We start from the raw sequence: 72,089 nt of genomic DNA on the forward strand, positions 1-72,089 counted from the left end.
AGAAACTGGAATTGCAAATTCACTCCCATTCGGAGAGGCTGGTCGTCAGTTTCACGGCGCAGGTGGCCACAGCGATTTCGGTAAAGGCGGCGGGCAGAAACTTCCCACTAACCAACTAAGAGGTGCCCCGCGGACTCCGGCGCAGGTGTGAGCTGGCGCGCACCGGCCTCCCGCGAAAAGTGGAGCTGCGCGCATGCGTGAACGCCCGGGGGCGGGCCTGGGAGACGCCCGCGGGACGCCCGCGGGCTCCGGGGTCTTCTCTCCGGGGCCCAGCGCAGCCCGGTCCAGTGTAGCGGCTTCGAGCTGGGACGGGGCGGTCTGGTCCCGCCGCCGCAGCCCGGCCCACGAACTCCGGGGCGCTCGCGGAAACACACGCGGTTCTGTGTTGCAAGGTAGCCTTTCCTTCTGGGGGGCGCTGTGGTCTGCGGGGATTGCGCCTCCGCTGGCTTTTGGAAAGCCGCGGGCCAGAACGCGGGTCCTGACTCGGGCGGGTTGTGGTTTGGGGACCGGGAGGCGCCCCGCCCAGCGCGCTTTCTCCGGGAACGAGGAGGTGTGACCTGGCCTCCGCAGCCGGGGCGCTGCCCACCGGGGGCCGCCCGAGGCGGGGAGAGGGAGGGGGTGGCCCTGGCTAACGACCCTACCCGGCCCAAGGCCAGGCCGCCTTGCCAACCTCCACCCCCGCATTTGACTTGCCTTGAGGTCGGGTCTTTCGTCTGGTTTTACAGCCACAGGTGGTTAGTTTCTTCCCGTGGTGGTTTTTCTGCAGGGCCCAGCTCGGGACCCAGGTTTCCCGAATTCAGTCATTTTGTTCATCTTTGGAGGGTAAGCTCTGAAAGGATTATATTCGTCTTAACCTCTCTCTTTCTCAAATGCGCATTACTTGTTTCCAATCCATGTAGTTGATGAGAATGCTAAGTGATAACTGATACACGCGGTTGCTTTTGCACGACTACTTGAAGGGTTTTCCTTTACAGGAGGATCGTGTTAAGAGTTTAGATTTACAAAGGCTTGTCTGGGAGAAAAGTAGACTCAAGCCTTTCCTGTGAGTTGGAAGAATCTGTACTCTTTTAGGTGTACTGGTTTTGTTTTTAGCACCTGTGCCCAGAAAATTTCCCCAAAGTTGAAAAATTATGATTATTTCCTCAGAAAAATGTTGCAAAATGCCTTCCTGAACTCTTTGTATTAATTGTTGGATCCCTTGGTGTACCCAGCACTAAGATGGGGCTTTCCCCACGTCAGAAGTCTTCCCCGTAGAGGGCCTGGCTTCCTGTGCTCGCTCCTTTTTCTCTTCCAGAGTTGGGAGGAGAGGTGGGAGGGTTAAGAGAGGGGAACAGCTGGGTCCCCCTTTCAAGGATTTTTAACAGATAGCTCAGTTCAAGCTCTGTTTACCACTCTCCTTGCATCTCAAAAGGTGTTTTGAATCCACATGTATTTTGAAAACTTCAGTTTTCATATGAGTCATTTAAAAGCAAACATACCTATTTTAAAATTAAAAGTTTTCCTGAAAAATAAATATATCTTAATACAACAGAGACTATTGAGAGTGTATAGAAAATTGCTAAATCAATGAAAAAATATAACACCAAAAAGTTGGCAGTTACTGCTTTAGGAAAGATTTGTTTGACATAAATACTAATTATTTTTCTCCTGTTGAAACCTTGATGATATTGTAATTTGACTTTCATATTTTAAGAAATTGTAGGTTTTAGATTTAGAAGGGAACTTAGGGGTCATGTGGGCTGCAAAGAACATAAATATTTTTGAAAATATCCCTAAAAATTGTTTTGTCCTCTGTTTGGGATATGTTTAGTGGGAGGATTTTGCCCCTCAGCACAATTCGCTTCTATTAGAATGCTGTGTGTTTCAAAGCTATATTTTGGAATAAATCTTCTGCTCTCCTGCCAGGCCACACCTCCCAGGTCATTGCACTGGTGACTGGGATTTCAGACCCCTTAGCAGAGGCCATGTGCCTGTGGTGGCAGCAACCTGATTTCTCAGTGTACCACCTTAGAAAAGTAGCTTAAATAAAGGACATTTGCTCATTATTTCTGTTCATCTTCATCTTGCTGCTTCCAACAAATTTGTCTAACCTTTTAGATAGTTTTGAATTTTTATTCTTTATCTGTAGTATTTACACAATATTTCTACTGTTGCGACTATTAAAAACTTGAAACTTTTAAAAGTGCCTTCTGTTTCTTCATTTCACCAATCTGGAAGAATCTGGTGATGGTGCAGAAGATATGGCTTTGGATGTTTAGTTTTTCGTCTAACCTGTCTTTGATTATCTTTCCCTCAAGAATACTGTGGGAGATTTCTTAGATACTTTTAGAGGCTCCAATTCACAGGGTCACCTTATCTACCAAATTAATAAACCTATCAGAAAAAGGAAATTGGGTTACGGTGGATAGTGAAGCCACCAAGTGGACTTTGAGTCATCATTGCATTCTTTCCCAAGTGCTTACAAACCTGCTTTATACTCTAGAGTTGTGATCAATGTCAGGCTTGCTCATCTCTCCCTTTTCCAAATTGTGGCTTACCACCCAATGGGATTCTGAATTCTGGTTTTGTCTTCCACCAGCCCTCACAATTTCAGATAGTGTCTCTAAAACAGCAGTCAAATTCCTTCAGCCACCAGGGAAATAATTCATCTGATCTTAAAGACTCCAGTGAACTGATCTGAGTTAGGTACTTTGGTACCACCTTCTTATGGGTCTTAGGTAGTGATTCCCTATTTATATACCTTTACCAGATCTCTTCAGTGTTCTCTAGCATAAAGAATGGGCTGCACAGGGCTTCCCTGGTGGGGCAGTGGTTGAGAGTCCGCCTGCCGATGCAGGGGACACGGGTTCGTGCCCCGATCCCGGAAGATCCCACATGCCGCGGAGCGGCTGGGCCCGCGAGCCATGGCCGCGGAGCCTGTGTGTCCGGAGCCTGTGCTCCGCAACGGGAGAGGCCACAGCAGTGAGAGGCCCGCGTACAGCAAAAAAAAAAAAAAAAAAAAAAAAAGAATGGGCTGCACACACAGAATTAGCTGTATTGATAACTCAGTAGAAAATTTTCTGCAGTAAATAAAATTGTGTGTCGTCTGATTAGGAAAATATAAGTCACTTGACTTTTCTTTCTCTTATTTGTGGTGTTCCTCTGAAAGTGTACCTGGTGGCTCCTTTCTGCCTACTTCTGGAGTGGAATGTAAAGCAGAGAGAGATGACCTTGCCATTATCTGGAAAATAGTGTTTTGGATGATAGTAGAACAACACTTGGCAGTGGGGAAATCAAATTGTGGATATTGACCTCTAATTCATTCTCCCTGTCTGTCCTCCAAAGTTCTATTTTAGGAGTAGGCTTCAGAGAGAAGTTGAGAGCTAGCAGATGGTAGGCATTAGAGATTTAAGAGAAGTTTTTAGTGGATTGATAGGTTGCCTCCTCCACCTCCTGTGTGTAACTGAGTTAGGCTTACAAAAATTAGCACAATGCATTTATTTATTTTTTACTTATGATACTTATTCATGATGTCCAGGCAGTGAGTTTTATCCTGGTGTAGACCTGTTATTATTTTCTTCCATGTCCACAGACTGCTCCTAATTCTTGTAAGTCACTGTGCCTAAAATTGATCAAACCTCAAAGAGAGTATGAATCAATCGATTATGAATGAATCAATTATATGTCTCAATATAAGTGAAAAAATAAAAACCACAGAAGCTTATGTTAACAGCAGACTAGTCAAACAAACTACGTTCATATGGGAATGATAAAAAATAAAAGTTCTGTCTGCTTAATTATTTTAACTAGTGGCGTTATGTGCTGCTAAAAACTAGAACTGAAAGATTTACACAGCCTATGAACAAATAAATGTAATCATGGGCTACCTTAAATGTTTTGTAATACCTCTCCATATGTGTTTATTAAAATGTGAATTTTCAGAGCCCTCCTTTGACTGTTTGATCCACACACAGCCTTTTATTTGAGCAGAACTTCACATGTAATTCCTGGCAAGTGTTGCGGTATTTCCATTTATCAGGCTAATGTGGGTTTTTTTTGTTTTGTTTTTAATGGACAGGTTTTCTTCTGAGTAGAAAATAGTTTGGGAATCAGTAATTTCCTGACAAAAACTTTCGGCATATACAATGATATATAAATATCCTAAGCATAAAAATTATTGGGTTTTTACTTATATATTCTGATAAATGTGTTTTTGTGGTGTTTTGCCAAGCTAGGAAGTGAAATCAAATGGATGTTGGCGAGCACCCCATGGCAGCAGTTACTTCGTTTCGCTTGTCCAGAGGGGACTCTAACTTGGAAGCCTTCTTTAGGTAAGACAGTTGGTAGTTTGAAAAAGAAATATCAGTTTTGAAAAGTGATTGTATATGCTTAGGCTGGAATTTCAAGCTAATAAAGATCAACTTGTCTTGAGTTCTAATATTTTCCTGATGCTCATTGCTATAAAATTATTATATATAAAATTTATGATTTGTGGATGGGTTTTATATTCTGAAAATTAATGTACATGAGGAAAAAGAAAACTAAGATGTTATTTATGATAGAATTATTGGTACCTAATATTCTTAAGTTATTTATGGTGACTCTGTCAGTGAATTGGCAATTTAATGATTTTAATAAATAAACAGGTTTAACGTTTAATCCATGTTAATGCAGATTTAATGTGTAGCACAATCCCTTTATTTAGAACTGCAAGGCAGTTTTCTAACTGGACATTTGGATGAAGTCTTTGTTTTATTTTTGGCTTCACTGCTTTTTTAATGACGGATTGTGTTAGGGATAACTTTTTTGTAATTCCTTAGTAAAATTTTAACTCTCCATTCTGTAGGCTACCAAATAAAACAGTAACAAGCCAAATGTCAATAAATGTGCTCCACATCAGAGTTGAGAATCTAGCGTCCATTCCTTTACCTTCCCTGGGCCATCATATTTCATTTTAGGGAATTAGCCCTTTAAAATAGTATATGCTTTGAATTATTGATGTCAGCAGTTTCATATATTCTACATTGTATTGCTCAGTTATGCACATAACTGGCTTAGTCAGATAAAAGTGTGTAGTAGCTCTTTTGCCTGATGCTTGAGATACGTTTTTTTTCCTTTTTTTCTCCAAACCCTAAAGATGACCTTTCATTTTGTTCAGTGACTTTATAGGTCATTCCTGTTTCTGGGATCAAACTCTATGTTGTGGTTAAGAAATGTTTCACATCAGACAGAGTGACTCACAAGACAGAGATATTTACGTATTAAATAGATATTTCATTAGATTTGAAGGTAGGATTCAGTTATGACACCAAGTCTTCCACATATACATTCCTAACATTCAAGGGTGAAGAGAGGGTTAAATAGTCAACATAAGTTCAGAACTACTCATATCATTATTTTACCTTTTAAATTATTGTATACTTAAAATACTTTAGATTCTTATGTAAAATATGTACAGGATTATATACTGGGGTATATCTAGACCTGAAATTTGTTGGAACTTAGTTGTGTCTCAAGCTGACTAATACCTGGAGAGTCATCATTTCTTTTCGTTGGGAAAGAATGCTCATTCCTTTGCTATTTTACATTGGCTGGTAAGGACCCAGTATGCTGGTCACACAGCTTCTGTCCCTGCTATGTTCCACTTCTCTACAGCTCATGTGTCCTGGGTGTCAATCTGAACATTGTCACAGGTCATTTGACTTTTTGTTAGAATTGTGCTCCAACTTAAGTAATGTCATAAAATTTATTCAGGAAGAGTCACTGGACAATTTAATATAACAACAATGACTGCAGCATATATTGAGCACTTATTGTGTCCTGGCACTTAAGATACTTTAATCCTCTCAATAACCTTATGAGATTGGTACTGCAGTTCTCCCTGCTTTTCAGATGAGGAAACTGAGGCTTAAGTTAATTTGCTCAGACAAGATCCCATGGTTGGTAAATGGCAGAGCTGGGACTTACCCAGATCTATGCTTTTAATTATGTTTTACCAGCTCCCAGACCCCCTGGGAGTTCTTAGCACAATTGCAGTGTGATAGTGAGAATACAGTCATTGACGAGGAATAAACCTGGCACTTACACTGCTTCCTTGGACCTTTCCTCCTGGAAGCCTCCCCAACCACTCCCTCCCACATACAAACTCAAATACACGCCCTTCCCTTAATCTTCCATTGCAACTTGTCCCGACTTCAGTGATGGCATTTATCACTGTATTTTGCCGTTTCACCATAGCTCTTTGAGAGCAGGTCCCCTCCTATTTATCTCTGTATCCCTAGCACATAGTAGTACCTATCAACGCATGAAAGTGGAAAATTCTTTTCAAAATTGTCTTAAACTGTTTCTCATTTTCTAATGTTGTTATTCCATACAGTTAAAGCAAAATATATGATGGAAATGTGGGGAAAATGATCACTTAACATTGTTTAATGTTTACAGAATGAAGAGGAACAATTTATCTGTTGTGAATAAAGTCATCCAGTCTTCACCAGCAGTGAAACAGCCTAAACTTGGGTTCTACTCTTCTCTCAACCAGACTCATACATACACTGTCCTTCTGGACTGGGGGAGTTTGCCTCCCTATGTAGTGTTACACATTTTTCAGTATCTTCCTTTAATGGATCGGGCCCGGGCATCTTCTGTATGTAGGAGATGGAATGAAGTTTTTCATATTCCTGACCTTTGGAGAAAGTTTGAGTTTGAACTGAACAAGTCAGCTACTTCATATTTTAACTCCACTCATCCTGATCTCATTCAGCAGATCATTAAAAAGCATGCTGCCCATCTCCAGTACGTCAGCTTTAAGGTAAGAAAAATAAACATTAAATAAAAACAATGACTTGAGTTTTGTTGACATTTATGTATAACTAGATCATTATATTGAAGCAATCAATGAATTTTGCAGAATTTTAATCCCAAACTATTTCCTATTTATCTGTTGTTACTTGCATAGATTTAGGTGTTGCACTTGAGCTATAATTGAATAATTTAAACTTCAGTTTCCTTCATGTAGATGCCATTATTAAAATTCAGGTCATTGTATTTGAAAGTATAAATACAATTTGAAAGTGTAAATAAGATTTGAAAGTTTAAAGTGCTTAGAAAATTCATTTGTCCTCGTTTCTATTTTTCATTTTTTATCTGAGATAGTGTGTATAGAGAAAAAATTCTAATTTATTTTATAGCTTGAAGGGATAAGTATGGTTTTGCAATTGAATTCTGTTAAATAATTACATTGCCGTTAACTTTCTGATAAGTTATATTCAGGAAATTAAGATTTTAAATTGTCTTCGTAGGTTGATAGTAGTACTGAATCAGCGGAAGCTGCCTGTGATATACTTTCTCAGCTGGTAAATTGTTCTATCCAGACTTTGGGCTTGATTTCAACGGCCAAACCAAGTTTTATGAATGTGTCAAAGGTAAAGATGCTAGACATTTTTGTGAGATCTACTAAAATTCTTAAATATTGTCGAACTAGTCAAAAATAATTCTATTCCTAAAAACAGACCATAACCCTACTTGCATTCAAATAATTATTTAAAGCCGTTTTCTGTTGACTGGCAGTTGTTTTTGATGAAATAGCTGATGCATGGTTTCATTCTTTAGATATATTCTGTAATTTTAGTAATTGTTTCACAGTAGATGTCATTAATATAAAAGTTAGATGTTATACTTAGAATTTTCAAGTGCCAGTTTACTTAGTTACTTTGAATGTAGAGTGTGTAGGGCCAATAGTGGATGTCTTTCCTGTAATTCTATAGTCTTTCCATTGGAGGTGGAACAATATAATGTTTAACTAAATGTCCTATACTGATTAGGATGATGATTACATCCTTACAGTAGAAATTCTAAAACAGCAGTGGCTTGAAAACATGACTGAGGTTTATTTCTCTTACACTAAAGAAATCCATAGGTGCCACAGTCCATAGCTGGTATGAAGTTGTTTGGAAACCACACCCCTTCTAGGCGCTCCATTCTCTCCAAGGTGTTTTCTTCATTTTCATTGCCCAAGATGGCTTTCTCAGTTCCAGCCATCACGTCCTTGTTCTAGACAGCTAGAGGGAAGAAATGGGGGGAGGAGGGTGTGCCCTCTCCTTTTTCAAGCTGTAAGTACCACAGGACTAGCCATAAGTACCTCATGGTGCTTCTGTCTGTCAGCCAGCCTAGCTCTGTGCCCACACCACATTTCTGGGAGGCTAGGACAGTCTTTTAGCTGGGTGGCAATGTGCCCAGCTAAAAATTGGAACCAGATTACCAAAAAAGAAAGGATGGATGATTCCTAGGAAGCAACCAGCAGTCTCTGCCACAGAAACGGAAGACTGTCTTCTCTTCATTCAGTCTTCAACTTGAAGGCCATTTCCTCAGGGAGGCCCTCCTTGACCACTTTTGCTAAAACAACACCCCCTCCTCTAGTTACTCATACTGTATTACAGTATTTTATTTTCTTTATATCCTTCATCAGGGCTTGAAATCACCTTGTTTATTTAACATGTTTACTCTCTTCTCCTCAGACAGAAAACATCAACTCCTTGAAGGCAGGGCTTCTATTTTGCTTATTTACCATTATAAACCCAGAATTAGAATAGTGCCTGATATGTAATAAGCACTACACTATGGTTGTCAGTAAAACTGGCTAATGGAAGCCTTCCTATGGAAGAGGACAGAGGAATAGTAGCATCTCCTTTCTTGTTAACTGGGTCATGGCTCTCTTCTAGCAAGCATTTCTGCTAGCCTGAAAAGAATGGGTCTTTTGGGGATTCAAGTAATTTAAGTAACCAGATGAAAACTTACTACTTCCAAATAGTTATTTCCTTGTTTATGAGCTAGGGAATCAGATCAAACTGAAATTCTTAGATTCTGGGCTGTCTCTCATGTTGCACATCAGCTTCCAGGGCTAGCTTCTGGGTTAGCCGATGCAGTCACCAGAGTGGAGCACCAGCGATTAGCAGGCTTCATTTCAAGCTCTGCCTCCACAGCAAAATGAGCTCTGCAAAGTTGTGGATCTCTCTGAGCCTCAGTTTTTTCATTTGTAAACTGAGGGGAAGTAATGTAAAAATACAGCATTTTGCTAGGCATAAGAAGTACTAAACTAATATATTGTTACTGTAATGAAATATGTACTCTAATGCTTAAATGTGTCCTTCAGTACTAAAAGAGTTGGGTGAGAGTTGATTAAAAGGAAAATAAACCTTATATTTCTTAAGGAAAATGAGTGATCTATTTCTATTCCTCTAATAATTTTTGGCACCATAAAATTTAGTAAAGAGGATTAGCTGTCCACCATTTAAAAATGTGTGTAACTCAGTTTACAATTAGTATAAACCAATGTTTTCTTATAAATGAATTGAGATGTATAACCAGTTTGGTCATTCTGATAGGGACAATAGAGCCTTTGATAGAATCCAAGTTGATTTTGAAAAAGGAAAAATGATCATGCATGGATTTCGTTTCCAGACTTTCTGTGTCAAAAAATACTGGATCTGAAAACTTGTGAAATTCCATCCATTTTGAAGTCAAACTGTAGATAAGCTTTAGTTTGTCAATCTTCAAAACAGAGAAAGTTTTCAAACTGTATCTTTGTTTAGATAATTTGCTAGAAAAAAGTTTGGAAGAATATGACATCATTTATTCATTTATTCATCAACAATAAATATTGACCTTTTACTGTGTGCCAGATACTATTTCAGTTGCTGGAAATACAGGAGTGAATAAAACAGATAAGATTTCTATTTCTTTTAGGCTAAGGGGTTGAATAGGTCCTGAAAGCACAATTTTAGGTTTTGTGGGTCATATAAGTTCTGCTCACCTCTAGCACTGTAGTGTGAAAGCAGACGTAGCATTACATAAATGAGGCAGCATGGCTGTATTACAGTCAGACTTTAATTATGGACACAGAAAGAGCTTCATATAATTCTCACATATCACAAAGTATTACTTCTTAAAAATTTTCTTTCAACCATTTGAAAATGTAAAAACCACGCTTAACGCATGAGTCATACAGTAACAAGCTGTGGACTGGATTTGGCTGGTGGACCATAACTTGCCAACCCCTATCCTAGGAAATAAATATGATTATATCCTTTTAATATTGAAAAACAAATCCTTAAGATTGAAAATAGTTGGAAGATGTGTTTATGAAATCTTTGAAATTTCTTCCTTTCTTACCATTCCATTTATTAATGGTAAAAGTATAAAACTATACTTTGTTATAGAAATGTCTTCTACTGGCTAATGGCACTATGAAAAATAGTAATATGTTGATTGCTTTTATTATGTTAGTGTAAGCATGTTGATATAAGTAGTTTTAATTAATTATGTAATTGAAGCTATAGATGTTTAAATAATGTTTTTGTTATTTTTTCTTATTGCCATGCTAGTCTCATTTTGTGTCAGCACTTACAGTTGTTTTTGTCAACTCAAAATCATTATCATCAATCAAAATTGAAGACACACCAGTAGATGATCCTTCTTTGAAGATTCTTGTGGCCAATAATAGTGATACTCTAAGACGCCTCAAAATGAGTAGCTGTCCTCATGTTTCATCTGATGGTAGGTTATATTTTTTAAGCTCGCATGATGTTTTTTATTATAGTAGTAATAATGCAATTTCCTATTGAAAACTACATGCTTATGAGACATAATTCATTCATCTTTTTTCAAAAGACCTCTTAATGTATAAGCTACGTATAGTTTAAATTGCTTCTCCTAGGAGTATCTTAGTTATGGATATTTTTTATTACATGTATAATTATATATATCTTGGCATCCCTCTCCTCGGAAATCATTACGTCTATTTTAGCAAATAATGAATAATATCAAATTTAAATTCACAAAATGTTATATTAGTTTCCATATTCTTTGTGTTTAAGGATTTTTCCCCATTTCCTGCAGGAATCCTTTGTGTAGCTGACCATTGTCAAGGTCTTAGAGAACTGGCATTAAATTATTACATGCTAAGTGATGAACTTCTCCTGGCACTTTCAAGTGAGACCCATGTTAACCTTGAACATCTTCGAATAGATGTTGTGAGTGAAAATCCTGGACAAATCAAATTTCGTTCTATTAAAAAGCAAAGTTGGGATGTACTCATTAAACACTCCCCTGGAGTTAATGTTGTTATGTACTTCTTTTTATATGAAGAGGAATTGGAGATGTTCTTCAAAGAAGAAACCCCTGTTACTCACCTTTATTTTGGTCGTTTCATAAGCAAAGCAGTTCTAGGACGGATAGGTCTTAACTGTCCACGACTAATAGAGTTAGTAGTATGTGCTAATGGTCTTCAGGCTCTTGATAATGAACTTATTTGTATTGCTGAACACTGTAAAAACTTAACAGCCTTGGGCCTCAGTGAATGTGAAGTTAGCTGCAGTGCATTCATTGCATTTGTAAGACTGTGTGGGAGAAGGCTAACCCAGCTGTCTATCATGGAGGAAGTTTTGATCCCTGATGATGATTATAGCCTAGATGACATTCATGCTGAAGTCTCCAAATACCTGGGAAGAGTATGGTTCCCTGATGTCATGCCTCTCTGGTAATTGATTACCAAAGATTCTTAACTTTTTCTTTTTAATCTATAAAATTAGCTTCTTTCTGTCTCTGCAAATGTAAATTTTAAGATGCATTGCTGAAATGTCTTAGGTAAAATATTTTATTGTTTGCAAACTGTCTTAATGGATTACAGCAGAAACATATGAGAAAATAAGAGAAATTTGAAACAGAAACCGTATATAGGGCACAGACACTGTATGTGTATTAGATAGTTGATAGAAACAGTTGGTTTCTAGATAAGTTCCTCAGCCTTCCTTGAAGGTATATTTTCGCTTGCTAAATAAATTTATAATATTGAGCTTTGGATCCCTTAAATTATGTCATTTACAACTTTATATTAATCATTTTTGTTTCATCTTGGTATTGATATATTTTACAAAATAGTATTAAAAACTAAGAGTACAGTCAAAATATAGATACAGAGGCTGGCTTAATTGTACTCCATTTTTAGCACTATGTAAGATCATATTATGATTCAATAAATAACTTCTAATTTTCAGTGCCCTTTGAATTCTACTTTATTATATTAACTTGGGAGAAAATGGGCATTAGATTAAAATTAAATAATGCTAATTCATTTTCTAAAGATACTGTGATTGCTAATTGATTAAATACACTACTGAGATAAAAAGGTAAATTTTTCAGAGTGTGCTTGGGAGGGAATCAGCATTTACTGAATATATTTACTGTGTATCTGAAACTATGCCAGATCCTTTGCAGAAGTGATCTTAGAATTTAATAAGTAACACAGCTAAAACTCTAACGGCTGTGTATTTGTTGCCTTTAAGGTGAACATATATCCTTAAAATGACCCACAAGACCCTACAAGGTCTGGCTTCTCCCTGCTTCTTTGACCTTGTTTTCTCCTACCAAGTGCCCTTTGCCCTTCTGCTCCCATTCTCTTTCAGTTCCTTAAGACTGCCATATGAACCCTCTATTCAGAGTGCATTTGTGCATATTCTTTCTATTTCAGTTACTCTCTTTGCTGCATCTTTCCTTTAGATGTCATTTCCTCAGGGAAGCCTCCGTGAGTCTCAGTGTTCTGATTTCCCTTTGTGGTGCTTATCACTATTGTAATTTGCTCTTGTATGATTATTATCTGCTTCAACCATTGTGCTGTAAGCTCCATCGTTGCAAGATCAAGGCTGGGTTTTACTCACTGTTGTATCCCCAGCATCTAGCGTAGTGTTTAGCACATAGTAGGCATTCAGCAAGTTTTATATAAGTACTTTCTTTTTCAGACTTTTTCCTCTAAGTCCTCTCCCCAATACCTTAAATTTCTAAGAAATCAATTAAACTAAAAAAAATTGAAATATGTTCATTATTTTCCAGTTTTGAATATTTTTATAGGAAAAAATTTTTAAATATTCTCATCTATTAAGGAATTAAAATATATTGTTATTTCTAAATGGTGATTTTAAAAAGTAGCACAGTTTATATCCCTTTATTTAGAGACTGTTCTTGTGCATATACTCTCACCACTGTACCACGGTCTTTGTTACTGTGACTCTGAGAACAGGCATTTCATTCACCTTTGTGTTTGAAAGTCTCAGAACACATTCAGTAAATGCTTGTGGGACCGATATTTCTGGTTCAAAAGTAAAACCCATTTCTTAAAGTTAGTTATTACTATTGCAGATCATGTAATTTATACTTTGAGATTTCAGGAGAGTGCAGAAGCAGCATATTACAGCTTAAAGTCTGATTAGAACCACAGGACAAACAACCATAAAGGAAATGGCGTGAGATGGAGAGGTCAGTCTGATTGGAGATCAGAGTAGTGGTGGAAACACTGCAGAGATGAACCTCCAATCTCACCTGGTGTTACTTTAAGTGTATATACCTGAATGGTGAGGTGTTACAATGCCAGTGGTGTTTGCACTAGAGGATAATGAAGCAAAACAGAGAGGGGCTAGAGAAGGGAGGTGAGCCCACTAGCATGGAGGGAGAATGAGTACCAGTGGCCTCTTTCGCATTGAATGAGCAGTTGCTGCTCTAAATAGTGGTCTTTGGTGGCCCAGTATTCAAACCTAGTTAGCTAAGCGCTGTAGTGACTCTTAGAACAAAACTCAGAGTAAAATTGATCAGCTCAGTTAAATGACCCTGGTTGTCTTAGAACAAAACTCAGAGTAAAATTGATCAGCTCAGTTAAATGACCCTGGTTGATCTGGTTTACTTTTGATAAATTGAAGAGCAAAGATTTTAGGATAGCCAAAAACAAGATGAGGAAGTAGAGTATTTTTGTTGCTCCATCGAATGAAAATGTCGCCATTACTTTGGAAGTCCATGAAAAGTACTGCTTACCTAAGAATAGAGGTTTCTAGATAAATGAGTGAGTTCAATGTTAGATGGATTTCAAACGTTAAGCCTTTGAAAAATATTTTAGTTCTGTAAGCAAACTTGTTCTTTAAAATGGTTTTTTTTGCATGTGTTAGAGGGTTCTGGAAAAGTTAGGATAATTTTGTGGGCAAATTGTAAATGGAGAGAATGGGAGAAAAGGTTCTATTGTAGGTTATATTGAAGAGACACAAAAATAGGATTCTCTTTGTTTTTTTCCTTCCTTATAAGCCTTGCCTCATTTGTATTTTACTAAATATTGGGGAGATAGGCAGATTTTAAAGTTATATGTATTGTTGTTAATATGCGCTAAGTGTGATAAATGTTGTCACAAGGATGTAATAATTATTCCCTCTCTAGCCTTGGCCTCTTAAATTGGCCACTTATCTTGTTCTTTCATTAATTACTTTCTTTGAGAGAACTCAAAACATTTTCTAAATAAAAATGGATTTTATAGTCATTTAACCTAATATCTGACACCAAAATTTTAATATATACTATAATCGCCTTCAGTAAAGAAAATTAAGTTACTCAGGGCTATTACTTCTCTGTCATTTGAACCTTTACATTACTTTAAACTGAACACTTTAACACTCAAACCTAAAGGAAAAGGAAATTAAAACAAAAAACAAACAAACAAAAAAACCTCTGATATAATGCACCAGAGGGCGCTGATTCCTAGGAAAGAAGTCCTTTAGTCTAAAGTTTGCATTTCCATTCAACAGATATGAGAGTGCTTGTGGAAATCTAGGCAGAAGGCAGTGTTCTTGCTCTACCTTGGAGAAGCTCTCCGTTCCAGGTAATGAGTCTGGTTTTTAAAACAGTCACTTCAGAAGGTTGATTATTTAGAAGGCTAAGCATATATTTCATTGTTCAAACATTTTAGAGCTCCTTTTAAAATTGCCTTTGAAATCTGTATGCTATTTCCTTTTTTGTGATCTCAGTGGGAACACAGCCTTTGTCCGTTGAAAACAAATTAATCTTTGGAAACAATCTAAAGTTATTTGGCACTAAGGAGATGAGTATGGTAGATAATCAAACCACACAGTGCTGGTGTTATAGTTTTCTTCTTTTTAACCAAAAATTAAAGTATTCATTTGCTAGCCTTGTATAAGACGTTATGACACAGTAGAGAATAGTATCTAGCTGGATATGAGAAGATACTAATTGTGTTGTATAGACTCTAAACTGTCTGAGAGCCGTCACTGACTCTTTCTTCTTCCTGGACACCCACCTGTAAGTCCTGTTGCCTCCATAACATCTTCTTCATAATAATAAATACTCATGAAATCACCTCCCAACCATAAAACTAGAGCATTGATAGTAACTTAAATTTTTCTGTGTGGTCATTCCCTATCCAGTCCTGAGATAACTAGTGTTCATTATTTGCTTGATTTCCTTTTTTTTTTTTTTTTTTTTTTGTGGTATGCGGGCCTCTCACCGCTGTGGCCTCTCCCATTGCGGAGCACAGGCTCCGGACGCACAGGCTCAGTGGCCATGGCTCACGGGCCCAGCTGCTCTGCGGCATGTGGGATCTTCCCGAACCGGGGCGCTAACCCGTGTCCCCTGCATCAGCAGGTGGACTCTCAACCACTGCGCCACCCGGGAAGCCTTTGATTTCCTTTTTATATATTTTTATCACATATGTATATGTGTTCCTAAAAATTACATTTTGGCTTTAACTGTTTTGACTTTATAAAAAGAGTATCATGCTATATGTGATCCTTTGGGCTTTTTTTTTTTTTTTACTCAATTATATTGCTATGATTTATCTATTTTGTTATGTTTAGCTGAGGTTCACTGCAGTATAATATTCCATCTATAACTAAACCACAATTTGTCCATCTTCCTACTGATGAGCGTTTGAGTTGTTCCAGGTTTTGCTATGACAAATAGTGATTCATGAACATTCTTATACATATGTCCTAGTGTACAAATGCAGCCATTTCTCTCCAGCAAAAAAGTTCAATTGACTGCATTTCCTATAGCATATCTACACTAGGAATGGAATCATTCTACAGGAGTTTTCTGCATTCCAAAGAGTTTAAGCAAAAATTCATGAAGAAAGTTTCCAGAATGATGAATTCTCCTTACTCATTTCTTACTGACTGCCTAAAATCTTCAGAGCCATATTATTTCTGGTCCTTTGAACATTCATATGGTTTTATTTCTCCTTTGTACCTGTTGTCAGCATAACCAGGAAAGAATAATAAGGATATACAATGATGTGTAAGAATCAGTAGCTATGATAGGTGTATGGCTAGATGAGGTTGACTGACTTGGTTCCATGAGATACTTCAGGTTAGGATAGACCTCTTTCTCTTTCTAGTACTCCCTGTAATGCAATCTTTCTGATACTTCAGGTTAGGATAGACCTCTTTCTCTTTCTAGTACTCCCTGTAATGCAATCTGAAATCTAGAATATTCCATATTACCTTGGACTGCTGTCATTCATTACCTGGAAGATCAACTGCTTAGATAGAGCATGGGAATGTGTGGATATAAAGGCCAGCAGACTCTGTCTTATCCGTGTAAACCCCTCACCCTCCAAGCACTTTGACAAACCTAAGGCTATTGCTGAAATTCTTTACTACCTTAACTCAAAAGAAGCCTCCAGTTTATTCACCTAATATTTATCAGGTTTATGTGTCTAGCATTGTACAACACTCTATTCTTGTACCCTAAAAACACTTCAGGCTTTTTCTTATTTTCAAGCAGAAAGCTAGTGGGACCAGTTTGAATTCATATGTTTATTTATCTTATGTATTCAGGACTGTGAAATCTTTAAGAAAAAACACACCCCAGATCCCATAGATTACAGATCAGCCCTGAGAGATTAATTGACCCTCAAAACATCAAAGTGGCAATAAGTTGAAACCAACATGCTTTTTTCTTTCTTGCATTCATCATGTTTCTGTTTGAACACAGGTTTCTTGAAAAGCAGAACATGCACCCAGGTTTTAAGAAGGTGGCTCTCTCTTTAGAAGATCTGGTTATTTGTCTTCCATTTATAGGTACACAGTAGGATCACTCAAGTCACAGTTTTCAATGTGTACGTGAGATTGTATGCCAGGATAAACTTTCTGCAAGGGCAATATAGTGCCCAGTTTTTCTCCCTTCTTGATAGAACCTTTATATTTAATTGGCTTAATGTAGAACATTTTAATACAGAAACCTAAAAGAAAAGAAGTAGTAAAATTATTCATTATCTGGGTTTTGGTAGCCTTGAATCAGAAATTGTAAAAAAAAAGAAAAAAAACCCAGAAATGAATTAAAAAATACAAAAAGAAAAGAAGGTTGATTAAACTCAATGAGGGAGTAGAAGAAAATGACAGAATCATATCAGAAATGAAGATTAAAATTACAAGATGCCTAAGGAAGAATAGGCTCAAATGAGTATTTAAAAAGGCATTGAAGAATAGCAGAAAAACACCAGGTAACTGAGAAAATTGACCCAGAACAATGTCAACTCCAAGACAGATTCCAATAAAACTATTAGACTTTAAAGACAAAGAAAAATGAAAATAACAGGCACAAGAATACAAATCTTTTTAAATATCAAAAGAAAAATTTAAAACGAAGACCCATCAAATAGAGAAATAGAGATAATACCATTATAATACCATAATTACAACATAAAATAATGACAGTGTTTGGACCAAATATATGAGTTGTATCTATAAATGTTAATTCATATAGTAAAAAGATTTTCCTATTGGCTTGGAAAGCAAAATGCAATTCTATGCCATATACAATAAAACAGTAATTGGAAAAGGCTAAAAATTCAGGACTGGAAAAGATTTGCTATGTAAATGGAAGGAAAAAGGAAAGCAAGGATTATGATCCTGTTACCAGAGAGTGAAATTCAGGCCAAAAAGCATTGAAACAAGACAAAGGAGGACAATGTATAATGCTAAATCCAATGAAGATATAATTATCTATGCAGTAAATAACACAGAAACCATCTATATAAAGGAGAGAATACAGGAGGTACAAGGATATATAGATAGAAACCCAGTAGTGGCAGAAGACTTCAACACACTTGCATCAGTGAAAACAGGTCAAGTGGACAGAAAACGTAAGTAAGGCTATAAAATTGTCCTGTCCAACACAGTAGCTGTTACCCACATGTGACTAGTCAGTGCTTGAAATAGCTAATCTGAATTAGATGTGCTTTAAGTATAAGATACACACTGGATTTTGAAGACAGTACTCCCCAAAAAGTAAAATATTACTAATTTTTATATTAATTGCATTTTGAAATAATAATTTGGAGGTATTAAGTTAAATATGTTGTTAAAATTAATTTCACTGTTTCTTTTTACTTAATATGATTACTGAAAAGTTAAGATTGCATATGTGGCTTTTATTATACTTCTGTTGGACAGTACTGTTATAGAAGATCTATGGAAAATTAATAAGGTGCACTTTATGTACATATATTAAACAAAAATATGTGCAAGACCTCTACATTGATACTAATACAACTCTAATTAAGCTACTCATACAACAGTGTAAGAAGACCTAAATAAATGGAAGATTTAACAAGTTCATTGATTGGATGACTTTCATTACTTTTAAGATACCAGTTCTTCTCAGTTTGATCCTGTATGATGAATGCAAACCCAAAGTCCCAGCAAGATTTTTGGTGGAGATCGACAGACTGATTCTGTAATTTATTTGGTAATGCAAATAACCCAAGAATTGCCAAGACAATCTGAAAGAAGATCAAAGTTGGAAGATTTATACTATTTATATCAAGATGTATTTTAAAGCTATGGTAATTAAGACAGTGCAGTATTTGTGGAAGACTGACAAACTGGCCAGTGAAACACAATAGAAGGACCATAAACAGACCTATGTATATTCAGACCCTGATCTATGACAAGAGATACTGTAGTGCGGTAAGGGAAAAATGGTCTTGGTAAGTTAATGGTACTGAGTCAGATGTCGATATGGGGGGAAATTTTGATCCTTGTCTCATTCCTTACACAAAAGCCAATTCCAGATGGATTATAAATCTCAGTATGAATGATGAAGCAATAGAGCTTGTACCCAGAAACATAGGGACAATACCTTTATGACTAGGGCAGGCAAATGTGTCTTAAACGGGTAATAAAAATGTGTCAACAGTAAAGGAAAATATTACTAAATTGGACTGCATTAAAAATAAGAATTTTTGTTTATTAAAAACATTAGAAAAGTGAAAAGGAACCCATAAAGTGGGAGAAGATACTTATAATACATATATTGGACACAGGACTCATATCCAAAAGACACAAAAAGCTCCCACATACCAATAAGAAGAAGGCAAAATACATGAATAGGCATTTTGCGAAAGACAATATCCATGTTATCAATAAATATGAGAAGGGGCTCAATATCATTAGCCATCATGGAAATGCAAATTAAATTTAAGTGAGATACCGTTACATACTCATCAGAATGGCTGAAATGAGAAAGGTAGCTAGATAACAGCAAGTATTGTGTATGGAGCAACTGGAACTTTCATACACTCCTGTTGGGGCTGTGAATTGGTACCACTACTTTGGGAAACTGGGTGGCAGTACCTGGTAGCACTGCAGATACATATACCAAGTAACCCAGCAACTCCACTCCTCCAGCATTCTGCCAGTTGCTGAGTATACTGATTTCAGTTATGCATTCTGGTACCGGCGAAATTACCACAGGGTGGATATGTGGATGCACTAGGTCAACTGTAAGATGCACCCTAGGAAAAAACTATGTTGATCACCTGACCCTAGAAGCCCCTAGTCTGATTGATGGACTACAGTGGCTTGGGTCTTTAGGAATTACTGTCAGTTTTGAGCGAGTGTCTTCTTCCCCAGTATACAATCATCCTGCTAAAAGCTGCAGGTCCTTTTGGGGATGGCTAGAAGTAAGGGTTACAGTATAAATTTTTGGCATTGTAATAGGGCCTTTCCTCAGAAGGACTCAGCCTCCCTTTCATTCAAGGGGCTCTGGGGCTGTGAACTGGCTCAAGTCTGGGAATTGGTGGATGGGGTTGGGAGGAAGGTTTTGAGACCCAGTATTGTCATGATTGAAGTCAGAATTGTGTTCATCAGACCTAGAGTGTTTCCATTTATACAAGTCAAATAAGGCTTTAGTAGGCTGCCCATGTATTCAGTTCTAGGTCACCATGATTAACTAGACAATGCCACAGGTCTCTGCTTCTGATGTATCTGATTACTGCTTCAGCTTTGCTCCCTGTTGGATAACCATGCCAGCCTTGGCTTCTGAGTGGACTCCATTCAGTGGCAGTAGTTCCTCTTGTCATTTCAGGCTTAGAGAGGATAGCCACCAGATAAACTCCTCAAGGATGTGGGCTCCCTCACAGAGTGTTTCTCACAGCCTTAGAGGAGTGTCCTCCGGATCCACTCCCAACAGGAATGCATGTTTATGTTCATAAAAAGAAATGTACAGAAAGTTCGTAGCAGCATTTTCATAATCGCCTAAAACTGGATACTGCCCAGATGTCTGTTTAGAGAAGAATGATTAAATAGATGAAGATATATGCATACAATGGAATGCTCTACATCAATAAGGATGAAGGGACTTAAACTACATGCAAAAACATGAATGAATCTCACAAACCTTATGTGGAGTAAAAGAAGCCCCACTCAAAAAACTGCATGCCATTTAATTCTATTTAAATCATCTTCAGAAACAGGCAAAGCTAATATGTGGTGGGATAGTAATCACCCTTGCTGGGAATTATGACTAAAAGGTAGCACAAGGGGTTTTTGGACTGCTGCTGATACTCTTGATCTGGTGTAACCAACAGGCTACACAGGTGTGCTCACTTTGTGACAATTCATGGAGCTGGCCATTTTTGCTTTGTGCACTTTGCTGTGTGTATGTTCTACATCAATAGAATTAAAACAACCAAACAATAAGCCCAGAACCTGGAGTACCAGGAGACCCAGCTTTACCTAGAACATAGAGCATTTGAAAATAGTTCACATCAACTCTTGCAGAAATGCCAACATTTTCGAATTGTGGGATTTGGGTGAATGAAAGCGTCTATTCATTACAGTTAATACTGTAATGCTGAAAGTGATTTTGCTTGTAGATTGTTAAGCAAAGCCACATGGGGCCTCAGGAAGAAAGCCCTTCAGTCAACTATAGAGTTAGGTGGGGAGTGTATGCATAAAGAAGATGACTTCAGGGAAAGTGGTGGAACATCTTTGAAAATGCATGGGCTGTTTTAGTTTGGTACCCTTGTCCTTTAGGTCCTAGGTTTTGTCACTTTGAAGGAAGAATGAAACGTCTTTGTATAGAATAGGCATTAAATAAATAAGCATCAAACATCTCCAGTATGTGCTCCAGGTATATACACCACCCCTTACCTCTTCCAGAGATCTGAACACCACTATTGATGGCATTTTTGTTTTTCTGAGGTTTCTCCTGGCCCACAATCATTCCGGTGAAAGGTGCATACACAGTAGATCCATCCGAGCACGAGACATCCACACCCTGGTGAAGCCTGTGATTTCCAGGATGTAAATAAGAATGAACAGACTGAGGAACTGCCCTGGGAATTTTATTGCCCAGGAACATGGTGTTAGCCCACTGTTCCCAGACCAGGGTATCAAAAGTTGAAGCTGCTGGAACGTTTTGGCATGTCCCAGGTTTCCTCACTCTGTTTACCCAATTTTCACCTCCTTCCCTGCAGGTTGTAATAACCATGTTATAAAAGTTAAAACATTTAAGATAGTAAAATACAGGAAGCCTTTAAAAATGTTAGCCATTATTATTATATGGCATTTTGGGGAAATGAGGCAATCCGTGTAAGTAAATTTTATAGATACCTGAATCTTGACCCCTGCCAGACCACTTAGAAAAGAGATGACTTTTTCTGGGAACTTATTATAAAAGAATCATATGTTACCCTAGTCTTATTTTTCTCTCAGTGGTCCATAAGTCATTACAAACATCACTTATTGTGTTTTTTTTTTTTTTTTTTTTTTTTTTGCGGTATGCGGGCCTCTCACTGCCGTGGCCTCCCCCGTTGCGGAGCACAGGCTCCGGACGCGCAGGCTCCGGACGCGCAGGCTCAGCGGCCATGGCTCACGGGCCCAGCCGCCCCGCGGCATATGGGATCCTCCCAGACCGGGGCACGAACCCGCATCCCCTGCATCGGCAGGCGGACTCTCAACCACTTGCGCCACCAGGGAGGCCCTTGTGTATGGTTTTAATATAGTGAGTGATACCTCCTGCATTTATTAAAGTGTGTGGAGCATAAACACAAAATGATCCAAGGTTGTGAGATTTGTCGTCTCCAACAGTCCTCACTGTTGACACTATGCCAGTTCTCCACCAGCCTCTTCTCCCTTCTACTAGTCTACCTGAAAGTCAGATTGATAGGATTGTTAGCATTAATGTGTAAAGCAACATTGAGCAGATTCCAGGTGAGGAACCAGTAAGTTATTGTATGAGTCAAGTGTATAAAGTTTAGGGTATGAACTAATTGAGTTTTAATTTTGGCAATTCAGAGGCCACCTTCCCCTATGTCCTGTCTCTTAGCCCTATTCCAGGTATGTGAGGTTGCTTTGTAAGTAGTATCTGTGTGAGTGAGAGTTGTTCTGTGATTAGGATGGAGATCAGTGATACAGTTGGACACATGGCTATTTCATCAGAAAGTGGCACTCCCAAGGTAGTACTGTGCACTGCTGAAAGTTCACAGCTGTGTCTCTCACCATCTGGAAGAGATTACCTGCTTAGGGCCAGCCTCTGGTGTTCACCTCCCAGAGCCTGGGTCAGTAACACCATGGTTTGCTGGGAAGAGGATCCAAAAGCCTGAATTCTAGTCCAGCCTTCATCACCTCCAACTGTGTTGGCAAGTCCCTTAACCCTTTGGTGCCCCAGTTCAAGTTCCTCATCTATAAAATGGGACAGTAATGTTTGGCTTTCACTTTGGAAAAGCCAGGTGAGATGAGTCAATGTGTGAAAACATTGAGAGAAAACACTGCTCTCCTCTCTCTGGCCCTTGTTCAATGCTCTGTTCCTAATTCAGAGCCCAGAGTTGACGCCCTGTTCTTGGAAGTTGCTCCAAACATGTTAACATAACTGGTTATATCTCTGAATTTTCCTGCTGTCGGGAGGGAGAGGATGGTGAGCACTTGAAGAAACTTCGGGCAAGGACACTAAGCAAAGAGGTTAAGAGCCAAAAGAGGATACCGTTATGTGTGAAACCCTGTTATCTTTGAGCCGTGTACTGGCCACAGCCGTGGCTGTCACATGTCCTGATCTCATTGGAAGACTTGCCAGCACATATAGTAGCCCATGGCCCAGCCAGTGCTAAAAAGGAGAAACAGGAGAAGCACATTTCCTGACCACATATTCCCAATCTCTACTATCCTTGTGTCTCCCAGTAGATTGAAAAATTCTGTTTTCACTATACTTTCTAATTATTCTGTAGTTTAAGGGGTGGGCTTCCTTTAACTCCTGATTCAGCTATAAAATGGGCTTTTCCCCTGGTCATGGAAGTCTGTTTTATGACATGTAGAGTATTTGTGTGTTTCTTTATAAGCATTTTCCTTTATCATTATAGTTTATTTCAGATTATTCATTAAACAATGGTATAGATTACACTTTTCAGATTGTTTTTTGCTCATGACTTGGTATGGGGACCACTATGTTTAGGTTAAACAAAATAAACAGCATGGCTCAAACAAATAATTCTAGAAATTCTAAAGTAATTTTGAAATGTTCTTTATTGCTAGTCTTCATAATCAAATCCAAGAAAATGTTTGAATTAAAGCAGAAGCAAACTCTGCACTAGCAAAGTTTATTTAACACGAAATAAATCTCTTTCATATTTGCAAACATAGAAGAGGAGATTCTTAGAAATGAGAACATGTCAAACTAATTTAGCCTAGAGTGGAGTGAGAAGAGAAAGTGGGGAAGGGAATAAAACAATTATTTGAAAGATTATGAAGCAGTAAAAACATGGAGGAGGACGCTGGCTCTCTTTGTGTATTTTGTGCAAACTTTGTTTTTAGTGCGACTTCTCTTTAATAGAGTAGGCACTTGATAAATGTTCATTTGAATTAAATTTCCTGGATTTCCAATTGTTAATGTTCACAGAGAGATGCGTTAAGAAACTCATCCTTTTACTTCAGGACAGACTAACAAAAACAAGCAAAAGCAAGAATCTGCTAATTTGGTTGTTGATTTTATTTAAAGATATTTTATCTTCTATCTTCTATATTTTCTCTTCTATGAAGAGAAGCTACAGAATATGGCCATTAAGCCTATTCTTGAATATACCTCTAAAAGGTGGGTTTCATAAGTCTTATACCTTGGAGCCAAGCTTCAAATCTCTTTGGCAACTAATATTTATCCTTCAGAATTGAGACATACATTAGACAGTTTATTAATTTATTCATTTTCTCTTCTGCTGTGGCAGTTCCCCTTTTCCTAATCCATACTAGTCTCTGTATCAGGAGTTTTATAAATCAGATGCTTATACAAAATTTTATTTTCTAATTTTGTTCCGATTAAGTCCTAGACTAAGACAGAAAGACTTTTCTATTTCTCTCATTAAAGAAACAGAACATTCAGGTGGAAATCATTGAGGACCACCCCTCTCCCCCGTGTATCCTTCCTGTTCCACTTTTAATAACCAAATAGACAAGTTTCTGTTGTGGTTGTGATGTTAATGACTTTTAAATCTATCCTTGAAATCAGTTTTCAGAAGTCAGCCAAGATTGTAAAATTGTAATTTTGACTTACCAGGTGAAATCAAAACAGCCAGAAGGAGGACTCCTGTGAAAAACATTTGGCTTTGGTCTCCCTTAGGATGCTTCTTCCTCTGATACTTAGGATTGCCCCTACGCTCTCTTTGAAGAATACTCAAGTTTGAATTAGTATTTTCTAGCTATTTAGCCTTAGAATGCTGCATCTCTCATATCTTTAATTTGTTATGAGACACGCAAAACAAATACGAGAACGGGGGGGAATCAGATTCTAATATTCCATGGATAGCTGTTTGGCTCACATGTAGGACCTATGTAAAAGCTTTTGTTCTGAGGAAGCTAACTTTATTGGAAATGCTGACTAAATATTAACAGAAAGTGATAAGGCTGGGTTAAGAGTGACTCTTTCCTGGGCTGTGACTGGTGGGAGAATATCCTGTGAAAAATTGAATGCTTAGTACTATCTTCTAGAAGATCTACCTTTCATTTCCTGGGTAGGACATATTTCGGAAAAGACCATTAATAATGTATGACCCTCTATAACATATTCTTTAGTATATATCCCTTGGGTTCTTTTGGATCAGTTCAATTTCATCTGTGTAATGTTTGCAAATAATTTTACTATTTTGATAAAATTATATTTTTTCCTTTAAATATATGATTTTAAATGTTTGCTTGTTTGTAACAATGTAAAATTAACAATATCCAGAGTATCCATAAGCAGAGGAAAAGATGACTTAGGATGTAGTCATACAATGGAGTATAATAATAACATTTGGAATATAATTTAGCAGTTCAAATGAAGGCAGTCTATGTTTTAAAACAGCTAGATCTACTGTTGAACACTTTTGAATAAAAAAGCTACTTTTAAAATGTTATACACAGGATTGAATTTAACCACTTATTAAATTTTGAAAGCAAATGTATTATCTTTGTGAATAGCTGCATGTATAGTAAAAATACAAAAATGTGCACAAACTAACTCTAGGATAATAGCTACCTCTGAGGAGGGAGAGAAAGAGAATTGTGAAAGGATATGCAAAGTGCTTAAACTCTAAAATACTTTATAAGAAAGAAAAAGATCAGAAGCAAATATGTTAAAACGTTAATTTATTAATTATTGAAGGTCAATACATGGGTATTTGTTATATTATTCTCTTTACTTTTCTGTATATTCCCAACATGTATTAGCACCTCCGCCTTTTTATGCTTAATATTAATTGAGGCCCTGGAATTTCCTATGGAAACATCCCTGTTTAAGTTATTTGTCAGGGTCTGCAGGAGACTGAGATTGTGGCCCTGGTTCTTCACCCCTCCCTGCATCAGTGCCCTTGCTGTGTCTCACTGGGGGCAGAGGAGCTTTCCCGACCTCTGATTTGTAGTTCAGTGATATGACTTGCTTTGACCAATAGAACGAAGGAGAAGTGGCAGTGTGTCCATAGAGCCTGAGTCCTACAGGGTCTGTGTCTTTCCATTTGCCTTGTTGTGTTCTGCCATCGCTGTGAGGAGAGCGTTCCCAGACTCACCTGCTGGCCTCAGGAAGAGAATGCAGGTCACATTGGAGCAGTCACCCTAGCCAAGTCAGCCCCCTGAAGCCAGCCTAGCACGCCCCACAAATGTGTGAGCAAGAATAACTGGTTGTCATTTGAAGCCAGTGAGTTCTGGGGTGGTATGTTAAGCAGCAGTAACTAAACAATACCAGATAGAGTATATACCACTTTTTACTTCACACACAGTCTCTCAAGGAGGCATCTCATGTATAAAGTGCGGACTGCCTATGCATTTACTATATCAAAGAACTTGAGTCTCTGTGCTAGAGGAAAAACAGTGCCAGCAAATCCAAATTGTTTTTTTTTCCTTTGGGTTGCCTTCTGTTTGGTTTAAACATGTATGTATTTTAATCCATCAAAACGTAAAATCAAACAGACATTCACATAAAATGTATAAATGTGTAGATTTGTGGGACGGTGTCTGGCAACAGTATCACAAACAATAAGGTGATACTATGAAATCTAAATATGCTTTTTCTTTCTTGGGATCTCTAAGAACAGAAGTGAAGAATTAACATATGGAATTGGGCTGGTGTTTTTAACTATAGTGCCATGCACTCTGTAGTGCAGCATATGTGTCAGGCACTCTGCTCACTGCTTATCTTATTTCATTCTCACTAGAGCCAAGGACAGAGGAGGGCTGTGTCTCCCAGGAACGGGCCTACCTTAGTATCCTCCCTCCAATGCAGTCATTGGTGGGGAGCAGCCAGATGGAGGCATGGTCTTTGGTGCAAATGAGGTGTTGGATTTCAAAGCACAGAAGCTGGGGACCTTGGTCAATTACGCTCCCTAGGGGAGGCCCTGGGAGCAGCATTTTGTTTTTTTTTTTTTTTTTGCGGTACGCAAGCCTCTCACTGTTGTGGCCTCTTGCGTTGCGGAGCACAGGCTCCGGACGCGCAGGCTCAGCGGCCATGGCTCACGGGCCCAGCCGCTCTGCGGCATGTGGGATCCTCCCGGACCGGGGCACGAACCCGTGTCCCCTGCGTCGGCAGGCAGACTCTCAACCACTGCGCCACCAGGGAAGCCCTGGGAGCAGCATTTTCACGGCCACCAGCTCCACGTTGCAGTAATTTTCAGAGCAGTTTTAAAAATATAGGTTTCGTCATTAATTTTCACACACGATGTTGATGATGTTACTGCCAGCCCTATTTTGAGGATAATGTTCGTGAAGGTGGGAAGTGTGAGATTTGAAAATCCCAAGGAAATGAGAATTAAATCCCAGTTTTCTCCAAAATCCATATTTTACCACCTGCATCATAGTGCTTGTTCAAAAGAGCAACTGTCCCTCAGTCAGAATCTTAATTTCCAGCTGAATATCCTAAGAGCCCTAGCTCACTGATTGCAGAGTGAGGACCTTGAAAAGCTGAAATTGGGATGAAAATATTAACAATAGCAATAACGGCAGCCCGCAGTTACTGAGTGCTTGCTATTTGCTAAATGGATCATTTTATTTACGCCTCTTGAGTTGTAGGTACTATTGTAATTCCCATTTTCCAGAGGAGAAAACAAAGGCACAGCTTGAGTAGGTAAATTCACTCAAGATCATACAGGGAGGAAGTAGCAAATCTGGGATTCAAACCTATGGGGAAGTGGGTAAGTTTTGCTGTGTTAGAATCATCTAAAGACATTCTCTCTTAGGCATCTGTCATTTATCCAGAGCATTGATTCTCACCCGGGATGGTTTTGCCCCTTAGGGAATTTGGCAATGTCTAGAGATACGTTTGGTTGTCACAGTTACAGGGATTGTTGTTGGAACATAGTGGATAGAGGCCAGGGGTACAGCTAAACATCCTACCAGGCACAGAACAGACCCCACGACAAAGAATTATCTGGCCCCAGATGTTAATTGTGCTAAGGTTGCAAAACTGTGATCTGAGGTATACCCAATATTTTGTTTGTAACTAGAATTAAGAACATGTTGAACTAAATTTGTCTAGGTGATTACTGACAGGTTTAAAAACATCACGATGGGCATTAGCATATTAAACCTGGACTATATTCCTTAATTTACATTAGAAAATCACCAGCTCTCAGTATTTTTGAACACAATAATTAAACTCCATTGTGTCTAAGGAAATAGTAAGGGAATTAAAGCAGATATAAGCTAGCTAACTGAACATTTGTTCTGAACAAGACTGGCAAGTGTCCATTTTGGGGTAGGATCCCAGGGCCAGAAGGCACGGCCATTGTTCTCTGTGTATAATCAGTGATTGTCAGGAATGATCAGATAGTTGCTGTATATTAGAGATCTTTTGACTAGAAACAGTTATCTGTTAATAGCTTTTTAAATTAATTAATTTATTTTTGGCTGTGTTGGGTCTTCGTTGCTGCGTGCAGGCTTTCTCTAGTTGTGGCGAGTGGGGGCTACTCTTTGTTGCGGTGCACAGGCTTCCCGTTGCGGTGGCTTCTTGTTGCGGAGCACGGGCTCAGTAGTTGTGGCACACGGGCTTAGTTGCTCCGCGGCATGTGGGCTCTTCCCGGACCAGGACTTGAACCCGTGTCCCCTGCATTGGCAGGCAGATTCTTACCCACTGCGCCACCAGGGAAGCCCAGTAGACAGCTTTGAAGGAGACCTTTATCTTCTCTGAGCTATACTTCATAAAGAAATACATGTGGAAGTACAAATTCTTACTGGGCTACAATTACTGATGGGCATGTAACTCTTGCAAGAAGTAGTCAGATCTCAGCCTTGTAAGTTGATCTCACATTTCTCTCCTACCCACCCCCACCTCCTGCCACCTCCATTGCCCCACCCCAGGCCTCATGCCTTGACCATTTTACTTTTCTTAGCACTTTCACCAAAGGAAGGGAGGCTCAGGATGAGGAGAAATTCAAAACTGGCTATAATTCAAATTTGAAGGCAGTGATGATAAAACTATTTTTCCTATATTGAGATCTACTAAAAGTTACTTTCAGCACATCATTCTCATCTCTTGTTAGAAAAGCTTGAGATAAAGGAATGTAAGAGCTCACCCAGTTAGTTGCAAGGCTCATTTGTTTCCTCCTGTCTTGTCTCTGCTTCTCTGTAACTGTCTTCTGCTTCCGACGAGGTAGGTAGTGAACTTGTGCTGAAATATCAAAGTGATAATACTGGCCAAATTGCAGGAGTTTATGAACAAATTGATTCTGATATGTTAATATTCTGTGTTCATCTTGGTCTGTTCAGGCTGCTGTACAGATCACCATAGACGGGGTTGCTCATAAACAGCAGAAATTTCTCTTACAGTGGTAGAGTCTGGAAGTCCAAGATCATGGTGTCAGCCCGGTCAGTTGGCATATAGATTAAAATCTATTTACCATCCTTGATTGAGGTGAATTTACCTTAATCCAGAGTCTGGCCCTTAGTTTTTTTCATTGTCTAAGACTTAGACTCAGGGAGAGTGATTCAAGTTCCTCAAGTTACAGGAAGCCAAATGCACACAGAGATAGATAGATAGATAGATAGATAGATAGATAGATAGATAGATAAATAGACAGACAGACAAATAGATGATTTTCAATGGAGATGATTCCTCTCTAATGGGAGGGTATGCTCCTTTCTTGGTGTTAAAACCCTTGGGAAAGTGGTTTGATGAATGTAGAATGAGAGCAAAAAGAGGTAAAGAATTTTAAGGGCTTTTCCACCCAACTTTGTGGTCCGTCTGAAGTCTCTTTCCTTTTCTATGATAAAATGGACTAGAAAATGTTTCTGCCTTCAGTGACACCAAATGGGCCCATAAACATCTTGCTCCTTGATTCCCTTTCTGGCTCCCTCGGCCCATGTTTTTCAACCAGGAGTATCTGGAGGTGGGCCAGGTAACACAAAAAGGCACAGGATAAACATGGTGACACAGGTTGTCAATATTTCTTTAGGATTTGGAAATGGGGCAAAAGGAAGAGGCATAACAACAGTATACTTTTGTATATATTTATATACGTATAAATATAACGTGTTTTTATATCTGCTAACATACTTGATCTTTTTTAAATTGAGATTTCATTCACATATCTTAACATACACCCTGTTAAAATATATAATTCAGTGTTTTTTAGTATATTCACAAAATCATACACTCATTACCACTAATTCTAGAACATTTTCATCACCCCAGAATGAAAAACCTGACACATTAGCAGTCACTCCTCATTTCCTACTTTCCCCAGCCCCTGGCAACTCTTAGTCCACTTTTTCACTCTGTGGTCATGCCTGTTTTGGACATTTCATGTAAATGAAATCATAGAATATGTGATCTTTCCTGTCTGGCTTCTTTCACTTAGCATAATGTTTTCAAGGTTCATCCATGTTTTACCATATGTGAGTACTATATTTCTTTTTATGACTGGATGATATTTCATTGAATGAATATACTACATTTTGTTTATCCATTCATCAGTTGATGGACAGTTGGATTGTCTCCACTTTGGGCTATTATGAATAATGCTGCTATGAACATTCATGTACAAGTTTTTGTGTGGACATATATTTTCAGTTCTTTTGGGTATATACCTAGGAGTGGGATTACTGGGTCATATGGTATCTCTGTGTTTAACTTTTAGAGGAACTGTTAAATGGTTTTCCAAAGTGGCTACATCAGTTTACATTCCCACCAGCAATGTTTAAAAGTTCCAGTTTCTCTACATCCTCACCAACACTTGTTATTATCTGTCTTTTTAATTATAGTTATTCTAGTGGATGTAAAGTAGTATCTAATAGTGGTTTTGACTTGCATTTCTCTCATAACCAAGGAAGTTGGACATCTTTTCATGTGTTTATTACCCTTTTGTATATTTTCGTCATCTGTTAAATGTCTATTTAAATCCTTTGCCCAGTTTTTAATTGGATTATTTATCTTTCTATTGTTGAGTTGTAAGAGTTCTTTATATATTCTGGACACAAGATCTTTGTGAGATAGATGATTTGCAAATATTTTTTCCCATATGTGTTGTCTTTTCATTTTCTTGATAGTGTCCTTTGAAGCATAGAAGTTTTTAGTTTTAATGAAGTTAAATGTATCTTTTTTTCCCCCTTTGGCTGCTTGTGCTTTAGATATCATATCTAAGAAACCATTATCTAATCCAAGGTCATGAAGATTTTTTTTTTTACATCTTTATTGGAGTATAATTGCTTTACAATGGTGTGTTAGTTTCTGCTTTATAACAAAGTGAATCAGTTATACATATACATATGTTCCCATATCTCTTCCCTCTTGCATCTCCCTCCCTCCCACCCTCCCTATCCCACCCCTGTAGGTGGTCACAAAGCACCGAGCTGATCTCCCTGTGCTATGCGGCTGCTTCCCACTAGCTATCTATTTTACGTTTGATAGTGTATATATGTCCATGCCACTCTCTCGCTTTGTCACAGCTTACCCTTCCCCCTCCCCATATCCTCAAGTCCATTCTCTAGTAGGTCTGTGTCTTTATTCCTGTCTTACCCCTAGGTTCTTCATGACATTTTTTTCTTAAATTCCATATATATGTGTTAGCATAGGTATTTGTCTTTCTCTTTCTGACTTACTTCACTCTGTATGACAGACTCTAGGTCCATCCACCTCATTACAAATAGCTCAATTTCATTTCTTTTTATGGCTGAGTAATATTCCATTGTATATATGTGCCACATCTTCTTTATCCATTCATCCGATGATGGACACTTAGGTTGTTTCCATCTCCGAGCTATTGTAAATAGAGCTGCAATGAACATTTTGGTACATGACTCTTTTTGAATTATGGTTTTCTCAGGGTATATGCCCAGTAGTGGGATTGCTGGGTCATATGGTAGTTCTATTTGTAGTTTTTTAAGGAACCTCCATACTTTTCTCCATAGTGGCTGTACTGGTCATGAAGATTTATGCCTATATTTTATTCTAAGAATGTTATAATTTTATCTCTTGCATTTAGGTTTATCTATTTCGAGTTAATTTTTTTATATGGTATGAAGTAGAGGGTCCAAATTCATTTTTCTTTTGTATGTAGATAATTCTCTCAGCATTATTTATTAAAAAGACAATTATTTCCCCCATTTAATTTTCTTGGAACCCTTGTCAGAATTCATTTGGCCATTCTGGACTCTCAATTCTATTTCGTTGATCTATTGAGGAGCACAGGCTCTCCCATTGAGGAGCACAGGCTCCGGATGCACAGGCTCAGCGGCCATGGCTCACAGGCCCAGCTGCTCCACGGCAAGTGGAATCTTCCTGGACCGGGGCACGAACCCGTGTCCCCTGCATCAGCAGGCGGACTCGCAACGAGTGCGCCACCAGGGAAGCCCTTTACTTTTTTATACATGATTTCCCTTAGTTCTCTGAATGTTTAAAGTAGCTGATTTATAGTCTTTGTCTAGTGTGTGCAATGTCTGGTTTTCCTAAGGGACTGTATGTACTGACTGTTCTCCGTGTGTAGTCCCTACATGAAATCATGTACCTGTATCTGGCCATCAGAACCATGACCCCAGGGGAAATGCTTGTACCTATGTAGGATGTAAACATCCTCCCTCTTTCTATCTACTGTGTGCTAAGGGCAGAGGATCAAAAATGAGGAGGCTACTCCTCACAACTCATTAAATTGTGTCTGCCTTCTCTGCTTACAACCACTATTATTTACCTAAGGTTGCTCTCAAGAACACTTGTGAACCAATTGATTCTCTATCTCTTGCATACCTTTGTAGCTAAAAGAGAGTGGTAGTCATCTATACAAAATAAAATAAGATCATTCTAGCCTGTGAGATTTAAATTAGACTTGAACTTTTACTGAAAAAACTGTTTTTTATCTTACTGGGTACAAATATGCAATCAAGGAAGACCTGTTCTTTATTTAAATCCATTCTTTTCAGATGAGAGTCTCTTGGTTTTAAAATCCTGCCAGAGAATTTTATGTCAGAGCGGACCATTTGATTTTAAGGTTCCAGAATGTACTAAGCCCAGTCAATAGACAGTCCTCACTCTATCAAATACTTATAGACCCACAGTGGGCATATTTCCTCACCCAGTTTCACCATCTGCTAGTACTTTGACCAACAGAAAGCAAACATCCCAGGGCCACCTAGGGAAACAAAGACTTAGATTATCCCAAGCCATGGTAAACAGATGTGATTGGCCCACTGAGCTTTGAACCCTGAAATTTCACCACACACAGACATGGTCAGAGCATTGCCAGAGGTTATAACACACACATTCTTGGCGCCATTGTTCGGATTGACTCAGACCAGCTGAACATCTTAAACTGAGTAATAAATGGATTATGATAATGGAAGAAATGATGCTGTCCTGTTCGGGGACTAAATTGTCTCTCTAGCTACTGATACCACCTAAAAAAGGAACTGTCAACATGAGTGACTGTCAAAGTTACAGTACTGCTTCACTGTTCAATGACTCAAGTTCATGTTCAGTGAGTAGTTTGTGCAAGGCACTCAGCTAAGCGCTGTGAGAATGTGAAGATGAGGAGGGAGGCAAGCAAGCCAGGAAAGACTGAGAACGTGGCAGGGGTCAACCCGGGATGTGAGAATGAGGGTGAGCGCAGGCCCAGGAGGAGTGAAACAGGTGTGGGGAGTGTTGATGGTCTTGAAGTTGGCCAAGCCCATAAAGCATTTCAGAGGGCCTTGGAAATCAAGACTGTGTGTGTTGATTTCCCACTGTGTTGCCTGTTTCTAACAATAAAGATGGAATTTAAAATTTTCATTTGACCCTAGGGAGATCTGAAACTGCTCCAGGAATACTCATGTTGGATGCTGTGAGAGAGGATAGGGAAGTCATTGTTGGATGTTTAGATATTTATGCAAAGACTAGATATACTTGTGTTTTTATCTGTTTTCAAAGTTTACTTTTAAATTGTTTCATCGGAAGGTATATCAGAGATATAAAACTTTTTTTTCTGTTATTGCTAAATAGGAACTATCAAGGAAAGGAACTTGGTTGGACCTGATGGACATAAAAGACAGAGAGCATGACCTTCAGAGTAGATGACTCTAAGGAAACCTTTGCCAGACAACAGGGTAAACAGAACTTTTCAGGGAAAATGTAATAGTGCTAGCCTAGAAGTATCTTTTGTAATTATGAATTCAGAAAATTTGTTTCTGCTGGAGATGTTGTTTTCTCTCTGCAATTAACAAAAGGGTATCCATTTGTATTAGGGTTCTCCAGAGAAACAGCACTGGTAGGGTGTGTGTGTGTGTGGGTGTGTGTGTGCGTGTGTGTGTATATACCAAATAACAGAATATATATTTTCTATATAGAACATATATATACACAAAATAGCCCTCTGTATACTGTATTCTAAAGAGAGAGAGTATGTTTTATTTTAAGGAATTGGCTTATGCAGTTGTGGAGGCTGGCAACTCCAAAATCTGCAGGTCAGGTGGGCAGGATGGAGACCTAGGGAAGAGTTGATGTTACAACTTGGAGTCCAAAGGCACTCTGGGGGCAGAATTCCCTCTTCCTTGGGGGACCTCCCTCTTTTTTCTCTCAAGACCTTCAACTGATTGACTAAGGCTTTCCTACATTATAGAGAGTAATTTGCTTTACTCAAAGTCTACTGATTTAAGCGTTAATCGAAAATGTACCTTCACAGAGACATTTATATGGTCTCTGACCAAATACCTGGGTACCATGGCCTATGCAAGTTGATACATAAAATTAACTATCGCAACATTGTAGCACCTTTGCTTCAGGAATAAAAATTTAACTCTGTGCTTTGACTTCAAGAGTTGAACCAGAACAGAAGCAAAGCTTGGCATGCCATGGGGGCTTTCATGGGACTTCAGGAAATTTCATTTTGTTGGTTTAATTTATGGACACTTTATATACCCAAGTACAGTCTCACTGAAAACTTTCCTTACGGTCTGTTCAATTTAAAACCTTTGATGAGGAGTTAGAGGAGAAATAAGACATAATGAAAATGATGGAGCCAGGGAAGAAAATCCCTAATTCCCACATTTCATTAGCATGTTTTGCATTTTGTGAGCACTCTACACATCTCTTTGTGTTTTACCAGTGCCAAACCATACAGAAACAGAAGGGCTGTGAGAGAAGAGCAAAGAGTGGGTGCTGTAGAGAGCAAATGGAGAATCCCACAAGGGAATGTGCATTGAGGTTAGCTTGCAGCCCCCCACGTTTTCAATAACAAATAGCAAATGATAAGCTGTTCCAATTTATCATTTAAGAGCAATGTTAGTTAGAAGAGTTTCTGGCCCGTATTTTTTGAAACAAAAACCTGCTAAATGAAAAACAAGTCACCTGCTAAATGACTTCGTGTTTTTGTTGATCATTATCAAATATTCTGAAACATCCTTTTATTAGTTAGTTTGTTTCTTTCTTCCCAAAACCTTGTAAAAAAAGACAGAAAGAAAGAAAAGAAAAAACGTTACTGTGCCAAAATTAGAAGGCTTACACATCGATCTTCGTTTCATGATTGAGGGGACTTCATTCCTTGGTGTGTTTCTTTTTTTTTTTTTTTTTTTTTTTTTTGCGGTACGTGGGCCTCTCCGTGCTGTGGCTTCTCCCGTTGCAGAGCACAGGCTCCGGACGTGCAGGCTCAGCGGCCATGGCTCACGGGCCCAGCCGCTCCGCAGCATATGGGATCCTCCCAGACCGGGGCACGAACCCGTATCCCCTGCATCGGCAGGCGGACTCTCAACCACTGCGCCACCAGGGAGGCCCTGGTGTGTTTCTTTTAAAGAAAACAAAGCACCTTTTTGTTTTCAAGGTTACTGCCTCACTTGTCCCTGCTCCTTGTTTGTGCCAAAACTGAAGCTCAGACACGTGAAGCGATGCCTGTCTGACTCCTGAGAAGCTGTCCTGCATCCATTCTCCTATCTCCAAGGACGGTCTCCCTGGGCAATTACTAATCCCGGGTCTCTTGGAATCACAGGAGCTCCAGGACTGAATATGTAGGGTAAATGTTTTCCCTTGTAAGTCTCACATTCACCTAATTCATGGAATGCCCAAAAGGAGAGATAGTGCTCTCTTCTGCAAGAGACAGAAAATATGGGGAGTTGGGGGACCTAATTATAGTCTTACCTGAGGATGTGATGTGTGAAGGTGAGGGGGTGGTCTGGAACATGGAAGGAGAATAAGTGGCAAGAAAGAAACATTTTCAAGTGGGGACAAGGTATGTTGGAGCCCATGTAGAAGAGCCTCAGTCTTCTGAGATGAGATGGGTAGAAAATGTGAGAGTGGCAAGGAAATGACCTCGAGCTTGAGATGAAGCATGGTTTGTACTGGCCATGGGAGCTGATAAATGGGAAATGAAGGAAAGGATTGCCAAGCAGCTGGGACTCAGGAGGCCAGTCTCTGTGATGCTCCAGGAGTGTCCAGCTGCGCAGGAGTGGGAGAAGAGGACACGATAAACAGAGGGAGGCCCCAAGGTAGCTAAAGCATAGAGTCGACAAGCTTGATCGGAAGGGCTGACCGTGACATCTAGGCTGGACAGAGAGGCAAGAAAGAAGCCAGCTGGGAACTGGGAGAGGTTTGAGAGACTAAAGTCATGATGAGATGAGCCATGACAGGACATGTCCATGGAACGCCTTCCTGCCTCAGCCACCACCACCCTGCATCCTTGTGCGTTTGCCTTTTCTGATCACTTGCCTTTCTTTCTACTTCAGTGCCCTTCCCATTCTTTAAGGTTCAGTTCAAGTCCTGTCTGCTCCATGAAGTTCTCCTAGCTCTTTCTAGGTTTGTCAGTGCCCCTTCTTGAGACTCCCTCCCAACTTTTTTTCTGGGGCATTTAAGTTATTTCAGAATTATAGTCATATATTGTATCCATTATGTACATCTTACTTCCTTGTGAAGATGTGCGGCCTCTCGGGATAAGAACTGTCACATGCTGCTTTTATTTTCCTAATGTGGTTAAACACTGTTTGAACACAAATATGCTTAATGTTTCAAGTATAGGTTGATTTCCAGTAAATAAATGGCATTACTACCATATACTTGAGACTACTTGGTGGATTTTGTCGGTTTTTTTATACTGGAGAGTTTGCAATATGCTGTCCTCGTCACTCATGAGAAGTTCAAAATATCTGTCAAATAAGTCTTACTTCCAATATAATTTATCTCTCTGAACCATTTTGATTCCAATAAAATATTCATGGGAGAGGGGATCCCAAGAATATTTGCACAGCTATTAAATTATGACAAAATCAGAAGACCTGACTTTGTCCGGACATTTTATATTTCCTTGGATGAAAGATAGAGCAAGTTTGCTCTTTCTTTTAATATAGTGACCAGGATCTTGCAACAAATGAATATTAAATGATAGGTTATGATAGAGAACCATTGGTGTGTTGTACAGAAGACAACTTCCCTGTGTGGACCAAAAGGTCAACTCTGTCTCTAGCTAGCTGATGGGCTTGGACAAGACACTTCCTCTTTCTCCTGTTTTCCTATTCAGGAGTTGCATGGGTGGACTTTGGGCTTAAACAGTGTAGAGCTGTTGGAACCCCTGCAATCAGCAGGTCTGCATCGCCACAATGTGGTCTTCCACTAGTGGACGCCATGGAGCAGACTTCAGAGCCTCTGCCCCCCCACCCCCCCACCCCCGGGAGCAGCCTGCATGCCTTTCCTATCTGGACTGACGCATTTGGGTGTGAAATGGAGTAGGATTATGAAAGTCATTGGTATAATTCAATTGCATCAGCTCTTCTAAAGGTCTTCCTTGGCCCTCTGGTTTTGAGTCATGCCCATTCTGGAAGCTTTGCAGTTTTGCCACTACAGCCTGTTGCCATTGAAACAGTTTATCCTTTGTGGAAAATGCTGATCTTCTAATGCCTTGCTCTCTTTCTTCATAGGGCAGTTAATCTTTTTCTACATAGTAAAGCTACATTTCAGCCTCCCTGGGCTCCTGCATTGATTTTCACAGGCAAAATCTTAGAAGTGACTTAAATTGTAGAAGTTCAGAGCAGAGGGAAACCTTAGGAATCATTCCAGCCAGATCCTCTTGTTTTACAGAAGAATGTCCGGTCCAGAGAGAAGTGATTAGTCCAAAGCCACACAGCCTCTCAGGGAGTGATTCAGGGCTGGAGCCCAGGGATAATTGTGAAGCAGAAGTAGAACCAAAAAGGGACCCTCAACCAGGTGGTTCCCCTTATCTTTCATTAACTGTCCTCTCAGGTGCCTTCAGTGATTTGGAAGGTATGTGATTTGCAGCTTGCTTTAGTGTTTTTGTGTAAATATCCTTCATTTTACCTTTATCGGCAGCTCATTATGTGCCAGGTGCTGGGCTAAACTCCCAAAATGCAGTATGTCTCATTTAATCTCAGGCTTATAAGGATGGGCTCTGGAGCAAGCAACCTGGGCTCAAGTCCCAGCTGCACTTCTCAAGGGCCATGTGGGTTGGGACAAGTGATACACCCTGCTTGCACCTCACTTTCCTCTGCTGAACTTGGAGGATAATTATAGAACCTGTTGCTATTTGGTGAGTTAATTCAAACAAGCTGCTTAGCACAGGACCTGGCCCATAGGAAGTACCCCCAGAAATGGGAGCTATCGTTTTTATCAGTCTTAGGCATTAGTTGTCTTCATATTGACATTCAACATAAGAACCATCTAAATGTTCTATTTCTCATTTATAACGTGAATGAACTGTTGAGTGTGTATAACTACCAGTGTGTTAATAACTGTATTGTTTTCACTTCATCATACCAATAATGTTTTTGTGAGATGAATACATAAAACCAAAAATGATATAATTATCCTTAAAAAAATCTATTCTTCAAAAACAGCTTATTTTCTCACAATGGCTTTCTTTACCCTCAAATTCTAAAAGAGAAAAACAAAAAGAAAATATTTCAGGTAAAGGGCATCATCACACTTCTTTCTGATAGTTGTTTTTGTTTTTTCTTTTAAGGATTGGCACTCTGTTTATGGCTCTGACCAAATATCCCTTTTGGCTTTGGGGTTATACACTTTCTAATATGTAGGAGATAATCGCAGTTAACTTTTTTCTTCATAGAAGAGGGCAGCGAAGACTTGGATCCCCCATATTGGTTAATGTGGCAGTGTTGCCCAGAACCATGCGTAACGATAGACCTACGTGTTTACAAGTTACATAAAGCTTTGCCTTGTTGACAGCCATCAGAGTTAACACCTCACAGCTCGAGGATTCTGCTTGATTTCCCCGTGTCAGGCTCGGCATTCAAAGCAATAGCTGTTTGCAGCTTGATGCATTTTAAACCTGAAAACTGGGGTTCTAGATATAAATAGTATGAACAGTTGGACAACAGCGTTACCATCACGGTGAGATCACTTCCAGGAAAACACTGCAGTGTAGCAATGGGAATAACATCTGGCCTTTCAACAGTTGCATTTGATTTAGACTTGGACATCCTACATGAAATAGAGACTGTATTTATTAATGACTTAAGTTTCCGTGCAATCACTCACTTTAACTTGCAAAGCAAGACCTCCACAGCCTATTCGTTAAACCTACTATGTTAGGGTATGGATGCAAAGCTTGCTTGACTTAGAAATTGCTTGCTTGCCTGTTCCTCCCTGCCCCATCCGGTCCCCTTCATACCACGACAAAGGAATACAGACAGAGGGGATCCTAGGGAGCAGAATTTGTCTTTTTTGTTGGTGGTGATAGGCTGGGGCTGGGGCTGGAGAAAATGTCCATTAATAAGATAAAATGTGAATCTTTTTTTTCCTCTCTTTATTTCAGCATCTGGATATCATTATAGTTTCCCTGTGTAACAATGAAACCCTCAATTTTCTTTTGCTGGGTACTTGGCCAACCAAAATAAAAACTTTATTCCCAGCCTTCTGTGGAACTAGATGTGAAAGTAAGTTCTGGCCAATGAGATATAAGCAGAAATAGTACTTGCAAATTCTAGAAAGTGTTTTTACGAGGACGTTATGAAATCCCTCTTCTTCTCCTTCCTGCATTTGGAATGTGATCCTAATAGCTGGAGTTTCAGCATCCATTTTGGACTGAGGCAGCTTCAAAATGGAAAATATATATAGTGGAACAACAAGGTAGAACAAGGCTGGGTTTCTGACACCATGGAGGGTCTTAATCCTAGGTGGAGAACCTCCAGATTATTGTGGAAAGTAGTAAAAAGGAGTAATGTGAATAAAATTTTCAATACAGCTCAATGATTTATCAATAAAGAAAGCTCTATATAATACCACTTGAGGAAAAAAATGTATCTTGCAGTTTGAAGTGTAGAAAGTTTGTCCACTGTGTCAGTTTGCTGATCATGTTGTTTACCTTTCCCGTATTTCTACTGGCTTTTTGTCTGCTGCTTCTTTCAGTTACTGAAATTGGTGTGCAATAATTTCCACTACAATTGCACATTTCTGTTTCTCTTAGTGTTTGAAGTTTGATTTGTGTGCTAATATTTTGAGGCTATTTTATTAGAGGCCTACAGTTTTAGAATACTTATATTGTTCTCTGAATTAAACTATTTTTAAAAGTGTTTCTCTTTATGTCTGGTAATGCATTCTATTTTGCAGTCTACTTTATCTTTAGATATTAATATAGCAAAACCAAATCTATTTAGTGACTTCCATATTATCTTTTTCAATCCTTTCAATCTTTCTGTATCAGTCTGTTTGAGATATAGCTCTTGTAAATGGCATCTATTTGGGTTTGTAGTTTTAATCATCTTGTAATCTTGGTCTTTTAATTAGTACATGTAAAACTGTTTTAACCACCCTGAAGAAGCAAGATAGACCCTTACCCAAATTTTGGTTTGGATGTTGAGATGATGACAACATACATACACACCAAGAGGGTATGAAAAGATTTATTACTTACGTAACTGAGGCTGTCTGGGAGAACAGGTGAGACCTCTCAAGCAGGCCTGAAATGGCTTGAGAGCAAGGAAAGGAGACTGTAGTTAGGAGACTGGGTTGGGATTGGGATGCCTTCAAACAACAGGGCTTGTGTGGCTTGAATCTCCCACTGGTGCCTTAGGAGGAAGTACCCATATTTTTCTTACCAGATGTAGAACAGAAGGGAAGAGGGAAGGCAGAGACTGAAGAACTGTCAGCAGTCAAACATCCCCAAACAGAGGCAGACTTTTTACTACCTAGACCAATTCACTTAATGTAAAAACTGATACATTTTCAATTAAATCTACCATCTTATTCAGTGTGTTCTATTTTCCTTGCCTATTCTATATTAATTTCTTCCCATTCTTGACCTCCTTTTGACTAATTATTTCTATATGGCATTTACCCCTCCATAAACTTGAAACTTGTATATGATTTGTAGTCATTCTTTTAATACTTATTCTAGAGATTACAGCATGCGTTATCCAAATCCAGTTTTAATTAGTGTTTTTGTTGCTTTCTGGACGCTCCAGTGGTTTTATTTAATACTTTAACTCTCTGCTGTTGTTTGTATTTTAATATTTTATCTTGTAAACACACATCATTATTATTATATGCAGTTGAACGTCATTTAGATTTATTCACATATTTTCCATTTTCATTGTTCTTTGTTTCTTTCCACATCTCCAGACTCCCGTCTGGGATCATTTTCCTTCTACCTGAAAGAGACTTTTTAATATTATAGTGCAAAGTAGTTGGAGAAAAACTTACCTCATTTTTTCTTTGTCTGAATTTTATTATGTCACAATTTCTGAAGAATGTTTTTCATGGATATAGAATTCTAAGTTACCATTGTATTTTTCAGCCCTCTGAAGACATCATTCCAGTGTCTTTTGACTCCCATTATTTCTCTTTAGAAGTCAGCTTTAAGTCCAGTAGGGACTCCATTGAAGGTCATCTGATTTTATTTGTTTTTGTCTTTGGTTTTCAACAGTTTTATTATGATGTATCTATGTGTAGATTTTCCTTTTTTTAAAAAAAAATCTTTATTGGAGTATAATTGCTTTACAATGTTATATTAATTTCTGCTGTATAACAAAGTGAATCAGCTATACGTATACATATATCCCCAAATCCCCTCCCTCTTGTGTCTTCCTCCCACCCTCCCTATCCCACACCACTAGGTGGTCACGAAGCACCGAGCTGATCTCCCTGTGAGATGGAGCTGCTTCCCACTATCTATCTATTTAATATCTATCTATTTCATATTTGGTAGTATATATATGTCAATGCTACTCTCTCATTTTCTCACAGCTTACCCTTCCCCCTCCCCAGGTCCTCAAGTCCATTCTCTATGTCTGTGTCTTTATTCCTGTCCTGCCCCTAGGTTCATCAGAACCTTTTTTTTTTTTTTTTTTTAGATTTCATATATATGTGTTAGCATATGGTATTTGTTTTTCTCTTTCTGACTTACTTCACTCTGTATGACAGATTCTAGGTCCATCCATCTCACTACAAATAACTCAATTTCCTTTCTTTTTATGGCTGAGAAATAATATTCCATTGTATATATGTGCCACATCTTCTTTATCCATTCATCTGTCAGTGGACACTTAGGTTGCTTCCATGTCCTGGCTATTGTGAATAGTGCTACAGTGAACATTGTGGTACATGACTCTTTTTGAATCGTGGTTTCTCCAGGGTATATGCCCAGTACTGGGATTGCTGGGTCATATGGTAGTTCTATTTTTAGTTTTTTAATGAACCTCTATAGTGGCTGTATCAATTTACACTCCCACCAACAGTGCAAGAGGGTTCCCTTTTCTCCACACCATCCCCAGCATTTATTTTTGGAAATTTTTTGATGATGACCATTTTGACTGGTGTGAGATGATACCTCATTGTAGTTTTGATTTGCATTTCTCAATGACTGATAATGTTGAACATCGTTTCATGTGTTTGTTAGCAATCCGTATATCTTCTTTGGAGAAATGTCTGTTTAGGTCTTCTGCCCATTTTTCGATTGGGTTGTTTGTTTTTTTGATCTTCAGCTGCATGAGCTGCTTGTATATTTTGGAGATTAATCCTTTGTCAGTTGCTTCATTTGCACATATTTTCTCCCATTCTGAGGGTTGTCTTTTTGTCTTGTTTATGGTGTCCTTTGCTGTGAGAAAGCTTTTAAGTTTCATTAGGTCCCATTTGTTTATTTTTGTTTTTATTTCCCTTTCTCTAGGAGGTGGGTCAAAAAGGATCTTGCTGTGATTTATGTCATAGAGTGTTCTGCCTATGTTTTCCTCTAAGAGTTTTATAGTGTCTGACCTTACATTTAGGTCTTTAATCCGTTTTGAGTTTATTTTTGTGTATGGTGTTAGGGAGTGTTCTAATTTCATTCTTTTACATGTAGCTGTTCAGTTTTCCCAGCACCACTTGTTGAAGAGGCTGTCTTTTCTCCATTGTAATATTCTTGCTTCCTTTATCAACGATAAGGTGACCATATGTCCGTGGGTTTGTCTCTGGGTTTCTATCCTGTTCCATTGATATATATTTCTGTTTTTGTGCCAGTACCATACTGTCTTGATCACTGTAGCTTTGTAGTATAGTCTGAAGTCAGGGAGCCTGATTCCTTCGTTCCGTTTTTCTTTCTCAAGATTGCTTTGGCTATTCAGGGTCTTTTGTGTTTCCATACAAATTGTGAAATTTTTTGTTCTAGTTCTGTGAAAAATGCCATTGGTAGTTTAATAGGGATTGCATTGAATCTGTAGATTGCTTTGGGTAGTATAGTCATTTTCACAATGTTGATTCTGCCAATCCAAGAACATAGTATATCTCTCCATCTGTTTGAATCATCTTTAATTTCTTTCATCAGTGTCTTATAGTTTACTGCATACAGGTCTTTTGTCTCCTTAGGTAGGTTTATTCCTAGGTATTTTATTCTTTTTGTTGCAGTGGTAAATGGGAGTGTTTCCTTAATTTCTCTTTCAGATTTTTCATCATTAGTGTATAGGAATGCAAGAGACTTCTGTGCATTAATTTTGTATCCTGCTACTTTACCAAATTCATTGATTAGCTCTAGTAGCTTTCTTGTAGCATCTTTAGGATTCTCTATGTATAGTATCATGTCATCTGCAAACAGTGACAGTTTTACTTCTTTTCTGATTTGGATTCCTTTTATTTCTTTTTCTTCTCTGTTTGCTGTGACTAAAACTTCCAAAACTATGTTAAATAAGAGTGGTGAGAGTGGACATCCTTGTCTTATTCCTGATCTTAGAGGAAATGGTTTCAGCTTTTCACCATTGAGAATGATGTTGGCTGTGGGTTTGTCATATATGGCGTTTATTATGTTGAGGTAAGTTCCCTCTATGCCTACTTTCTGGAGGGTTTTTTTCATAAATGGGTGTTGAACCTTGTCGAAAGGTTTTTCTGTGTCTATTGAGATTATAATATGGTTTTTATCCTTCAATTTGTTAATATGGTGTATCACATTGATTGATTTGCGTATATTGAAGAATCCTTGCATTCCTGGAATAAACCCCACTTGAGCATGGTGTATGTTCCTTTTAATGTGCTGTTGGATTCTGTTTGCTAGGATTTTGTTGAGGATCTTTGCATCTATGTTCATCAGTGAAATTGGCCTGTAGTTTTCTTTTTCTGTGACATGTTTGTCTTGTTTTGGTATCAGGGTGATGGTGGCCTAGTAGAATGAGTTTGGGAGTGTTCCTCCCTCTGCTATATTTTGGAAGAGTTTGAGAAGGATAGGTGTTAGCTCTTGTCTAAATGTGTGATAGAATTCGCCTGTGAATCCATCTGGTCCTGGGCTTTTGTTTGTTGGAAGATTTTTAATCAGTTTCAATTTCAGTGCTTGTGATTGGTCTGTTTATATTTTCTGCCTCTTCCTGGTTCAGTCTTGGAAGGTTGTGCTTTTCTAAGAATTTGTCCATTTCTTCCAGGTTGTCCATTTTATTGGCATATAGTTGCTTGTAGGAATCCCTCATGATTCTTTATGTTTCTGCAGTGTCGGTTGTTACTTCTCCTTTTTCATTTCTAATTCTGTTGTTTTTAATCTTTTCCCTTTTTTAATTGATGTGTCTGGCTAGTGGTTTATCAATTTTGTTTATCTTCTCAACGAACCAGCTTTTAGTTTTATTGATCTTTGCTATCATTTGCTTCATTTCTTTTTCATTTATTTCTGATCTGATCTTTATGATTTCTTTCCTTCTGCTAACTTTGGGGGTTTTTTGTTCTTTTTTCTCTAATTGCTTTAGGTGTAAGTTTAGGTTGTTTATTCGAGATTTTTCTTGTTTCTTAAGGTAATGTTGTATTGCTATAAAGTTCCCTCTTAGAACTGCTATTGCTGCATCCCATAGGTTTTGGGTCGTTGTTTTTTCATTGTCATTTGTTTCTAGGTATTTTTTGATTTTCTCTTTGATTTCTTCAGTGATCTCTTGGTTATTTAGTAGCATATTGTTTAGCCTCCATGTGTTTGTATTTATTACAGTTTTTTTCCTGTAATTGATATCTAATCTCATAGCATTGTGGTCAAGAAAGATACATGATATGATTTTAGTTTTCTTAAATTTACCAAGGTTTGATTTGTGACCCAAGATATGATCTACCCTGGAGAATGTTCCATGAGCACTTAAGAAGAAAGTGTATTCTGTTGGTTTTGGATGGAATGTCCTATAAATATCAATTAAGTCCATCTTGTTTAATGTATTATTTAAAGCTTGTGTTTCCTTATTTATTTTCATTTTGGAAGATCTGTTCATTGGTGAAAGTGGAGTGTTAAAGTCCCTTACTATGATTGTGTTACTGTCGATTTCCCCTTTTATGGCTGTTAGCATTTGCCTTATGTATTGATGTGCTCCTATGTTGGGTGCATAAATATTTACAGTTGTTATATCTTCTTCTTGGATTGATCCCTTGATCATTATGTAGTGTGCTTCTTTGTCTCTTGTATTAGTTTTTATTTTAAAGTCTATTTTGTCTGATATGAGAATTGCTACTTCAGCTTTCTTTTGATTTCCATTTGCATGGAATATCTTTTTCCATCCCCTCACTTTCAATCTGTATGTGTCCCTAGGTCTGAAATGGGTCTCTTGTAGATAGCATATATATGGGTCTTGTTTCTGTATCCATTCAACCAGTCTGTGTCTTTTGGTTGGAGCATTTAATCCATTTACATTTAACGTAATTATATGTATGTTCCTGTTACCATTTTCTTAATTGTTTTGGGTTTGTTTTTGTAAGATTTTTCCTGCTCTGTGTTTCCTGCCTAGAGAAGTTCCTTTAGCATTTGTTGTAAAGCTGGTTTTGTAGTGCTGAATTCTCTTAACTTTTGCTTATCTGTAAAGGTTTTAATTTCTCCGTCAAATCTGAATGAGATCCTTGCTGGGTAGAGTAATCTTGGTTGTAGGTTTTTCCCGTTCATTACTTTAAATATGTCCTGCCACTCCCTTCTGGCTTGCGGAGTTTCTGCTGAAAGATCAGCCTTTAACCTTATGGGGATTCCCTTGTATGTTATTTGTTGCTTTTCCCTTGCTGCTTTTAATATTTTTTCTTTGTATTTAATTTTTGATAGTTTGATTAATATGTGTCTTGGCATGTTTCTCCTTGGATTTATCCTGTATGGGACTCTTTCTGCTTCCTGGACTTGATTGACTATTTCCTTTCCCATGTTAGGGAAGTTTTCAACTATAATCTCTTCAAATATTTTCTCAGTCCCTTTCTTTTTCTCTTCTTCTTCTGGGACCCCTTTAATCCGAATGTTTGTGCATTTAATGTTGTCCCAGAAGTCTCTGAGACTGTCCTCAGTTCTTTTCATTCTTTTTTCTTTATTCTGCTCTGCAGTAGTTATTTTCACTATTTTATCTTCCAGGTCACTTATCCGTTCTTCTGCCTCAGTTATTCTGCTATTGATTCCTTCTAGAGAATTTTTAATTTCATTTATTGTGTTGTTCATCATTGTTTGCTCTTTAGTTCTTCTAGGTCCTTGTTAAACATTTCTTGTATTTTCTCCATTCTATTTCCAAGATTTTGGATCATCTTTACTATCATTACTCTGAATTATTTTTCAGGTAGACTGCCTATTTCCTCTTCATGTGTTTGGTCTGGTGGGTTTTTACCTTGCTCCTTCATCTGCTGCATATTTCTCTGTCTTCTCATTTTGTTTAACTTACTGTGTTTGGGGTCTTCTTTTCGCAGGTTCATAGTTCCCGTTGTTTTTGGTGTCTACCCCCAGTGGGTGAGGTTGGTTCAGTGGCTTGTGTAGGCTTCCTAGTGGGTGGAACTGGTGCCTGTGTTCTGGTGGGTGGAGCTGGATCTTGTCTTTCTGGTGGGCAGGGCCACCTCCAGTGGTGTGTTTGGGGGTGTCTGTGAACTTAGTATGATTTTAGGCAGCCTCTCTGCTAATGGGTGGTGTTGTGTTCCTGTCTTGCTAGTTGTTTGGCATGGGGTGTCCAGCACTGGAGCTTGCTGGTCGTTGGGTGGAGCTGGGTCTTAAATATGTCCTGGGTCTTAGTGTTGAGACGGAGATTTCTGGAAGAGCTCTTGCCGAGTGATATTGCATGGGGCTGGGAGGTCTCTGGTGGTCCAGTGTCCTGAACTTGGCTCTCCCACCTTAGAGGCTCAGGCCTGACACCAGCCTGGAGCACCAAGACCCTGTCAGCCAGATGGCTCAGAAGAAAAGGGAGAAAAAAAGAAATAAAAAAATAGTAATAAAATTTTAAAAATTATTAAAATTAAAAAAATAATAATTTTTTAAAAAGAAGACAGCAACCAAAGCAATAAACAAATCCACCAGTGATAACAAGCATTAAAAACGATACTAAGATAAACGTAAAAATCAGAAACAAATCAGTTGCCGACAGCAAACCCCAAGTCTACAGTTGCTCCAAAAGTCCATCGCCTCAATTTTGGGATAATTCGTTGTCTATTCAGGTATTCCACAGATGCAGGGTACATCAAGTTGGTTGTGGGGATTTAATCCACTGCTCCTGAGGCTGCATGGAGAAATTTCCCTTTCTCTTCTTTGTTCACACAGCTCCTGGGGTTCAGCTTTGAATTTGGCCCTGCCTCTGCATGTAGGTTGCCCTCAGGCATTTGTTCCCACCCAGACAGGATGGGGTTAAAGCAGCAGCTGATTTGGGGGCTCTTGCTCACTCAGACCAGGGGGAGGAAGGGGTACGGTAGTTATAATTGGAATGTGGGGCGAGCCTGCAGTGGCAGAGGCCAGCATGACGTTGCAACAGCTTGAGGTGCACCATTTCTGTGTGTTCTCCTGGGGAACTTGTCCCTGGATCACAGGACCCTTGCAGTGGTGGGCTGCACAGGCTTCTGGGAGGGTAGGTATGGATAGTGACGTGTGCTTACACAGGATTCTTGGTGGCTGCAGCAGTAGTGTTAGCGTTTCATGCCCGTCTCTGGGGTCCGTTCTGATAGCCGTGGCTCACGCCTGTCTCTGGAGCTCATTTAGGCGGTACTCTGCTTTATGTGGGCAGACGGGGGAGGAATCCCCTCTCCTTGTGCACCCTAAAACAATGGTCTCTTGACTGTTTGGCAGGTCCAGACTTTTTCCCAGAATCCCTCCCGGCTAGCTGTGGCGCACTAGCCCTCTTCAGGCTGTGTTCACGCAGCCAACCCCAGTCCTCTCCCTGGGATCTGACCTCCGAAGCCCGAGCCTCAGCTCCCAGACCCCACCCACCCGGGTGGGTGAGCAGACGAGTCTCTCAGGCTGGTGAGTGCTGGTTGGCACTGATCCTCTGGGTGGGAATCTCTCTGCTTTGTCCTCCACACCCCTGTTGCTGTGCTCTCCTCCGTGGCTCTGAAGCTTCCCCCTCCGCCACCCACAGTCTCCGCCCATGAAGGGGCTCCTAGTGTGTGGAAACTTTTCCTCCTTCACAGCTTCCTCCCCAAGGTGCAGGTCCTGTCCCTATTCTTTTGTCTCTGTTTTTTCTTTTTTCTTTTGCCCTACCCAGGTACATGGGGATTTTCTTGCCTTTTGGGAGGTCTGAGGTCTTCTGCCAGCCTTCAGTAGGTGTTCTGTAGTAGCTATTCCACATGTAGATGTATTTTTGATGTATTTGTGGGGAGGAAGGTGATCTCCAGGTCTTACTCCTCCACCATCTTGAAGGTCCCCCCCATTTGTGGATTTTCTTTCATTCCTGTTTTGGGTTCCTAGAGCTTCTAGAATCTGTGGCTTGATATCTTTGATCAGTTTTAGAAAACTCTTAGCCATCGTCTCTTAAAATATTGTTTCTGATCCATTCTCTCTGTAATCTCCTTTGGAGACTGCAATTTTTCTTATGTAAGACTTGCATCTCATTGTCTATATTTATTGTCTTTACTCTTCTTCTTACACTCTCTTCTATATTATTTATTTATTTATTTATTGTTCATGCTTCATTCTGAAAATTTTCCATTTTCTAACCAACACTTCTCAAATTTTAATGTCTTTAAAATGACCTGGGGATCTTTTAAAAATATAGATTCTGACTAACTAGGTCCGTAGTGGGGGCTTAGATTCCACACATCTAAAATAGCTCCCAGACATTAAAAGGATAAGTAAAAACTAAGGAAGTATAAATTATGAGTTTTAGTCAGTAGGAATGTATCATCATACTGGTTATGAGCAGAACCCAGATTCACATTCAGGTCTGTCTGATTCTAGAGCCCATGTTCTTTCTCCATCATGCTATAACTTCATTAAATCTGCATTAAGCAAACTAATTACTAAATGGAAAAAAGTAGGAACATATCAATATTGGTTCATTAATTGTAATAAATGTACCATGTTAATGTAGTATGTTGATAATTGGGTGTGGGTTATATGCAAACTCTGTACTACCATTGCAACTTTTCTGAAATCTAAAACCATTCTAAGATAAAAAGTCTACAGGCATACCTCATTTTATTGTACTTCACTTTGTTATGCTTTGCAGATATTGCATTTTTTACAAATTGATGTTTTGTGGCATTGTCAGATGATGGTTAGAATTTTTTTAATAATAAAATATTTTTAAACTAAGGTATATACATTATATTTTTAGATATAATGCTGTTGCATACTCAGTAGACAACAGTATAGTATAAACATAACTTCTATATGCCCTGGGGAACCAAAAAATTTGTGTTAACTTGCTCGCTTTATTGTGGTGGTCTGGAACTGAACCTGCAATATCTCCAAGGTGTGCCTATATTTAAAAAAAAAACACTCCTAGGTTATGTCAGTGCTGCTGGTCTACAAATCACAATTTAAGTACAGTATTCTAACCTGTCTTACCAATTTTCTTTTCCGTTATATCTAATCTACTGTTAAACCCACTCATTAAGTTATTGATTTCAGTTATTGTATATTTAATTTCCAAAACTTAAATTTGGTTCTTTCTTCAAAATAATTTTTAGTTATCTGACAAAAATTCTCAAGCTTGTCTTCTAGCTCTTTGAATCTATATAGCAGAGTTACCTTAAAGTTTGTGTGGTAACTCTAACATCTAAAGCCTTTTCAGGTCTGTTTCTTCTCTTTATTGTTTTTCTCTTATGTTGTCTTTGAGTGGCTCTGGTTGTTTTTAATCTTGTGTTGGACATTGTATTTACAAAATTTTTTGGTAGAAATAGAGTACTAAGTTGAGGTTATAATTCCAGAGAGGAATTATGTTTGCTTTTGTTAGATCCCTAAGCATCCCAGCAAGCCAGGATGAGCTCTGAAAAGCTCAATCCAAGAATGAGATGCGCTATAGTCCCTGCAAAAGCTTACCTACTTCTCTTTCCCTCTACTCTTGGGGTGCAGCTTTTCAGTGTCCCAGCCCAAAGCAAGGGGAATCACTTCTATCTTCCTCCAGTTGGCAGGCCCTGGATTCCACTGCTTGATCCCCTAGGCTGTGAAAAGTCTTTTCAGACTCTTAAGTGTAAGCAGTGGGTTGGATTCGTTCCACCAGAGGGCACTGAGAGGAAGGCCCTTCCCTCATTTAAAATGATTCCTCTAATTTTAGCAATACACTCCTCTCCCAAGTCCTCATAATGTAGAAGTCCCTTTATTCAACCCAAGTACCAGTGACTTCAAACAGGAAATTTAAGAACACCATGGGTTTCATTCTACATCCTTCTTCCTCCTTATCCCAAAAAGTCACAAATTCAGATTGAAGAGTAAACTTGGAAATGATGTACGCTGTCAAGGCGGAAATTTAAGTTCAGCTTTGTCGTTCTCAAATGTTAGTGGACATCAGAATTCTTGATAAGGTTGTTGACCATGCATCTGTCTGTGTTCTATCCCCAGAGGGTTCTGAGTCAAAGTGTTTTCCACACACTTCTGGAGTTGTTTTGATGCAGGTGGTCCCTGGGCCACACCTTGTAAGACCCTTTTGTGATTGTGGACTGAGCAAAGGAACCCTGAACTGGATGTGATCAGAGTGAGTTCTTTGGCCTCTGGCCCACTCTGAGAGCTTGGGCCACTCACTGTATCTCTGTGTTTTCAAATTAATTAATCAAAAGATGGGTTCCTGACTCACGCCCACTTCCCCAAATGATCTGTGAAGGAAGGTACGAGGTCAATATGTGCTCCCTGTAATCAGTCCAAGAACAGAAATACTTACTCTTTCGGCCTGCTTATCTGCTAGGCATGTTCTAAGCTGAGATCCTCTGGGATTCCTTCTTGTGCATTAACATCACTTAGGACTGTTTACAGTAATATTCATTATGGCCAGGTGTGGCTTTAAACTTTCATGTCTCTCACTGTTACTAAGAAGACCTGTATTGTCCCAACACTGTGGCTCCTGAGAAGCAGATGGCTGAGGACAGCACCTTGGGACCTGTTTGCTTGTACTTGGTTTGGAGTTGTGTGACTGCCTCAGGCTGCGCAGGCAGAGAGGACAGTCAGCTCTAGGTGGCGTTATTGGAAGAGGAACCTTTGTTGACAAGGTTTTGGCTTCTGACCTGGGCCCATTTTGAATTGTCTGTGATCTGGTGTGGGCAAGCGGTCTCATCCTGCTGACAGACAGTAGAAGGTCAGACAGAAATTGTTGTCAATTCGAGACGGCAAATAGACGTTAAGAAATAAGACTCTGTTATTTCTCCTATTCTCTGTTCTAAACATGATTTATCAAGAGAGTCATCTGTAAAAGAAAGCATCTGTCTTAGTTTTTAAATTTTTTTTACAAAGTCAGCTCTTTGGAGGTAAAATATAAAAAGAGAGAGACAGGCATAACACAGATAAAAGTCGTCTGCTCAGCACTGCTGGTTGTGGAGGTTGGGAAGTTGGTGTATGACTAGGTTAGTGGGTATCAGTTGAGAGAATACACATATTTATCAAGCACCTACTGAGTGCCAGGCCCTGTCCTGGGAGCTAAGGATAAAGAGGTGAATCAAAAGCAGTTCCTCCTCTCGTGGAGCTGATATGCCAGGGGAAGAGCCATAGTCCCAGCAGTGTGATTAATTGCTTAACGTCTCTCTGAACTGCAGTATGTGCTATGAAGGAAAAGAACACGGTTCTGTTACAGCAGATAACAAGGGAGCCTGGCCTAGACTGAGGGTCAGGGCAGGCTTCTGTGAGGAAGTAGTGCCTGAGCCAAGATCTGGAAGAAGGGCTGGGGATGGGAGGGGGCTGGCGCTGGGGCCACACCAGGGGCAGAGAAGGGAGGGCGCCTGGGTGCAGGGCGTAGCATGTGCCGTGACCCCACACGAAGATGCCCAGTGTGTCCCGGAGGAGGAAGAGGGATGCACGGGTGAGAGGAGCCCACGGCGGAGGCGGTGGGGAGGAGCGGGGAAGCCTTTATAGACCACGTGAGAGACTTCGGGTTGTCTTAAACCACGGGAAGGTTTAAGCAGAGTAGAGCCGTGATGGTGTTTGTGCTTCGAGAAGAGGACCCTGGCTCAGTGAGGAGTCTGGTTAGGAGGATGGCCAACAAGGACCCAGGAAGGGCAGGTAGGAGGACGTTGCAGTGTTAGCAGCCGGGCCTTAGCTGGCAGCGGACGTGGAGAGAAGTGGGCAGATTTCAGAGACGTTGAAGAGGGAATACAGGCAGCAAGGTGACAGTAACACTTGTCTTTCCTGGGCTGTGCTCACCTGCAGTCTGTCTGTCACAGGCCAGCAGGAGGTATCTGAATGGATATCGATAGTCCTGTCGGCCTCTCTGATGAGCCCAACACAGAATCTAGAATGGTCCGTTCCCAGCCAGGGTTTCCGAAGCGACTGCAGGGCAGATATTTCCATTCCACACAGCTCAGGTGTGTGGAGAAGCTGACACATGAGCACGGGCCCTATGCATGGGGCACCTTGGGGTACCAAGGGGTGGGTGGGTGGTGCGTAGCTCCCTCCTCAGTGAGTAGAGAGAAGGCTGTCTCCCATCCTGTCTGTGGGCCACAGCTCTCCTCCTCTCTCCCCGTGTCAGCTAGCTCAATTAAATGTACTTCTCCATCTCCATCTGTTCCATCCCTTCTCATAGGAAGTGATTTTGATTAGAGAAAACATGGAGGCTCCCTGAGCTCCGAAAGGCTTAAGTCACCCTAGTACATTTTCTTAGTCACGCTGTGGGGCTCCACCCCTCTCATTCTCCTTATTTTATGCTTCCTCTCTCTTCACCGTATTTTTATGCTGCTTTTTCTCTGGATTTCCCATCCATGCTGAGAACAAATGACATGCTAACGTGTTCAGTTGGTATCATATGTGGTAGCTTTGAAAGAAAGTGTCAGAATGTGTAAGGGAAGTTATAGGGCAGTGGAAAGTATCCATGGCAATGTTACCCTGTTTAGCAAACAAGAAAATTTATGCTGAGATAAAGCATAATTTAGAGATATGCTTTGGCTGGTCCAAATTTAAAGCTGGTATTTTCCACTGGTTGACTGCAAAGCAAAAATAATATTCATACACTTTGTGCCTTGAACTTTATAGCAGCAGTGAGACAGGATTTCTCACACTGTGGATAATTATGAAAGTGTCATGTGACTTTGGGGTGTATCCATGACTCATAACACCATCAAATTTCATTTAGGACAAGTACACACCTTTTTCCCTGCAGTAAGATGACCTTTGGTCATCCCTAATTCACCAAATGTTTTTCTTGCAAATTCTGCAAATATGTTAAGATAGAAACCTTTCTATGAAATCCAAAAATGCTTACTTAACACAATCAGTATTTATAAGAAGAAAGTGCATTGCCATCTCTCACCAGTGGTGCATCCCCAGTGCTACTCATTGGAGTCTTCAGAGTTCCAGCCACAGGTATCTCTGTACACCTCGGTGCCTTTGGAATTACCTGGAGTGGAAGTCCCTTGTCTAAACTTGGCCCAAGTAAACAGATTAAAAGCAATAGCGTGATACAGCTTTCTGGTGGAAGGTCTGGTTTTTGTGTTGGCTTTGAAACTGACGTCAATTCAGTTTTCTTACACATACAGTATGTCAAAACAAATTAGGTCCTGACATATGGGTTCTCCGGGATTTGAACCATACTTGTCCTCTCAGGAACTATGTACTGCAAAGGAACTATGAAAAAATCTAAGAGGACCTAAGTGTGGGAGCTTCCTAAGAGGTAGAAATCTAGAGCAACCATCTTCCAATGGCAAGGGCAGTAAGTGACCAGTCGGTAAAGATTTGTGTCGTCACGGCAACAAATAACATGCTGCCCTTGCTAGTTGTCGATGATTCATTGTTGGGAGGACTTTTTTCTGGTAGCTGGAGTTAGACATATCCTGGGTAGTGGTATATATATTTTTATAATGCTGTATAAACATAAAAATAGCCCATTATCCAATTACCCAAAGAGCTATCGCTAACATTTTGTTTTTGAATGTTCTTACAGTGTGTGTCCTTTTGTGATTCAAACTACTTTTTTTCATCCAGCAATATATTATAAATACTACACTGTGCTGATGAAAACAACATGGAAATCTGCTTAATTGGGATGTCACATGTCACTGAGCATAAATGCTTAGTACATAGTAAGCATTCAGTAAATATTTGAGGCAATAAAATGACAAGGGCAGCATGGTCTAGCTTCGGCGTGAATCGTAATAGGCGTGTGCAAGTCGCTCTATATAAAACAAGTTATTAACATCTACTCTGTTTTTGGTGATCCTTGTAATTACCTCAACCAGAAAAGATTTTCCGATTTATGGCATTTTTGTCTCTTCGTCTGTCCTTCAGTCTGCCAGGCTGAACCCAGGCTACTCGGGTGGCACAAGGCAGGTGCTGGGTCTTTGGCTGCCTTTCCAACCCCAGGGTCTTCCTGTGAAAACACTAATGGTGAGGCCTTGGCCCCCAGGTGCTCAGTGCAGGGAGAGAGGCACGTTCAGCTACCACCCATCCTGAAACCCCACCGTGCACCCAGGGAGCACTTGGTACGGTCCTTCTTCTTCTGCCTGCCTACCCCATCTCTCCCCTGAAATCACAGATAGCTGCCCAACTGAGGATGGTGTTTGCAGTTATTCAGAACACCTAACCTAACTTGGGATAAGCAGAGTTAAACCACCTTATTCTATATCAGAAAATCTGAGTCATTGTTTGAGTGAAGTCATTTTCCAATCCGCTCATCCACCAGACCTCCCATGTTGAACACTGTAGCTTTACCTCTTCATTTTCCAAGTTACAGAAAAAAGTAGAAAATCTGGACTACAGCTCTGTGATGCTCCAGTCAGTAACTTGAAAGGGAGGAATAAAAGCAGGGGAGCCAGAAGCCACATGAAGCAGAACATCACCTATTGCATCTCAGAAGCACAGGCATTTGTCTTCAGAAGGACATGTTGCAACCCTAGAAAATCATGTCTGGAAAATTATTCCAAACAAGGTTCAAAACATAGACTTCAGATAAAACAGACTCAGAGAAGTAAACACCAACAAAACAGGATTTCAAAAATCTTTGAAATGTACACAGCCAAAGAGTTGTTTTCTGTACTTGGCGGGGGGGGGGTTCAGGTTTAGCTCACATTTATCACTTCCCTCTCAAACAAAAGTTTCTGAGGCTGCAGGGCCATGGAAGGCCACTGTGAAAAGGCCCTAGAACGTCTCCACCAGCCAGCAAGAGGAGAAAGAGCCCAAGACACACTGACAGAGAAAGTACCATAAAACCTTCTTGCAGTGGCCCAACTCCCCTCCTGCCCGGAAATGCCTGCATACCCCACTGTCTGACTCACCCAAGAGCAGACAATAAGCAATCACATTTGTTGATTAAAAGTCAACCTATCTAGAATATAAATAGTCCTTTCAAGTAGCTACATTACTCTATCTGTGAAACATGTAGGAAGTCTGCTCGGTGTCATTTTTCCATTAAAATGCAGTCTTAACAGAATTCCAGCTACCCAATAACATCTGCTCCAAATTTTCTCATGATTTATATGACCATGTGGCCAACTCCATGTATAAATATAGATTTTGAGAGGGACCTTGTTCTAAATACAAGCAAAAGTAGAAAGATAGGTATTTTTGACATCATCAGATTTGTTTTAGATCTTAGAATATCATATTGTCAACCAGATGTCCATATATCCAAATTTATTATTTCATGTCAGTGAAACATAAGAGTGCTTCAGATGTATATGTTCTTTGTAATTAATGTTGAATATTTTACACAAATTATTTCCATAACAGCTGCAGGCAAGAGAAAGAGCAGATTCTATGAACTCTGCTCTGTGGCTGGTGAAACTCAGTGGTCATGCAACAATTCAAGAACAGGTCACATCCCATTCTTTTGACTCTCAGATTACTTTTTGGTTGATAGTTTCAACGCAAGATTATTAAAAAAATTTTTTTTAAATAAAAGTAAGAAGGAAATACATGGCCATATTTGATTGAGGGTAGAGGGGAGTGACAATGCCATTCAAATGTCAGGAAGTTCCTGTGTCAGGGTGGCCTTCTACTTTGGCGGGGAGTTTTGTTTTGGCTCACTCTGGCCGCTGTGTGGGGAGTGGACCGAACTTCTGGGATGCAAGGGTGGAAGCGGGGAAGCTGTGCCACTCTTATTCCAGGTAAGAGACTATAATCGCTTGGACTTGGGTGCTTGGTGCTCACAGTGCAGATGGAAAGCTGGAGGTCAGCTCAAGAGAGATGGAGAAGGCACATCAGAGGGCTTGCTGGATCTTACGGAGGGTGAGGGAGCACGTGGGGAGAAGCTGGCCCTCAGGTCCCTGAGTGGATGGTCCCACCACTTGTCACAGGAAGAGGCCAGGGCTTAGATCAAGAGTTTCAGTCTTAAACTGGCATGCTGGTGAGACTTCAGGTGGAGGTGGCAGCTAGGAAAGCAGGCGGGGTGCTGGGCCTCAGCCCCACGCACACCGAGTCAGCTCTGCCGTTGTCTAGGTGGTAGGTGAGTGTCCGTGTAAACATTTTTTGGAGAAAGTAGACTGTGACCACAAAAAAACAAACATTGGAAAACGCTGCTGTAAGCAATGGGGAGTCAGTGGAGGATTTTAATCAGGGAAATGAGTTGAATGGATTTGTAGTTGAGTCCACCTGGGAGCAGTAGAGAGGCGCTGGAAGGAGGTTTCAATCCCCACTGGCCCCTCACCAGCTGTTTGGACTTGGGCTAATTAGGTCAACCCTCTGAGCCCCAGGTTCTCTGACAGCCAAGTGGAGATCGGACTGCTTCCCTTGGAGGGTTGTTATGAGAGTCGGAATGAACGTGTCTAGGATAGTACACACTTAACACATGTTGGGTCGCTTCCGCGCGACTGAGCACGTCTCCACGTGGTTCAGCAAGGGGGCGGGAGGAGGGTAGTTCTAGCAGTGTCCCCAGGAGGGGCAGGTAAGTCCTGGCCTGTGGGAGGAGAGCAGAGTCCAGGCACTGGGTTGTGGACAGTGGTCAGGGCAGTGCTGATGAGTGGGGCTGGGGGCTCTGATGCAAGGGAGTGTCGAGAGATTTGGGCGAAAAGAGGAGCATCTGGGGTTTGGTCAGGTGGCGGGACCGCCCGGCAGCCCTGTGTGTAAACAGGCCCTGTGTCCCCCCCACCCCCCAGCACTAGCCAGCAGAGCTGTCTCCCCTTCCTTTCCTCTAGTGCCCTCTCTTCCCCTTTCCACCTCTGCTGCTGCTCGTGGCCACGGCTGAGCTTACAGCCTCTTCCTTCCTCTTCCTGCCTCCTGGCTCCCTGGCTCCCAAGCCTCTCTGCTCTTCACTCTGCTTTCCCCACGGCACTAGCCCTGGAGCACACGCTCTTTCTTTTCCTACCTCAGAACTTGGTTTCCAGTTGTTTACAGTCAGCGTTCTAGTTGCGAGCTCTTTCCTACCAAACAAGGGATTGCTTTCTTTCTCTCTGGCTCTCTCCAGGGCTGGAGCCCTGCTGTTTTCTCCTCCCATTCCAGCTGCTGCCCTTGCCAAGCCTCATCTTGCGGGAGGTGTCCTGAGTGACAGCAGGATGAAGGGGTCATGGCTGGCTATCCAAAGGCCACATGAGACAGCATGACCCGGGCAGTGGCCCTCCGGCACTTGGTGCGGACAGGGATACCTTTCTTTGGTGGGAAGCCCTATGCCCCTTTCCAGGACCCGGCTCCTTTGCAAGTCAGACTCTAACCAGGCTAGTGTCTGGGGCATGTGGATTCAGAGCAGGGGGGTGGAGCTGGTCCCCAAAGTTCTTCCTGTGGGTCAGGGTGAGGCCTCTGCAAGAGCCCTGCCCCGCTGCACCACATGGGGAGAGCTGCGGGGAGGACAGATGCCCTTTGAACCTCCAAATCCGGGCCTCTCTTGCTGAACACATGCCCTTTTTTGACCCCCTCTCCCTCTCCTTCTGGGCTTCCGTTGCTGAGCAATGCCTCTTTAAGTTGGTTAACTCACCATTTAAGCGACACTTTGCTGTCAGCCTAGGAGCTCATCTATGTGGGAGGGACACCTTTACCCATGTTCTAGGGACCGGTGCCTGAACAGGCATCTGTAGGTGTTTTCCTAGGCTTCCTCTTTACAAATCATGTGCAGATCTCCACTTCCGAAAGGTATGTCCTGTGATGTGTCCAACAAAGTCTGAGTTGACTCGGAATATACAAAGAATTTTTTAAAGTCAACTTTGAGGCATAATTTGACTTAAAATGCATCCATTTTAAGTATACAGTTTGATGAATTTGGGCAAATCTATACATTCATGTAGCTACCACCACAGTCAAGATACAGAACATTCCCATCACCCTAAATAGTTCCCTTGTGCCTCTTTGCTACTCTCCCCCGACCCCTGCCCCAGGCACCCACTTACCTGCTTTCTGTCAATATAGATTCGCCTTGCTTTTTCTAGGTTTTTATATAAATAAGTAATATAGTATTATTATAAATAGTATAGCATAATGTTTTTGAGATTCATCCACATGATAGCATGTTGTTAATCATTTATTCCCTTTTTTAATCTGAGCAGTATTCCATTGAATGGCAATAAAAATTTGTTAATCTCTTCACCCGATGATAGATATTTGGGTTGTTTCCAGTTAGCTATGACTACAAATGCCTTTTTCAATTCTGGATGTAGCACCTGCAGTGACCATAGTTATTGCCCTCAGAGAGCTTGAAATCTTGGCAGGAAGAGATTTAAATGATGTGATACTTGTGACGGTTTATTATTGGATGGAGTCAAGTGCAGAAATGCCTTGTATTTGTGCCAGGTGTTATGGAACAGTCGGAGAACGAGAGTACAGTAAGCGGGACTCACTGTGGGTGATTTTATTTCACTGGGCGGGGGGAGATATTAAAGACCCAACAGATGAACAGGGACCAGGGGACAAGGGTCATGCCTCTGAGAGCAGGCTAGGGAAGGGCACAAAGGGTGGCAATCCGGGCAGGTAGGACGGGCCATGCAGATACCCTCAGACCTAGATTAGAGAGTCTGTGTTCAGTGAGAGCCAGAGAAAGAACTGGAAGGCCTTGAATACTGGGGTTAGAAGCCCAGAATTGATGTTCCCAGGCAAGAGAATGGAGTTGCTGCTGGTTTTGGAGAAGGGAAGGGCATGGGAGAAAGCAGTGTTTCTGAAAGATTCCCTTGTCATTAATGTGTGAGATGGTTTGAATGGAGCAAAGACTGCAAGAAAAGAGAGAATGATGGGTGTTGATTTGAGCTTGTTTTCCTGATGGCCTCATGGGTGAAGTCTGATTGCCTTCCCAGCTGCAAAGGCATGCCCAGTGGGTGGTGGAGTTCAGCAGAGGAGCCCCGGGGGTGGAAGTTGCAGAACCTGCCAATGCCATGGCATATTAGTGTGCCATTGCTGCGTAACAAATTAATTCAAACTTAGTGGCTTAAATAATTCTTTTCAATCTCACAGTTTTCATGGGTCATGCCTAGGTTAACTGGGTTCTCAGCTCAGGATCTCACCAGGCTGAAATCAAGGTGTTGGCTGGGGTTGTGTTCTCATTTGGAGCTCAGGGGCCTCTTCCAAGCTCGTTCAGGGTGTTGGCACAATTTAGGTCCTGCAGTTGTAGGCCTGAAGTCCCCGTTTCCTTGCTGACTTAGAGGCTGCCCCAGGTCCTAGCCAGGTGACCCCCTCCATAGGCTGTTCACAACATGGCTGTTTGCTTTCTTCCAGGCCAGCAGGAGAGTGCCTGTTGCTGCTGCGTCTCTTTTACAGGCATTCAGATTGTCAGGCCCACCCAGGATAACCTCCCTTTTGGTTAACTCAGGGGATCTTAATTACATCTACAAAATCCTTTTTGCCATGTAAAGTAACATAATCATTAGAGTGATATCCCATCCTGTTTACAGGTCCACTCACCCTCCAGGGGGGAGATCCTGCAGTGTGCACACCAGGCAGTGACAATCTTGGGGGCCATCTTAGAATTCTGTCTCCCACACGTGGTTGCTCTTTTGACTCCCTGTTTCTCCACCTGTAAAGAGAGGGGCTCTGGGCTAGGTCCTCCCAGAGGTTCTGCTCTGTGTTTCCCTTATTTTATGATTATGAAGTCAAGCTGGAAGCACTGTTACCAATCATCTCATGCAAAGTGTGACTTGAAGATTGTGGTGTTCAGGTGGGCAGAGATGTCTGAGAATCATTGAGAGGGGTGCGGGCTGCCAGGAGGTACAGCCATGTGACAGGCAGGTGGGTAAGTTGTGGAATGCATGGTTGGGGTAGTTAGGGCAGCTCACACAGGTACTCTTTCATTCCCTTCTCTTTCTTCTCCTTCTTCTTTTCTACCAGCACATGGTAGGATTGTACCTCCCCAGTTCCTGACTGATTCAGCATGGCCGTGTGACTTACGTTAGCCAGTGAAACGTAAGCAGGTGTGACGTACATCGTTCTGAGCAGAAGTTTTACGAGCCAGTGTGTATTTTGTCTCACTCTCTTTTCCTCTGCCACAGTGACTGGCAAGATTTGAGATGGTGGTTCCATCAGCCTGGGTCCCTCAGTGAGGGGGATGCAGAGCAAAGCCTCAGCCAACCCACAGTAGGCATGAGAAATAAACCTTTGTTGTTAAAAGCCCCTGAGATTTGGGGTTCTTTGTTACTGCCACATAACCTAGCCTATCCCTGCCTGATACAAAGGAGGGTATCACTGTTAATCTTGCTGCCACCTTCTCTGTCTTTTTTAAATTGAGGTATAATGAACATATAACATTATATTAGTTTCAGGTGTACCACATAATGATTCAATATTTGTGTATATCGTGAAATGAGCACCACAATAAGTCTAGCTAACATTCGTCACCACACACAGTTACAAATTTTTTTCTTATGATCAGAACTTTTCAGATCTACTCTCTTAGCAACTTTCAGATATGCAATACAGTATTTTTAACTCTAGTCACCATGTTGTACATTACGTCCCCAAGACTTTTTTTTTAATAACTGGAAGTTTGTACCTTTTGTCTGCCTTCACCCATTTCACCCACCCCCCAACTCCCTGCCTCTGGCAACCACCAATCTGTTTTTGTATATCTATGAACTTGGTTTTCTTTTTTATTTTTTTAAGATCCCACATGTAAGTGAGATCATAGTATTTGTCACAGTATTTGCCTTTTTCTGTCTGACCTATTTCACTTAGCATAGTGCACCCAAGTCCATCCATGTTACAAAAATAGCAGGGTTTTCCTCCTTTTTATGGCTGAATAATACCCAATTGTATGTACAGATTACATTTTCCTTTTCCATTCATCTGTTGGTGGACATTCAGGTCGTTTTCATCTTAGCCAGGCTTCTGATCCAGTTTCTGCTGTGAGATATAGCTGAGGACCCAATCCAAAAACCTTCATAAAAAGTGATTGTGTCGCTCTATAGTCATGAATTTTCTGTCATTCAAACAGAACTACCCACCTGCTCACTGAGGGAAGACACTCTCTCAGACCCTAGTACCTCAGCCCTCCTGACAGATAAGCTAATTTATTTGAGAACAAATGAGTGTAATTAGCACATTCAGGGAAAGCTGCTAGTCAAATGCAGCCACACCTGATTTGGAGACGTTTGATGCAGTTTACTTGTCATCTCCTTCTGAAAATCTCACTTACCGTGCCATCTGCACTGAATCCTCACTCTCTTCTTTCCCTACACCTATCATTTGTCTGTCCATCGTGTAAGCATCTTACGATTCTTGTTTTTCCAGACTTTCATGCTGACGATGGCTTTCTCTTAGGGTCTTTTCTGCCACCACCCCCAAAAGGCCACTCAGCAGTTTCCTCTTCCTGTGTATTTTGAAACTCTGTTCCTTCTCTGATGTCTTCTCAGATCGCAGCCACCTTCACACCTGTTCAAATGCTCTGTTTGCTCCCCTTCCTCTGGGGACCACTCTACCCCCTTCTTCGTAGACTTGCCTTTGAAACCCTCTGCTCCGGGGTTTCTTCGCATCCTCCTCTCCCTTATCTTAGGGCTTTAGGGTGGCACTTTGTTACTGAGATTATCTACAGTCATTCTTTGGCTCTCAAGACTTTTGCCCCTGCTGCACAACTGCCAGATGAGTGAAAACGCTGGGTCGTGCTGGGCTGTCACACAACGATCACATGCAATAATCTGGACTCATCCCAAAGACAATATAAATCATTAGTGTCTGCAGGTGGGAACCCCCATGTGGAACACAGGCAGAGATCACCCTGAAGCAAAGACTGAGAACAGTTGCTGCTATGAGAAGAAATTAAGCATGAAAAACTGTCACCATGTAAATTACGCCACCGTGCAAAGAGGAGGGAAGGAAGACACAGAGAATCTGGCAGTTAAAACAGTGACAATAGGTCTTCCCTGGTGGCGCAGTGGTTGAGAGTCCGCCTGCTGATGCAGGGGACACGGGTTCGAACCCTTGTCCAGGAAGATCCCACATGCCGCGGAGCGGCTGGGCCCGTGAGCCATGGCCGCTGAGCCTGCGCGTCCGGAGCCTGTGCTCCGCAACGGGAGAGGCCACAACAGTGACAGTAGCCAAGTTAATGAGCGCCTATTATGTGCCAAACATTCTGTATCCACTTCCTATGGATCATCTCCTGCAGTCATCCCGTTTCCTGTGACATCACACAAGTCTTGGGCCCATCTGTCTGGTGGGGAAACAGAGGCTCAGAGAGTTTAGGTAGCTCGCCTAAGGTAACACAGCATGTGAGCAGAGAGCTGGGATGAGATCCTGGACAGGACAGTTCCAGAGCCTATGCTCCTACCCAGGAAAGGAGGGGCCCTACATGCTGGATGGCGACCCCCTGGTGTTTATAATGATTCCCTTGGCTGCAGGGTGGGAGGCCTGCTGCTCCCCGGCCCCTCCACCTTCCTCTCTAGCTCCTTTACACAAGGCAGACTGAAGAAGCTTTGAACTCCCTTTCCCTGCTGGTCCTAAGAGCCTGGAGCCTCGGGATCCAGGCCACGGGTTCCGGGGTTGGCTTGCCTCTGCCCAGCGGGAGTGAGAGGTGAGCGTGGGTTGTAGCTTGGCCGCTACCGGTATCCTGTGGGTTTGCACTGCCTTATCTTTCAGAGTCAGGGAGAATTGAATTATTCTTGCATCAACTCCCCTGACACCGCGAAAACTATAGCCTCCCTCCCTCCTTCCTCCGCAGCTTTCCTCTGCTTATAAAATGAGAAGCAGATTGCCCCAGGGGGCTCAAGTAGGCCCTGCATCCGAGGTGTGTGAGGAGGGGAAGGGCCATCTGCTTCTCATTGACCTCAGCAGAGCCTGCTTAGACAAAGGGCCAGTGTGCAGCCCTCACCCGCCCGAGCAACCACAGCCATGACCCCGGGCCTGCTGCCTGACAGGCTCGGGAGGTGCCCTCCTCCGCCCCGCAGGCCGGGCTTGGAGTGTGTTGCCTAGAGTGAGGGGGTGGTTTCCCCCTCATTTGGCCATTTCTTCTTTCTTTGCTTCCTAGAAGGATGGGTTTCAGCTGTTTCCCCAAGACTCCTGGTAACCTGATAGAGCGACATTAGTATGTGTGTTTTAACATGAAATGTAATCCACATTCGATGCAGAAATCCTAGAAGAGTAAAAAGAAGCAAAAACTAGTTACAGTCCCACTACCAGGGGTTTTGGTGTCTGTTCTGCCTATTTTCCATGAGTATTTCTCAACATTTATTTTTAAAAACAAGAAAAACCTAAAGCACACGTCAGTTAGGCAGCATACTAAGTACTTTGCCTGGAAGATCTCAGGCCGTAGGCCGTAGACCCTGTACGGTCTGTACTTTCCTTAATACCGTTTTTACAAAGGAAGACACTGGAGTTTAGAAGGGGCAGGAAATCTGCCCAGGATTACATGGGGGTGTGGGTGCGGCCAGGGCTCAGTTGCAGGCTGGGCGCTCCAGATTGTACAGCCCCAAACCACCCTACAACACACCTGTGCATGGAATGTGAGCTAGTTTGTCCTATTTTTCAGTAAACAGTAGATCAGGACCACTTTCTCATTCAGTCTGCGGTCCTCTATACATGATGTTTACAGCTGCATATATCCCATCCCATAGACTTACCTTAGCCTGTTTAGCCAATCCCCTAATTTTGGATTGTTCCACATTCTACCATTATCATCCTGAGATGATCGCTCAATACAGACGTCTTTAAGCCCATCTCCCATGATTTGGTAGTAGTGGGATTTCTGTGAATGGGCACGCACACTAGAAAGAGGTGTTTTTTAAAAAAATTCATTCATTTATTTATTTATTTTTGCTGTGTTGGGTCTTCGTTTCTGTGCGAGGGCTTTCTCTAGTTGTGGCAAGCGGGGGCTACTCTTCATTGCAGTGCTCGGGCCTTTCACTGTCGCGGCCTCTCTTGTTGTGGAGCACAGGCTCCAGACACGCAGGCTCAGTAGTTGTGGCTCACAGGCCTAGTTGCTCCGCGGCATGTGGGATCCTCCCAGACCAGGGCTCGAACCCCATGTCCCCTGCACTGGCAGGTAGATTCTCAACCACTGCGCCACCAGGGAAGCCCTAGAAGGAGTTTTGAAAGCTATGGCAACTTGTGTTTAAGAAAAGTTACAATTGCAACACTGGGTATTATAATTTTTCATCTATCAAATAGGCAAGGATTTTTTAAATTTCTCATTTTCCTAGTGATCAAACTGCACTTTCTCATTCATTCATTGTCAATTTTAATTTATTCTTTTGGAAATTTACTGCTTATGCTTTTTACCCAGTTTTTTTTAAATTGATTTGCAAAAGCTTATTACATTAAGGATAGTGATCCTTTGATGCCTTTGCAGATATGTATCTCGGTTTGTTGTTTACCTTTTTATCTTATGATGTTTTTGTATTTTTGTCAGAGAGGTTTAAAAATGTTATGCAATTGGTCTGTCAGTCCTTTTCTTTGTACTTTCTTCCTTTACTATTTTATTTTTTTTCAAACTTCCTTCTGTCTCCCCAACAATGTTATATAAACATTAGTATTGAATAAGATTTTTAGCCTGTTGTTTAAAATCAAACTTGTCACAACGTGAACTAAATTGCTGAGATGTCAAAATGGGTAACTCAGTGATGGAAAAGAATGAAATGAAGAAAGCATATCAGCTGACGGCCCAGGAAAACAAAACTGATAAACCCATGCATGGACAGTGAAACCAAGATGTAGACTATCATAGCTGTTATTTTATTTATTTATTTATTTATTTATTTTATTTTATTTTTTTTTTGCTGTACGCGGGCCTCTCACTGCTGTGGCCTCTCCCGTTGCGGAGCACAGGCTCCGGACACGCAGGCTCAGCGGCCATGGCTCGCGGGCCCAGCCGCTCCGCGGCATGTGGGATCTTCCGGGATCGGGGCACGAACCCGTGTCCCCTGCATCGGCAGGCGGACTCTCAACCACTGCGCCACCAGGGAAGCCCATAGCTGTTATTTTATAACAGCTCTAAGAGAAAGAAATTTGTGTTCATTTTTTGGTCTGATTTTTCAAACTTGGCAGGAAGATCTTACCATTTCTTATCTAATTAGTGGAATTCATAAATGTTTTCTTTAAATATTAGAAAGTGTGGCTTAATTTTCCTCGTAATTATAAAGCTAACATTTTATGACTTTAGACATTTTTTGCTTAGAACTTCACCCAGTGTCTATTCAAATTTAAGATATAATCTCTGTTCTGCCACAGAATTCAGACTCAGGCAGTGCCATCCTGACCTCAGCCTCCAGTCCTCAGTCCAGACCTCTTGATACCTTTTTAGTTTCTTCCCCATGGGAAGGAATAGAAATCTTATAGGTGAACAAGTTTTAGGTAGTTTCTAACTGTGAAACCTTTAGAGATGATGTAATTTACTCATATACATGAGGAAGGATATTCAAAAAGCAGGAAGGAGCAGCAAAATATGTACATGAGTGATCCACTCTACTGCTGGGAAATAACACGGAGTGCCAATGTTATTCCAACGTTACCTTTCCCAGGCATCTTTCCTTCCTCCCTCTGATCTCTTCTAATCACCCCAATTGGCCAAACCCAACCAGAAGCCAGAAGGCAAGAGAGCCCGGGCAATGTTACCTATAGACAGTACAGATCCAGGGTCACTGAGCAAAGTAGAGAAAAGTGGAGAATAGACCTGATGGTAAGCAGGGGTGCAAACAGAGAGTAGCCTGGATAAATAATTTTAAAAATTAAAAATCAAAAGTTCACCTTCCAGAGGTAACCTTGATTAACGCTTTGGTAGATTTCGTCAATGACTTTGTAATATGCATTACTTTTTTATAGCCGAGATACTACTACATAGTTGTTTTTTAAAGCATAGTTAACGAAGGAACAAAGGTCCAAATGAAAAACTATTGAAAGACGGGCTTGATGACAGATAATAATTGCATTTGAGTGGTTTATTAACTTTCCTAGTACATTAAAACACACACACACACACACACACACACACACACACACACACAAAATGACCCAAGTCACTCTTGGAGTAATTTTTTTTTTCTCATTGTGAATTTTTTAAATACAGAAAACTATTACTCAAACTTCTTGAAATATAAATGGTCTTTTTTATTGAACTATGCAGCTATTCTTTTGTGGACAAAATTAAGATTTTTTTGTTTATTAATTTTTAAACCACAATATGCTGAGTATGTGATTAGGGATAGCAAGCGAGTGACACATGTACCGCCATGCTCCATTTTTTCCCGGGCCAGTCATCGCTCATTGATCCCCCTCATTATTTCCCATGGAGCTCAGATGTGGTTCAGAATCCTACTCAACACAACCCTCAGTACAGTGACTCTTACAAAATGAAACCTATTGCTGTCTTGTATGTCTAGCAGTCATTAAGAATAGAACTGTAGTGCCTAATAGTTTAAGTGGCCATCAATTGCAACAGAAGATTCCTCCTAAATTATGGGGTGAAAGATATGGCACAAAAATATCATTTCTTGGTCTCAGTAACATGTCAGAAGCAGAAAAACAGCTGAGGGAAAGAGTGAAGGGCTAAGCCTGAACTTGCAGAATTCTCCAATAAAACAATCAGACTGGATTTTGAATTAGGGATCTCCATAAAAAAAGTGCATATTCAGAATTCCATATTCTCATACCCTTAAAGTTTATGATCTCAGTCACTGGTGTAAGTCTATTTTGAGTGCTTACGTATCTAAGAATGTCTGTCTATTAACTTTATTCTGAAGGCCACAAAATTACTGGGTCCCAACATTCTTCCCTCAAAACCCTCTGAAGGCTGCCACATATAGAGTGGTAAAGGAAAAGTCTGAAGCCAGCCAATTTTTATATTCTTTGTAAGCAGTTGTCTTTCTTCCCTGATGCTTATAATGTACAAGTCAGTTATTCTTAAAATTCAAATACTTTGCTAGAATGTGTTTTAAGTGAAGCCCTTGTATCAGGGGTCCCATTGCTAAATTTGGAGATCCACCAAAATGACTCACAAAAGACCACGTGAAGGGTACTCCTGGCTAAGACTTATTACAGCAAGTCTTAGGAGGATACAACTGGCTTATAAGGGGAAAGGCACAAGCAGAGTCTGGAGGAACACAAGCGCAGTCTACTTTATGTTCTCTGTCTCCCATCAGGGGTCACACATTTTCCCCAGCAAGGAAAATGGAACAACATGTGTGATGTGTCTGCCCAGAGAATCTGATTAGAGACTCAGTTCTCAAGTTTTTTTTATTGGGATCTGATCATACAGGCACTCTACCTAGCATGCACCAAAATTCCAGACTCCCAGAGGGAAAGCAGGTGTTCAGCCTAAACCACAGTGTTTGTAAAAAAAACAGTTCAGGCAGAGTGAGCCACTCTTACTTACCATTTAGGTTAAGTTTTATATCAGTGTAGGGAGCTATTTACCAGCCAAGTTCCCAGACCCCAGCAAGCAGCTGGAGGTCTAAGGATAGCAGCTTTAGGCCTGTTTTTTTAGGTCTTTCCTGCACAGCCCCCTTTAAACTTATTTTTACTCATAATACCATGAGCCCTTTCAATGTGCATACTGAATATAAAGTTTTCTTTAGTTATATCTTTCATTATTGCTTTTGTTCCAACCGTGTGAGTTTCTTCCTTAGGAAGCTCTATAGCTCTTTGTTGTGGCAAGATAGACAATGAGGAGAGTGAGAGAAAACCTGTCCTTTCCTTCCTGTCGCTGTCATCACTTTGCCCTTCTCCTCTGTGTCCTCTGAGTCTCATGCTCGTCCCGTGCTACTGATGCATTTTTCTGTGGTATCAGCTCAGCTTTTTATGGACCTAATGCAGGGTTTTTGGTTTTTTTCTGGTATTGCATTTAAAACTTTTAAATTGCAAACCTGGGTGCTTTTTTCAGATGTTCCGTGATTACTTTCTAGTTGTTGTTGTTTTTCCCCTTCTACTCATCCTCCAACGGTTGGAAGCTCTTTCTAGATCCATTAGTTTCCAGTAGAGAGGTTGTGGGGCCTCATGCTTGTTGCTGCCTCTGTCATCAGGGGTTTCTGTTAAAAGCCCCGCTCAGTAGTTGAGTCATAGATTGTGGCGCAATTTTCTGGCCTTGTTCCAGGCGACCAGCAGGTTTTTATTTACTGAAATCCTCTTTCTCCTACATCACCGTTTAGCTAGCTCTCTGACACATTATAAAGATAAAGTAGGTAGAAAGAACTGTACCCTGGCACACCTGCCTCCAGGCTCTTCCATCTGTAGGCTGGGGCTATAGTGCCATACCTGTGAAGTCTCCCCTCCTGGGCTATTGTGGAGCCCAGTTCCTCTGCATCCACTGTCCCCAGGACATTAGGCGAGGGTGCCATTGAAGGCAGAGAGCCCTCTGGACAGCGTCCCGGCGTTTTCGACTGCTAGCCCTTGTGGTCCTGGTTTTAGGGGCTGGCTCCCTAACCCACAGAATGGGTTGTCCTAAAATGTCATCTTTTTATCCAATTTTTTGCCTGGTGTTGGGTTGAATATTGATCCCAAGTCACAGAATGAGATTCTTACTCTTTTTAATGTTGTGTTAGTTATTTTCATGAGAAGTTGGGAGCAGCTCAGTGGGAGGCTATTAACAAAGCGTTGTTTTAAAACGAAAGTTCTAAGGAAGCTTCAAATTAAGGGACTATCAGGGATCCAAAGAATAAAGCACGGTAAGTAGCCAGTGGAGATTAGAGTCTCATTAGAGCGCTAGGACAGATACACGCGGACCGTAACTCACAACACCAATATATTATGACGGGTGCACTGGGAGCCCCGTGGCTGGGAGTCAGGAACTCTGGCTTCTTGTTCCTGACTCCAGCGTGGACTTGCTGTGTGACCTCAGACGAGGCAGGGCTCCCTTCTGGAGCCCTCTTGCCTTGTTTACAAATGAAGGGATTGGTCTAGAGAGTTTCCAAAATGCCTCCAGCTCCAACATTCATCATCTTTTTCGACTGCTGCAATTCAGTGGGAATACTGTAGAAAGGAGGGATCTGCTGACCTTGGGTTAATCCACCTCCTCTAGGGGCCAAAGAAACAGAAACCACAGATGCCTCCCAGTGTCCAGCCTCAGAGCCAGGAAGTGCCCTGTGTCCCACCAAGGGTGCCCAGCTCCAATCACTCCACCTCAGCTCTTTGTTGTTAGATTTTTTTTTTTTCTAGAGGGTGCATAAATTATATGAGTTTGCAGTTTGGAAAGGTCTTGTCTATTTGACTCATCCAGCTTATTTGTATGTGTGTGTTTAATGTAGCAGAAAATGGGTTTCAGGCTCTTTTTTTTTTGAAATGAAAAGTCATTTTCATTTCATTTTTTGAAATGAAAAGTCCTTTCATGACTGATTCATAATTTAACCATAAGGAGTTGTATTATGCTCCATTTTGACAATGAGCCTTGATCATTTTGTTAGACCAAGTTTAGACAAGGGGTCTAAGACAAAAGTGAGAGGGCCTCCCTGGTGGCGCAGTGGTTAAGAGTCCGCCTGCCGATGCAGGGGATACGGGTTCGTGCCCCGGTCTGGGAGGATCCCATATGCCGCGGAGCAGCTGGGCCCGTGAGCCATGGCCGCTGGGCCTGCGCATCCGGAGCCTGTGCTCCGCAACGGGAGAGGCCACAACAGTGAGAGGCCCGCATACCGCAAAAAGAAAAAAAAAAAGACAAAAGTGAGTAACTTCTGAGACATTAGGTTGTGCAAAGACCTCAGGACCTGGCCTGGAGCCTCCTGTGCTCCACGTGGATTTTTGTCTTGTATTCAGAATTCTGCATTCTCTATGAGTGTCTAACGGGCGGAGGTGAGTCAGCGCCCATGGTGAGGAACAGGGTGGCACCCTGCTCTCCGATGAAGCTGGTCTTGGGTGTGAACCCCCTTGGGGCAAGGCAGTGGAGACCTGGGACCTTAGGGACTCCTGGGCTCTGTCCTCCCCGTGGGGACACTGCTGGCTGGCTCTCCTCCTGATCATTCCATAGGCACAAGGCCCCTCTACCTCCTGTGACATCTCCTTACCCCAAGCCAGGATAGGTGGGGCAATTAGTGAATCTAGGAGATTATAAAACACTGCCAAGACCAGATATTCAGGTTAATGCAAAATCCACTTGAGAGGCATAAATAATCTAATTGGTGCTTGACATGCAAACAGAATAGATAATCACAAGCTCTTTCAAGTGCATGGTGTTCCAGCTCTCCCTTCTTTCAGGACAAACTGCAGATACTTAGTGCCATATATATCTTTCCATACTTTAGGGAGAGAGACGGTGGGGAGAATTTCTTTTACAGTTCATATCTGTGAGATGTTGCAAGAGGGGAAAATGTGCACATCCCAAAGGCTCTTCCTCTGTGGCTTTCCCCGACTTCACTACCTGAATGTCTTGTGCAGCAGAAAGATCATGCTCTCCTCGTTGTTTCCCCAGCTGGAGCACAGCATTTACCACATTGTCTTGTATTTGTCCGTGTGTCTGTCTCTCCCATCAGTCCTGGAGGTTAAGGACTCCTTAATTCCCGGAGGTTAAGAACCACATCCAGTTATCACCTCCAAAGGAGCCACTGCAGAGGGCATGCTCAGCAGTGACTTGTTAAGCCAGATCAATAAGTTGGCTCTAGACTTAACTAAGAAGCTGGGAGGATGACATTCCCCAGAAGACAAGCTGTATCTGTCAACCAGAACAGCCTGTGTGCATTTAGTTTATGTAAATGAAAAATATTTGTTGAGTACCTACTATGTGCCAGATAGTCTTTTAGATACTATGGATGGAGCAATGAATAAGACAAATAAGATTCCCACCCACAAAGAGTTTAAATATAATGGGAAACAGATAATAAACAACCAACGGAACAAATAGCAGCAGTTGTTAAAGGAATGAAAATAGGATGATAAAGAAAAATTGGGGCCAAGGAAGACCTGTCTCCTTTCACGTAAGATCTGAGGACAAAAAGAAGTCAGAAGAAAGAGCATTCCAGAGGAGGAGACAGCTAGTGCCAAGGCCCTGAGGCAGAACTAAATGTGGCTTGTTAAAGAAACAGGAAAAAGTCCAGAATGGCTGAAGAGCACA

General features: G+C 40.8%; 2 protein-coding genes across 2 annotated transcripts; one reads left to right on the forward strand and one right to left on the reverse strand.

The window, feature by feature from the left end:
- The first annotated feature begins 225 nt into the window (after nt 1-225).
- On the forward strand, nt 226-11,516 carry LOC132485432 (F-box/LRR-repeat protein 21). Its single transcript, XM_060091960.1, has 6 exons — nt 226-392; nt 4,215-4,310; nt 6,421-6,787; nt 7,278-7,400; nt 10,359-10,530; nt 10,873-11,516. Exons 2-6 carry the CDS (start codon nt 4,228-4,230, stop codon nt 11,514-11,516), a joined length of 1,389 nt encoding a protein of 462 aa, XP_059947943.1. The 5' UTR covers nt 226-392; nt 4,215-4,227.
- Nucleotides 11,517-16,874: 5,358 nt separating this feature from the next.
- Nucleotides 16,875-24,670, reverse strand: LECT2 (leukocyte cell derived chemotaxin 2). The gene is made up of 4 exons (XM_060091961.1): nt 24,625-24,670; nt 23,092-23,187; nt 21,237-21,383; nt 16,875-17,041 (listed from the first exon to the last, which is right to left on the reverse strand). The coding sequence occupies exons 1-4, from the start codon at nt 24,668-24,670 to the stop codon at nt 16,875-16,877; spliced, it is 456 nt and encodes a 151-aa protein (XP_059947944.1).
- Nucleotides 24,671-72,089: the final 47,419 nt, after the last annotated feature.

Source organism: Mesoplodon densirostris, chromosome 3, assembly GCF_025265405.1.
Source record: "Mesoplodon densirostris isolate mMesDen1 chromosome 3, mMesDen1 primary haplotype, whole genome shotgun sequence".
Lineage (NCBI taxonomy): Eukaryota > Metazoa > Chordata > Mammalia > Artiodactyla > Ziphiidae > Mesoplodon > Mesoplodon densirostris.

Bases quoted from the DNA above. Each gene is read 5' to 3' on its own strand.
- LOC132485432 (XM_060091960.1), top strand. From the start codon at position 4,228: ATGGATGTTGGCGAGCACCCCATGGCAGCAGTTACTTCGTTTCGCTTG. The intron at 4,311-6,420 runs GTAAGACAGTTG...TAATGTTTACAG, and splicing joins AACTTGGAAGCCTTCTTTAG to AATGAAGAGGAACAATTTAT. The intron at 6,788-7,277 runs GTAAGAAAAATA...TTGTCTTCGTAG, and splicing joins TCCAGTACGTCAGCTTTAAG to GTTGATAGTAGTACTGAATC.
- LECT2 (XM_060091961.1), bottom strand. From the start codon at position 24,670: ATGTTTTTCACAGGAGTCCTCCTTCTGGCTGTTTTGATTTCACCTG. The intron at 23,188-24,624 runs GTAAGTCAAAAT...TCTCCTTTTTAG, and splicing joins GGCTGTTTTGATTTCACCTG to CACTGGCTGGGCCATGGGCT. The intron at 17,042-21,236 runs GTAAGGGGTGGT...CTTTTCTTTTAG, and splicing joins TGTTCAGATCTCTGGAAGAG to GTTTCTGTATTAAAATGTTC.